This window comes from Quercus lobata, chromosome 4 (genome assembly GCF_001633185.2).
Source record: "Quercus lobata isolate SW786 chromosome 4, ValleyOak3.0 Primary Assembly, whole genome shotgun sequence".
NCBI lineage: Eukaryota > Viridiplantae > Streptophyta > Magnoliopsida > Fagales > Fagaceae > Quercus > Quercus lobata.
In genome coordinates, this window is record NC_044907.1 from 91,638,582 (window position 1) to 91,710,670 (window position 72,089).

The 72,089-nt window shown below is 35.7% G+C and overlaps 1 protein-coding gene and 2 long non-coding RNA genes across 6 annotated transcripts; all 3 read left to right on the plus strand.

Moving 5' to 3' along the window:
• Positions 1-44,847: 44,847 nt before the first annotated feature.
• On the plus strand, positions 44,848-47,803 carry LOC115986151 (putative disease resistance protein RGA3). The gene is made up of 2 exons (XM_031109007.1): positions 44,848-47,694; positions 47,765-47,803. Exons 1-2 carry the CDS (start codon positions 44,848-44,850, stop codon positions 47,801-47,803), a joined length of 2,886 nt encoding a protein of 961 aa, XP_030964867.1.
• A 224-nt stretch (positions 47,804-48,027) lies between these two features.
• Positions 48,028-51,844, plus strand: LOC115987715. Of its 4 annotated transcripts, none has more exons than XR_004091199.1 (5): positions 48,028-48,218; positions 49,461-49,618; positions 49,984-50,063; positions 50,422-51,317; positions 51,659-51,844. It is a non-coding gene; the product is annotated as an uncharacterized LOC115987715 (long non-coding RNA). The 4 variants fall into 4 exon arrangements; XR_004091198.1 differs by having other exon boundaries at positions 48,029-48,218; positions 49,999-50,063; XR_004091200.1 differs by lacking the exon at positions 48,028-48,218 and adding an exon at positions 48,570-48,998 and having other exon boundaries at positions 49,999-50,063.
• A 1,819-nt stretch (positions 51,845-53,663) lies between these two features.
• LOC115984334 lies at positions 53,664-54,672 on the plus strand. The gene is made up of 3 exons (XR_004090516.1): positions 53,664-54,018; positions 54,188-54,409; positions 54,526-54,672. It is a non-coding gene; the product is annotated as an uncharacterized LOC115984334 (long non-coding RNA).
• The last annotated feature ends 17,417 nt before the right edge of the window (positions 54,673-72,089 follow it).

Genomic DNA, 72,089 nt, shown 5'->3' on the forward strand with positions numbered 1-72,089 from the left:
ATGAGATGATCATTTTTCAGCTTTCATCAAAATCAATTTTCTAATATGCTATCAGAGCAAACTCCTAGACAGTTCTAAACACTTCTATTTCTAGGGTTCATCAGATGAAATTTGGGAATTTCTCAAATTTCTCATCTACCATTGTTACTTTCTTCAAGCTTTTTCCTATCCACGATTATTACTTTCTTCAAGCTTTTCTTTTTCTTCAATGGCAAACACAACAGCAACTAATGCTTCCACCACTGAATCTTCATCTTCTTTGCAAGATTCATATAATCTCAATGACCCTTTGTTTTTGCATCCTGGAGAGAATCTAGGAGCTGTTCTCACTTCTCAACCATTGTTTGGAGGAGAGAATTACCCTGCTTGGGCAAGATCAGTGAGAAAATCATTGATTGACAAGAACAAGCTTGGTTTCATAGATGGTTCTTTAACCATTTCTTCTCCATTGGTGAATTCACCAACTGTTGCTCAAGCTTGGATTTGTGCTGACAATATGGTTGGCACTTGGATCATCAATTCAGTCTCACCAAAGCTCCAAGCTAGTATCATATACAGAGACACTGCACTTCACTTCACTTAAGATTTGGACTGATCTCAGGGACACGTTTAGTCAAGGAAATGGCACTAAGGTCTTCAACATCCAGAAGCAAATTGTTGAGATTCATCAGGGGGAGCAATCTCTCACTGACTATTTCACTCAGCTCAAAGTCTCGTGGGATCAACTTCAAAATCTTAGTCCATTTCCCCAATGCACCTATGGACAATGTGTGTGTAGTATTAATCAGAGGTTAAAGAGTCTTCAAGCTAAAGAGTCCACAATGAAATTCCTTATTGGAGTGAATGATTCCTTTTCCCAAGTCAGAACACAGATCTTGTTTATGGATCCATTGCCTTCTGTCAACAAGGCTTACTCTTTGTTCATCCAAGAAGAGATGCAAAGGTCTGTGCATAATACTGTTAGGGTTGAATCCACTGCCTTAGCTACCAAGAACTCAGGAAACAACTTCAAAGGCAAAGAAAGGCCTTTATGTACTCACTGTGGAAAGCTAGGCCATACTGTGGACAAATGTGCAGGGGAAATTGCCATGTAAAATAGAAATCTACAATCTTAGCATTACCAGACTGTGGCGGCGACCACAGCAATGCTGGTGGTTGTTCAATGAAAGAGGAGTTGTCATATCTTAGATTGCAACTTGGGTTAACGATGCGAAACGCTATCTTCATTTGGCAACAGACAAGGACTTTGGCCACCAAGTTTTTTAAGCATGGCCAGTGGCGGAGCCACACACAAAGGTGGGGGGGCCTTGGCCCCCCCCCACCCCCCAAATTTTAAAAAATTAATTTATAGTATGTATATTATTTACATTTTAAAAAATGTAGCATGTAAAAATTAAAGTTGACCCCCTCAAATTTTGAGTTATTTCAATGGTGCTCTTAAAAGGAAGAGAAATTATATTCAAATCATATAATTTAAGAGGTTTAACAAATTAAACTATGTAGAAAATGATAAATTTTTGTACATGTCTAATAGAAGAAATACATGACTTTTTTATATACTCATTAAAATTTAGAAAATGATAAATTCTCTTAGTAAATTAATTTATATACATGTGTGTAGATGTTTGTCTTAACTAATATATTAGCATCACAACTTGGCCCCTCTAAACCAAAATTTCTGGCTCCGCCCCTAATTGTGGCATTCAGTACGATCGATATCTCTTGTACTCTGCACCAACCCATACCTAAAACCATTACCCACTGGCCGATTATCTGCCTTGAACAACATTTGTTTTCGTAAAGCATCATCTACTAGACTGTTCACTAGTGCAATAACTTGGAAACCAGTTTCTTCAGGTGAAGTTATATTCTGGTCATTCCATATTAAAATCTCTGGTTCTGTTGTTGCCTTAACATGCATTCCTTGCACCATATGATGGCACTTTTAGTTGCTGGACACTGAGTTGTGATATGATGCCTCGCATGGTAAACACAGGTTTGGCAGCTACTAGTAGAAACATCACCTCGGCAGAGAAAGAGGAGGTAGATGCTACAATTATTAGCGGTTTTGTGGTCATAGCTGTGGCCTTGGACAGTTCTGGAGTATAAAAAATCCAAGAGAGCTGTTACGTTGGATTTGTAATAGGGGTTGTCGGTTACATTATAACTTCCAGGACAAAAGACAAAACATGGCTCTAGCTGGGAATTAATGGAGCCAGTGAGCACAAACACTGCCAATGATAGTAAAAGAAAGGCTCCGAAGTTGTGGAGAGAAAACATTATCCTTCAACAGAGAAATTCATTCATGAGCACTTGTTTATTGCAGATTATATATATCCATAAGAAAATTATTTAAAACATACCAGCCTACCAGGAATTAACCTTTGGCTACTAGAATATATATTAGGCTTGATGAGGTTGATGAATTTCTCTCCCTGACTGATCAGAATATGAACAAGCTGTTAATTCTGAACTTGGAAATTAAAAATTCAAAGATGCAAGGTTAGTTCTGGGGGGGCTGAGTTTACCAAGTCTATTGGCAAACAATGACAAAGGTTGCAACCATGCTCAGTTGCTCTCCTCATCTACAGAAAAACATTGGTCATCAAGTGAAGCGCCTGCGAGAAAACAAATTTAATTTAGTTCTTTTTTTTTTTTTTTTTGGTTAGACAAAAATAGAGGGGAATTCAGAACCTAGGCGAGTAAGGCGAAGTGCCTGAACCTTACCAACTAAACCATCACCGTTCGCAATTTAATTTAGTTTGTGTTTGGTATATAAGGTATCAATGCTGGCTCCCCCTAGGCAATTGCTCCATATACCAACCAAAAAAAAAAAATCCTTGCTTCTGTACAAATCAAGATACTTTGTTTTTGTCATATAAAAAATGCTTGTCATGAATTACATCACTTAATTGATTAGAACCATGTGGAAATTTGTTTTTCTAAGCTGGCCACGAAAATGTACATTGTGCACCATCTATACATAAAAAGTTCATTGCCTTTTACACCGGCAATTTGTGTATAGTGTTTATACGATGCCAATTTTAATGTGCGTGGTAAGTCAATTTCAATTGTGGGAGAAACTATTCAATACAACAGAAGGATCATGTCAATAGTGTTTAGTAGTCCCCCAACCAATAAAATATTACATTGTATTAAATTACTACCTCCAACAAAATCCAATTTTTTAAGTGAACATCATTTAATGCATTGTTTATAAGTTAAAAACATGTAAATTTTCAAAACTACCCTTATTAATTTAAACTATAGATAAAAAATAGCAAAGTAAAGGATAAGATAGAAATTTCATTTATTAATTTTGGAAAAAGAACTTCATTTTGGAATATCTTAAAATGAAATAGAGGACCAACAATTTGAAATGAATGGAGTATTATTCCCTTCTCTTGTTCGAGAGTTTTAATTGAGGGAATTAAAAGTTTATTATCTTATTTGGGAGTTTAAGTGATAGAGAATGGAATGTGTAGAGGGAACACTCATTCTTCTTTATTCTCTTAAAATCTCAAATTTTTATTCCTCCCAATTTGGGAGAAATGGGAGGGAATTGAATTAGATTTAATAATATTTTTTACTAAAACTCCCAAAATACCTCTATATATTCAAAACTTTATTTTAAAATAGGAGTCTAATAGTAATACTGTCATAAAATGATTCATTCATTTCTCTCTATTGTACTTCCAAATAATGTTACTTAACTTCTATTTCTTTCCATTTCTTTATTTTAAAACATTCAAAAAAAATTATGTAATTCCATTCCTTTCCCTTTCTTAAATATATTTTATTCAATTCTATTTCATTTCTTTCCTAATTTCCTAATGATCATTACATTCCATTTCTTTATTTTAAAACATTAAAAAAAAATTACATAATTCAATTCCTTTGTCTTACTTTAATATATTTTATTCAATTCCATTTCATTCCATTCCTAATAATTATTACATTTCATTTCATTCCTTTATGAACTTCTAAATGAAAGGCTTAGAGTCACAAATAATTATTACATTTCATTTCATTCCTTTATGAACTTCTAAATGAAAGGCTTAGAGTCACAAAGAAGAGAGCAAAAGAACCCTTGATTCCTAGGGAAAACATGAATATAGGATTTTGGACAGGACAGGTGGAAATCAGGAGGAAAAACGTCTGTTAAAGCAATAGGAAATAAAGGAATTAGAATATATGGCTTTCCCATACCATGGATCCTAAGATAGAGAGAAAAAAACCATACTTCAACGCAATGGTCTTAATGTGCTTAGCCTTTCGAAAAACATGCTCTTCAGATTCAATCACATAGGGACCAGCCAACAAGAAAAATGGGTTTGCTGCCTGTTGATATTATAAACACATTAACATGTATAAATACATTAGTTCATATGTCCATCCAAATGACTAATAGTCCATGAATGACACAAATAGTTAAAGAGAGATGACACTTTTGCAACAAATTCAAACCTTTAGCTGGTTAAAGAGAGATGACAACTTTTGCCACAAATTCAAACCTTTAGCTGGTTAAAGAAAGAGCAGTATTGATGATGATTCCATCTGGACCCAGAAGACAATTTCAAATCTGCATACAAGAATTTCGTTTCAAATTACATATTTTTGATACCCAACAAAAAGAAAGAGGTAATGGATTATGAACAGCTAAAGAAAATTTGAAGTTTTTTGGTTCATTGGGTCCTCTTCATACAGTTTCTTAGTAATCAAATGGATCTTAAGAATTCAGAGAGAGACAGATCTGACCAGAAAAGTGAACTGAGTGCGGAAGAGTTTATATTGTTAATGCTGTGAAAGCTTTCCCATAAAAAAATTTAAAAATAATTAAAATAATTAAAAAAAATTAAAGCTAGAGCATTCCCATCGGCTCTCTCATAAAAAATGTCATTTTAACACATCAAAAACTCACTTTATCATTTTAGCACATCATTTTACAACATACCGTTTTTCAGATGTTCTATACTTCAATTCTATACATTAAAATAATATTTACTACACATTAAAATAATATATTCTTCCTCCATATCCCTATCACTATCATCATCATCATCATCATCACCAACGGCCACCACTGGCACAAACACCGACGGCCACCAACGCCGCCTCAAAAAAAAAAAAAAAAAACACAACCAGAGCAACAATTAGATCAGGACAAACCCACCGGCACTATCATCATCATCATCACCAACGGCCACCACCGACAACAACACCGACAGCCACCACTAGCACTAACCAAATCCACCAACGGCACCTTAAAAAAAAAAAAAAAAAAAAAAAAAAAAAAAAAAAAAAAAAAAAAAAAAACACAACCAAGAAAAAAGAAATCCCAAATCAAACAAACCCACAGCTTAGGCGGCGAGGTCAGCTTCAGGCGGGAGACATTGGCGGCGAGATCGATTTCAACGGCTTGAGGTGGCTTTAGGCGAGATCGGCTTCAAGCGGCTTGAGGATGAGAGATGAAGAGAATGAGAGTGAAGAGGGAGCTGTGGAGGACGACTATGGCTCCGGCGAGATTGGCGGCTTCGGCGAGATCAGCGGCGAGATTGGAGGCTTCGGCGAGATCGACAAGAGAGAAGAACGAAGATGCAAAGAGAAAAGAATGGAACGCAGATGAGAGCAGAGAGAGAGAAAGTCTGAGTGAATAATGAGAGAGAAATTCTGAGTGAATAAACAAATAATAAAAAAAATTGGCATGGATGTCCGTACCGTCTCATATTTGAGACGGTACTGTAGCTGTGTGCCAAAATTTTTGGCATTTGAAACATCTCATGAGGCTCATGTTTTGGGGTTTGGTGTGCCAAATGCCAAATATTTGGCATTTGGCACACTTGATGAGGATGCTCTAAAGTATCGACACAAACAACAGCACTCCCAAAGCGTTTTTGACTGCCTCTCTCCCTCGTTAATTTAATATGAAAATTATAATTTTGTTTTTATTTTGTTTCATGCATATGTTGTTGTTCTTTAGTCCCGTTTGGTAAGTGAGTTTGAGAATTATTGTTTAGAGTTTTTTGGAATTTTTTGAAATACATGTGAGTGAAAAAGTATATTGAAATGTGCGTAAGTGTGTTTGAAATGTGAAAATTATTATTTAAAGTTTTTTTTTACAAAATAGAAATTCTATTTAAGTATATATGTGTGTTAAACTCCCTTCTGGAAGACTTAAATTCTGATCCTTGCCCCCTACATATGTTGTTGTTCTTTACCATTACACCCATTGCACCACGAATGTACAGTAGTGTAGTATTTTTTCTATTGTACAAGCATTGTGCTCAAACAATAAATAGACCGATGAGAAGCTACCTAAATATATTTTTTTTCTCTACTTTAGAGTTTAGATTGTGCTGGACGATTAGCCCCAACAAAAAATTGACCTCACTTCGGCTCGTAAAGGTTAGCGCAAAGCAAGACTAAAAGGTATGTATATTGGGCCTAGACTTTAACTCCACCTTGTGTCCTTCACTCCTTCCGAATTATTATTATTATTATCATTATTTTTGTTCCTAAACTATTAGAAAGTTCATTTTGATAGAGCTATTCTCTTCCCAACTAGGGGTGGCTGATTGACCCTTATCGTGCAAATTAAAGGTCAAATGTTGAGTATCAAATATGTAAATTAACCTACATTGTATTACTTTAAAAAAAAAATTATTTTACAAATTCTCTAATTTCATGATTCTTGTCTTGTTGTCATTTATAGTAAGACATAAAACCGTGTGCTCGAGGAAGAGAAAAACACATAATATAATAGTCCTTCCTTATAATAGTTTGTATTTTGTGATAACTTGTTGATTCTCGAACAACACTTTTAAATAATGTTAGTCCTGGTTTTTAGTTAATTCAATTAAGAAAACATTTTATTGTTAAATAAGATATTTGAGTTTCAATTCTTGCTTATATGAAAACCTATTATTATGGTCTAACCTTAGAACTTTAAATCTTTCAATTTTTCATTTTAAGCCCATTTGGTACATGTGTTTAAAAACTGAAAATTGTTATTTTAAAACATTTGTGGAAATACGTATGGGTGAAAAAGTGTGAAAAAGTACATATAATATTGTTTAAAAACTGAAAATGGTTGTTTAAAAACACAAACCAAACACCCATCTTTCCATTTTCCATTATTTTTTGAACTATTTAAAAACATTTCATGTGAGTATTAAGTATTAACTAAAAACATTTGGTTTTAAACGACTAACTTAGTAAATTACTTTATTTTATTAAATAATATATTTTTTTCTTTGTTACAACTTAAAACGGCAGTAGTTATTAGTTAATAAGTTTGTGGGAATGGGCGAGTCAAGTGATTCTTGGGACTTAAAAAGAAAGAGAACGAGATTTGGGTGGGCTTAGGCCATTTACAAGTGGGTTTAGTTGGGAATGGCTGTTTGCAGCCCAAAATTGAAAAATTGCGTGACTTCGTGATTTGTACGTTGCCTCAACAAAAGCACTTTGAGGCTTACACGTTACAACAAAAGCAACATGTCAGTTCTTCAAACTCTAATAAACTCTCAAAGCCATAGCAAGATTGCACTAGGTTGAACTAAAGTTGATCATTTTGTTGTTATTGTCAATTTTTTTTAACCATTCATTTAAAAATAAATCTATTGTATGATATAGTTTAAATTTTATAAATCTAAAATGTGTACAAATTACCATAACATTTAAATTTTTAATAAGATAGGGCCCATTTAGTATGCGTGTTTAAATAATAGTTTTCAGATTTTTCGGAAATACGCGTGGGTGAAAAAGTGTGTGAAAATACATGTAATGTTATTTAAAAACTGAAAACATATGTTTGAACTCGCGTACCAAACAGGACCGTAGTAGTTTATACGTGGTTAAATATAAGAAATAAAATTTTAACCATAAAATGGATAAATGTAAAGACGATTTGAAAATAGAGAGATTTTTGTTAGTTGTTACTGTTCTTTCTTCTTGGCTTCGTTACATCATTAAATCTCTTGAGGATCATAGCATTCAAATTCCTAAGCTAACATACAAGTGCTAATTGGGTACTGGGATTGGGCATTCATGAGTAAAATTTCTGGCATCCCTACTTCAATAATTGACAATCAAGGATAGGTACCCTACATTACAAAGGGCAATTCTCTGTAGATACAGGTCAAAAGCTTAGCATGATCCTATAGATGACGATTGTTTATAATTCTTTGAAATGGAGTATATAATAATTAATAAGGGTGTATGGTTATGGAAAATGTGATCTACTCTTCCTATTTTGAACCGAGAGTTTTCATAATGCTCTACACTTAATAACTAGCGATGCAGATGTCGTGATAAAGGAAACACCCTTTTTTCTTTTTTTGTGGTTCTAATTGTGAAGATGAGAATGCAATTACTCATGGGCAAGATTCTTAGTAATTAATGAGGATGAATTCGTTGGTGTGGGTTTTGGTGTTGATGAGATACCTAATGAGAATGAGGTTAATAAAACTAGATATGACACCGATTTTTTTTTTTTTTTTTTTTTTTTTTTGAGAAAACTATGACACGGATTTTTGAATATTAGATGTGGAAGATAAAATTTTTTGGAACGAAGTCTTTAGGAATGATAATGAAGTAAATTGATATATGCTTAAAAATATATATAAAAATAAATCTTTAATAATATATAAATAATCCCCTCCTCCCAACAAAAAAATTAATATATAAATAATATATTATACAATATTTTCATAATTTTTTTACGACATTTTTTAAATAATAAGTTGTTATTGATTATAATTTAAACTCATAATTGAAATTACTTTTTTACTCACTAGTAACAGTCAGTAACAATTTATCACTTAAATTTTGTAATAAAAATATTGTGGACATGCTCATAAAAATTTCTATAATCACTTTTTAAAAAATTGTAAAACAAATGATAAAAACTTTCTTTATTGTGATCAATATCAATATCGGGCCGCACCTAAAGGTGAAAAATTTTAGTGATAGTTTTTAATACTAAATATCAATTAAATACTATTTATTTGACTTTCTATTATTTATATACATTTTTATTATTAAAACCATTCCTTTTTTTTTTTTAGATGTAAAATTGCTAATTAAGTTTTTGCATTTAGGTTTTATTTACATCTCTTTCACAAGTTGTTAGGAAAATTTTGTCAATGATTATTCAGTTTTATAGTTTCAATTGGGTAGGATTTCTTTTGTCTTAATATTTCAAGGGCCTTCTTTGAGGCGGGGCAAAAAAAATACAAAACCCGCCTATATTTTTTTCTTTAAAAATTTATCATTTTACAGTTTTAAGACATTTTTATACAATTTTGGAACCCTTTTACTTATACAAATTTGGGGTCTTAAGACCCTTTAAAAATATTTTTGTACAAGTGGGGCCTTAAGTCTAGGCCTAAGTGGCCTAGGCCTTGAACTGAGCCTGATTAATATGAGCAGATCCAAAATAGATCGGTTTTGTGTTTAATGACTCTCATAGATCAAAGACCTATACATAGGGATGGCTAAACCCAATAGGTAATGGTACCCTACCCGACCCGATCCAAAAATGCTAGGTATTACTGTATTACCTAGTTCATCATGGATAAAGATAATAGGGTTGAATTTTTGCCTGAACGGGAAATTCACGGGTCGGGTTTGGATACTACCCCAACTTGATCCATACTATTAAAAAACAAAATTCTTAAGACAACTTGTTTTTGGCCTGCTCCCTTCAAGTTCTCTCTTCAGCCTCTCCACAAAGCAATAAAGCAAACAAATTCAAAGCAATAAAAAGAAGTAGAAAATAAATTTTCAAGCAGAAAGGAGGAGCAAAACATACCCAAAAAATATTCTCAAAAAAAAAAAAAAAAACCAAAGAAAATTCAATTAGAACACTAATAAAAGGGTAATATCTATCTCCCTTGCTCATCTCACCTGTGATGCTTCCAAATACATGTTGGTTTACATTGATACAGACAATCATTTTCATACTCATACACATAGCAACATGCACTTAATACTTGTTTTACATATATTTTTACATATACACATCACACACGGCCACGAAATTACATGCACATACAATCTTATCTCTTCACATTTATATAATTTGAAAGAGAGAGGGTGGTTGGATAGAAATGTCCAGAAGCTGAACTAAGAGAACCGGTTTAAGTGAGATATGTGGGTTGCCCAGCCCAATTAGGTGAGGATTTAGACCTTACTTAATTTGTTAGGTCCAACCCAAGATAGCTCTAAGCCGAACCAAAACTTAGTCCAACCCACTCCTTTTCCATAGAAGCCCAGTTTTCAAAACTTATCTCTTACACTGACAACACTCAACCCAAGCCCAATCCAAATACAATACTTATAAAATCACGTTGTCAAATATTTTTTTAATAATAATAAAAAATAAAAACTGGGTTCGAGTTGGGTTTAGGTATCCATGAATAAAATGCTTCGGTTGGGTTTGAGTAAACTCGAGCCAAACTTGGTCCTTGGCCATCCCTACCTATAAGAGATAATCTTCCTCCCTTCAAACAAAGTTTCAAATTAGACTCATAATTAAAAAGTATTTTTGTCTATTTGAGGAAGAAAATTTCATAATGAACTAAATATCACATAAATAAAATTGAGAACGGATGACACGATTGACTCATTGTTAAAGTAGCTTCCAACAAGGACCAAAGTCTTCTAATCATGCCAAATATTTATAAAAAAGAAAAAGTAATACATGCTATGGGTACTAGGGATGACAATTTTGCCTAGCCCCACTTGACCCGCCCTCTCCGCTTCACCCCACGCGAGTTTTCGCCACCCTGCAAAGGTGGTGGGGCTAGAATTTAACCTCGCACCACGAGATGGGGCCGGGATGAGTTTAGACTTTTTAGACCCAACCCGTCCCGCACCGCCCTGCCCCGCATTGAAAGGATTTTAAATTGTAAATTTTTCATACTCTAAAATCCTACTTTTTAAACAAACATATCATCAATTTATTTTATTCTACCCAACAAGACTTTTTTTTTTTTTCTCCCTCTAGCAAAGTCGGAAATAAGGTATCAATTTTAACATTTTCTTTTGTCTTTATCTTAAACAAATTTATATACTATTGAATCATTGAATTTGTATTATGAGATTTTTGTTTTTGTTGTGATATTGTCTTGTTAAACACTTTAATAATATTATTCAATTTTTACTAAAAATTAGTTTGATTTGATGGGATAAATTTATTTGTAATTTCAAATATATTTTTATTCATGAAACTAGTTTTATTAAAAATAATTGTAATAGTTGTAGGCAAATTAACAAGAAATAGAGTTTTACGGGGTGGGGTAGGGCTTTGCAAGGCCCCAAGAGACAGGGATGGGGCAAGAAAATTCTCCCTATCATATAGTGCAAGGATGGGGTAAGACAAAATCATGTGGGACGGGGGCAAAGACCCCATCATTCGGACCTACCCCGCCCTATTGCCATCCCAAATGGGTAATAGTTACAAATTTTACTATATTGAATTTACAAATTATAAAGAGGCAATTTAAATATTCATTTGTGAACTGATTGAAGTCCATAATCACATCTATTGTGACATCAATTTATTTGTTTGATGTGGTACAACTTGTAATGACTTTAACATTTTTTCCCAAAACATTATTAAAAAACTTTTTTGGCTGGCAATCAAGGTCATGGCCCTCGGCAATCAAGGTCATCTCCATCCTTATCTCTTTCTAGCATCGATTAATAATGCAGTAATAATAATAAATAAAATAAAAACTCCCCAATGTCTCTTAATGAAAGAAATATGGGGCCGCTCCTTTTGGCTATACCAAGGCCACTTTCTTCTTTCTTACTCTGCTTTCTAATCTTTTTCTTCCTTTTCTTATGACTTCACTTGCTCCTCTTCTTTTTCTTCTCCTTCATCAATGCCATTATCATTATGGAATCCAAGTTCTGCTATTCTCCAGTTCAAGAATTCATTTTTACTTACGCCTGACAATTCAATTCCATTTCATTGATCTTTTTTAGATGAATTTCATTTGTGATTTTATTTCATGGAATTAAGTCATATGCCAAGACAGATTCCTTGATAAATGGTACAAATTGTTGTCCACGAAATAGGGTCACGTGTGATAACATTTGATCGCCATGTCATTGCACTACAAAATAATAATACAATATGTATAAAATAAATAAATTATAATTAGTTATGTATAGAAAATATTAAATTATAAGTATAAATAATTTAAACTATATATATATATATATAGGCACACACATTTGGGATCAGGGTGAGAAAAACTTGTCTCTGTCCTTATCTCTTTTTTTTTTTTTTTGAGAAAGCTGTCCTTATCTCTTTGGGGTGAAAAAAATTGTGCAAGACATGATAGGTTACGCAGGGCAAGATGTTAATTCCAACCCTCATCCAAGTGCACACTAAATGAAATAATTTGAAATAGATTTAAAACTTTAGGGTTTAGTTAGAATTCATAAAACTATAAAGTTAAATTTTGAATATCCTTAAAGTATGGAGTTTATTTATAACTTGCGAAAGTACATGGTTTATTACACATCATTCTTAATGTGTCAAAAGAGAAGGAAAAAAAAAACACCCATAAAGATATGATTTAAAATGAATTTAACAAGATTACTTCTCCCATTAAAAAAAAAAGGATTAGTTTTGTTTCTTGGGCCAGCGAAAGGTCCGTGATTTATGCTAACATGTTAATTGTTAAGTAATCAATGTTACCGCCTAACCTCCACTTTGCTTAGAAAATATTTAAAAAATAAAAAGATAGTAGTATACATGTGTAAGACAATGTACACGGCAGATATATATTAAATAGATTACCTTTATTTCCCACAAATTATTTTACAATTTAAGGACATTTTTATACCTTTTTGAAGCCTTTTACTTTTACAATTTGGTGGCCTTAAGACCCTCTAAAAATATTTTTGTACAAGTGGGACCTTATGTCTAGTCCTAAGTGGCCTAGGCCTTGAGCTAACCCTGATAAATATGGGCAGCTCCAAAATAGATTGGTTAATGTGCTTAATGACTCTCATAGATCAACTACTTATAAGTAGGGATGGCCAAAAGCAATAGGTAATGGGTATCCTACCCGACTCGACCTGAAAATGTTGGGTATTACCGTATTACTTGATTCATCATGGATAAATATAATTGGGTTCAATTTTTGCTTGGACCCAAAATTCACTGGTCAGGCTTGGATATTAAAAAACTAAATCCCTTAAAAAAAAAAAAAAAATTCAAGCGAAAAGGAGGAGTAGAACAAACCAAAAAAAATTCTCAAATAAAAAATCCAAGAAAATTCAAATAGAACACCAAGGGCATGTTTGGTACACTAAATGTAGATTACATTAAGGATAGTAATCTTTATTAATTGAAATAGGAGACATTGTAATGAAATAACTCTTACTACCCATAAGTTTAGTTGTTTCATATGGAAAGCTTGTAAAAGATGATGTATAAGGAAATTTTATATTTTGGAAATATATTTGTGAGGGGCCTAGAAGTGACACTCGAGGGCCCAAACACTGGGTTTTGGGCTTTGGAGGTGAGCCCACTACAACTAATTCATTTTGAGATGGGTAAAGCAAACCAATACATGGATTCCTTAACTTATGGTCTGAAGTTGGAAAATATGGACCAAGCAGAAAGCAAAGAAGATTGAACAAAAAATAAGAAACTAAAGCCTTGTATTCATGTTCCCTCAGTTGGTCGAGGAAGGGGTTACATAGTTTATAACAATACAAGTTTGAGTAATTTTCTCCCTAATTCTTAGTTTCGATCCTCCCTTAATGGGCTATTGCCTTCCTTTTAGAGTGGTTTGTCCTTAATCCTCACCCCCAACTGTAGGGTGGCGGATTCCTCCTAGATACTTGTCTCTTCCCTCCTTTAGGAAAAGTGCAAGCTGAGCTACAAGCTGTTTGGGCACTGTTTAGGCGTCACTTCCTCCATTAATGCGACTGTCCTAGTTGGTGCAGTAACTTTAATGCGGAGGTGATGGGTGCTTCCTCTTCAGGTCTCCCTTTCTCTTTCCTCCAGTGCCTGCCCTTGGCTGTTCGTCTCGGTCTAAATCCCCTAGTACAGTGATAGTTCATCTCTCCCTCCTTGGGATGCAAGGGGCTTCAACCAGGACCTCCTCCCCTGGTTAGCCTGACATTCTTTTATTTACCCATTGGGCCCATACGGTCCTCGATCATGGCCCAGTAGGGGTTCTGCCCTCAAACCTCCCCCCTCCCCCCTTAACAATATTAACTTTAAAACATATTATATGCACTAAGGAATAACTGTTGCATCCATTTTAAAGAGGAATAGCTATTCTTCAATTTAAAGAAAAGTTCCTATGTAATAACTAGTCTATGTTATAAAGATTCTTGGAAAATGACCGAATTGCTATTACACATAAATAATTATTTCATTACATGAGCTATTACAGCATACCAAATATACCCTTATAAAAGAGTAATATCTTTTTCCGTTGCTCATCTCACCTGTGCTGCTTCTTAGTACATGTTGGTTTACATTGACACAGACAATCATTTTCATACTTATACACATAGCAACATGCACTTGATACTTGTCTTACCTATATTTTTTTTCATGTACACATCACACACGACCATTGAATCACACGCACATACAATTTGATCTCTTCACATTTACATCATCTAAAAGAGAGAGGGTGGCTGGATAGAAATGTCTAGAAGCTGAAGTAAAAGAACCGGTCTAAGTGTGATATGTGGGTTGCCCAACCCAATTAGGTAAGGATCTAGACCCTACCCAATTTGTTAGGTCCAACCCAAGATAGCTCTAAGCATAACCAAAAACTAAGTCCAACCCACTCCTTTTTTTACAGAAGCCCAAATTTCCAAACTTATCTCTTACACTCAGAACACTAAACCCAAGTTAAATTCAAACCTTCTTTAAGCCCAATACGAATACAATACCAAGAAAATCATGTTGTCAACTATTTTTTTAATAAACAAACTAATAAAAGTTTAGGTACCCATGGGTAAAATGTTTTGGTTGGGTTTGAGTATACCCAAGCCAGACCTGGTCATTGGTCATCCCTACCTATATGATATAATTTTCCTCTCTCAAACGAAGTTTCGAGTCAACCTCATAATTAAAGTAGATTCCAATGAGGACCAGAGCCTTCTAATTATGACAAATATTTATAATAAAGAAAAAGAAAAACGAAAACTAAAAAGAAAAAGTAATACACGCTATGGCTACTTTAAAGTAGCTTCCAACGAGGACCAAATTTTAAAAAAGAAAAAAGAAAAAGAAAATACAATACATTTTATGGGTGCTTTTAAAGTAACTTCCAACGAGGACCAAGTCCTTTAATCATAACAAATATTTAGAAAAAGAAAAAGTAATACATGCTAGGGGTACTTTAAAGTAGCTTTTAACGAGGACTAAAGTCTTCTAATCATGCTAAATATTTTTAAAAATAAAAAATAAAAAGAAGAAGTAATGCATGCTATGAGTACTTTTAAAGTAGCTTCCAACGAGGACCATAGTCTCCTAATCATGCCAAATATTTAACAAAGGAAAAAGGAAAAAGAAAAAGTAATACATTCTATGGGTACTAGTTACAAGTTTTATTATATTCAACCTACAAATTATAAAGAGGTAATTTAAATATTTATTTTTGATCTGATTGAAGCCCATAATCATATTTATTGTGATATCAATTTGTATGTTTGATGTGGTATAATTTGTAATACCTTTAACATTTTTGTCAAAACATTATTAAAGCACTTTTTTGGCCGGCAATCAAGGTCATGCCCCCCCCCCCCCCCCCATAATGACATGTATAAATAATAAATATAGTTTTAAAAAAAAAATTAGAATCATATAATAACACTTTCTCAAAAAAAAAAAAAAAAAAAAAAGAAAGAAAGAAAGAAAGAAAGAGAGAATCATATAAATAACAAATATATACTTATGTCATCTCCATTCTTATCTCTTTCTAGTACCGATTAATAATTATAACAAAAAATAAAATAAAAACTCCTCAATGTCTCTTAATGAAATAAATATGGGGACACTCCTTATGGCTGTACCAAGGCCACTTTCTTCTTTCTTACTCTTGCTTTCTAATCTTTTTCTTCTCCTTCATCCTTGCCATTAATTATCATTATGGCATCCAAAGTTCTGCTTTCCTCCAATTCAAGAATTCATTTTTACTTCCCCATGACAATTCAATTTCATTTCATCATGATTTTTTTTTTTTTTTTTGGAGAAGAATTACATTTGTGATTTTATTTCATGGAATTCAATCATTTGCTGAGACATATTCTTGGATAAATGGCACAAATTTTTGTCCATGGAATAAGGTCACATGTGATAACATGTGTGACCGTCATGTCATTGCACTACAAAAAATAGGCTCTCTGTGGCGTTTTAAAAACGTCGCCCAAAACAAAAAAATATTGCTATAAACACAAATGGTCTATTGTGACGGTTAAAAATGTCACTACTTGATTGTCACAATAGTTGACTTTCCCATTATCTAGAAATCATATTAAAGTCATATTAATTATAAGGATTTATTTTACATCTACATAAAATTCAAATAATTTGTTGACTTTTAAAGTTATGAGATTTTATATCCAATGTAAAAATCAATGTTTATTTGGTTTTTTGTTTGGGACTAATTTTTTGGTGATTTGACATCAAGTTGGTTAGTTTTGAAAAGTTTTAGACTTGACTAACATTCACCTAAATCTCAAGAGTGTTGACTATCCTATCAAGAAACTGTTATAGAAATTTATTCTATTTTATTTTGTTTTTTATGGTTAATTGTTAAAGAGTTAGTCAATAGATTTCGTTAATCCTCAATGTTCCTTGTATACGATCATTTGTAGCTAAATTGACACCAACTACTTTTTTTAATAAAGATGTTCAGAGTTCTTCAGCCACTATTAATATCCATTATCAACCAAAAATAAAAAGACTATGAAGTGTTGTGACATGTTACTCGTGTGACTTTGCCTTGGAATGGTAAAAAAAATAGTATATGATACTTCGTGGTTGCCTTGAAATAGAATAGCAAATATAACAACAGCAAAGTCTTAATTCCAAAAATTTTGGTTCAGCTATGAATCCTCAGAAGGTAATCAAGACTAACTACATATATATAGTTACGCTTTGCCAACTTATGGTTTGCCCGAAAAATACTTTATTTACTTGTAGTTTAAAAATTGACACTTTATTCACTTGAAGTTAGCTCCGTTTGTTTTTTGTTACCAACTTATGTTAAAAACAGTGGTAAATCTGTATCTTTATTATCCTTTTATGTCTCTCTCCTCTCAAAACATAAAAAACAAAAAAACCAAGGAAAAAGAAGATTTAAAAGTTAAGTTTTATAAAAATTAAGTAATAACTTTTGCGTCTTCTTTTCATGTATCAATTTTTAGATTTTCTATTTTAACACAATAAAAATTTTAATTATGCATTTCCTCACCTGAACCGGAAAACATCACCATGAAACCGCATAATTTCAATTTTTAAAAATGATGTTAATCACAAATGAGCCCGTGTTGAACTGTCACTTTACTATGAACTTTCCATGCCAAGTTGCCAACATAGCAACACCAATGGTCTGAGTTTTTATAAGTCGATTTTAGTTTTAATATTAGCACATATATCAATCTTTCATGCATATAAAATTTGCATATTTCCTGTTGAATTATTGAAGTGACACAGGAATTTTATTAACAAATTATTATTATATGTAGAGTTTTCTGTTTTCTAATGGATCTTCCTGGCAATTGAAGCGGAAGTCAATTGAGACTTCAATTATATGGAAGGCCGGGCCCATGACATACAACTATTCTGCACTTGACAAAGTCTATGCATTCTTTAGCAGGTATATTACATGCCTTAAAAAGCATTCAACTTTACGCTTCAAATCAGATGAAAAAGCTTTGGTTGGGCTTGAGTAACCTGAGCCAAACCTGGTCATCGGTCATCCCTACCTATATGATATAATTTTCCTCTCTCAAACGAAGTTTCGAGTCAGACTCATAATTAAAGTAGATTCCAACGAGTAACAGAGTCCCCTAAGAGCATCAGCATTGAAGAATACTATTCTATCTTATTTTATCATTTTAAAAAACTACTTTATCAATTATATCATACCATTTTACAATACACCCTACATCCAAAAACTCTATTATTTTACTTTTTTATTAAAATATTATTTTTTTAATCTTTCTTTATTATGTCTTTCACATCATCACTTTTTTTCAACTAAGGGGTGGAATAAAATATATATATATATTTAGCATAGTGCTATAGGACAATTCTAAGTTTAGAATTGTACTAGTAATTCTAAGTTTAGAATTGTACTGTAGCACTATTGCAAAAAAATTTGCAATAGTGAGTTATAGCATTTTTTGATGCAAATGTTTTTTAGCTATGAAATGCCAAAAAGACCTTGGATATGGCATTAGCATTCTTCAATGTTAATGCTCTAATCATGCCAAATAATTATAATAAAGAAAAAGAAAAACGAAAAAGAAAAAGAAAAAGTAATACATGCTATTGGTATTTGGTACTATAAAGTAGCTTCCAATGAGGACCAAAGTTTTTTAATCATGCCAAATATTTAAAAAAGAAAAAAGAAAAAAAGATAAAGATAAAGAAAAGGCAATATATTTTATAGGTTCTTTTAAAGTAACTTCCAACGAGGACCAAATCCTTTAATCACGCCAAATATTTAAAACAGGAAAAAAGAAAAAGTAATACATGCTATGAAAAAAAAAAAAAAAAAAAAAAATACATGCTATGGGTACTTTAAAGTAGCTTTTAACCGAGGATCAAATTCTTCTAATCATGCCAAATATTTTTAAAAGTAAAAAATAAAAAGAAGAAGTAATACATGCTATGAGTACTTTTAAAGTAGCTTCCAAGTTCTAAAGTAATACATAAAAAATTGATTAGTGACTTGGTTTGATTATAAAGAGCTATCATCATGAATATGTGCCATAAATTGAAAATCTCTCTAAAAAAAAAAAATTAGCTTCCAACGAGGACCATAGTCCCCTAACCATTCCAAATATTTAACAAAGGAAAAAGGAAAAAAGAAAAGAAAAGAAAAGAAAAAGGTAATACATTCTATGGGTACTAGTTAAAAGTTTACTATATTTAACTTACAAATTATAAAAAGGCAATTTAAATATTTATTTTTGAGCTGTTTGATGTGGTACAACTTATAATACCTTTTAACATTTTTGTCAAAACATTACTAAAGCACTTTTTTGGCCGGCAATCAAGGTCATCATGCCCCCCCCCCCCCCCCCCCCCACATAATGACTTATATAAATAATAATTAATTTTTTAGAATCGTATAATTAACACTTTCTAAAAAAAAAAAAAGAATCATATAAGTAATAAATATGCACTTATGTCATCTCCATCCTTATCTCTTTCTAGTACCGATTAATAATTATAACAAAAAATAAAATAAAAACTCCTCAATGTCTCTTAATGAAAGAAATATGGGGACACTCCTTATGGCTATACCAAGGCCACTTTCTTCTTTCTTACTCTTGCTTTCTAATCTTTTTCTTCCTTTTCATAGGACTTCACTTGCTCCTCTTCTTTTTCTTCTCCTTCATCCTTGCCATTAATTATCATTATGGCATCCAAAGTTCTGCTTTCCTCCAATTCAAGAATTCATTTTTTCCCCATGACAATTCAATTTCATTTCATCGTCAAATTTTTTTTTTTTGAGAAGAATTACATTTGTGATTTTATTTCATGGAATTCAATCATTTGCTGAGACATATTCCTGGATAAATGGTACAAATTTTTGTCCGTGGAATAAGGTCATGTGTGATAACATGTGTGGCCGTCATGTCATTGCACTACAAAAAATCAGGCTTTCTGAGGCGTTTTAAAAACGCCACCAAAAACCGAAAAAATATTGCTATAGACACAAATGGTCTATTGTGACGGTTAAAAATGTCGCTACCCGATTGTCACAAAAGTTGGCTTTCCCATTATCTAGAAATCATATTAAAGTCATATTAATTATAAGGATTTATTTTACATCTACATTAAATTCAATTAATTTCTTGACTTGTAAAGTTATGAGATTTTATATCCATTGTAAAAATCAATGTTTATTTGGTTTTTTGTATGGGACTAATTTTTTGAATAATGGATTTATAATTTTTGGTGATTTGACATCAAGTTGGTCAGTTTTGAAAAGTTTTGGACTTGACTGGCATTCACCTAAATCTCAAGTAGGGCTGTAAATGAATCAAGCCAATCATGAACAACTCAGGCTCGACTCAATACAAAGCTCGTTAATGTTTGTTTGTTTATAATTAAGCCAAGTTTGAGCCTTAGTTTTAGGTTCATTTAATAAACAAGCCGAGCCCATGTACAAAAATTTGTTCACGAACAAGCTTCTGAGCTATTAGGCTTGATATAAAACAATTCAAGCATAGACTCATTTATAAGTTTATATGTATTAGATGAATATACACATTATACATATCTTAATAATGGCATGGCCAACATGGGACCACTACCCATTACCTTTATTTTTTTCCTTCCCTCTAAATTGTTTAAGAACCATTTTAGACTAAAGTTACATTTAAAAATAAATTAATTAATTAAATGGGCCACATATATGATCCTTGCTTATCAATCATCTAAAGTAAAGTTATGAAACATTTTAGTATTTTCTCATTCATAATAGTTACAAACAAATATTTTTCTTGTTCTTCATCATCTAACGTGAATGTAAAAATTGTATTTTGAAAAATTGTTAAAGCTATAGACAAGGAATGATGAATGAATGAATTTAATTATGTAAAATTTTAATTTGAATAATGGCTAATCATAAGTAGAACTAGATGCATGATAAAATGAGTATGCAATTTTTTTTTCTTAATTTTAGAAATTTAAGCATTTAATAATGTAATTTTTTTAAATCTTAAGCTCAAAAGCTCAACTTGAGCTCAAGTTTGAGCTTGATATTAAGCTTGAGCTTGGCTTGACTAATTAATTAAGTCAAGACAAGTCAAGTTCAAGCTTTTTTGCTTTCCCATAAGGTTAAGCTCAAACATTATTTTTAAGCTTGTTACAAGCTCGAGCCAAGCTTGAGCTTTTGAATTTTCCTGACAAGCCAAGCTTAAACATGCACTATTCGACAAAGTTGGCTCGTTTACAGCCCTAAGATTCTCAAGGGTGTTGACTATCCTATCGAGAAATTGTTAAAGAAATTTATTTTATTTTATTTTGTTATTATTTTTTTTTATGGTTAATTGTTAAAGAGTTAGTCAATAGATTTCGTTAATCCTCAATGTTCCTTGTATACGACCAAGTGTTGCTAAATTGACACCATCTACTTTTTTTAATAAAGATGTTTGGAGTTCTTCGGCCACTATTAATATCCATTATCAACCAAAAATAAAAAGACTATAAAGTGTTGTGACATGTTATTCGTGTGACTTTGCCTTGGAATGGTAAAAAAAATAGTATATGATATTTTGTGATTGCCTTGAATTAGAATAGCAAATATAACAATAGCAAAGTCTTAATTCCAAAAATTTTGGTTTCGCTATGAATCCTCAAATGGTAATCAAGACTAACTACATATATATATATATATATATATATATTTTATTTCCTACATTTTAATATATTTGCAGTCCTAATTTTATTTTCTAATGAGAAAGCGAAGTCATAATTTTTGCCACTTTTTTAATTGACATGTCTTTTTCAACTACTTTTACTAATGTTATTTTTAATCTTTTTCTACATTTTTTCATCGCTGAAATTCTATTGTTTCTATTAAAAAAATAATAAATAAATAAAAATAAAAAACCTTTGAATCAATTCATCATATTTTATTAATACAATAGTTACTTTATTCTTAAAATACTTGGCATCGGTAAGAATAAAGACTAGTAATTCTTGATCCTTGAGTAAGAGTACTATTACATTGAGAATTATTAAAGAGTAGTACGTAATTCTTGAACCTAAGTAAGAGAAATTAAATTTAAGACCCTGGACAACTAAACGCATGAGCAAAAGTTTCTGTAAAATCTAAATCCAGCCGCCTCGAGTAATGCCAGACTTGCCAGTAGATCTTTGTATGTATATATATATATATATATATATATATATATTTGGGATAAGTTACACTTTGCTAACTTATGGTTTGTCCGAAAAACACTTTATTTGCTTGTAATTTAAAAATTGGCATTTTACTCACCTGAAATTAGCTCTATTTGTCTTTTGTTACACACTTCTGATAAAAACAGTGGTAAATTTGTATCTTTATTATCATTTTACATCCCTCTTCTCTCAAAACATTAAAAAAAAAAAAAAAAGGAAAAAGAAGATCTAAAAACTAGATTTTATAAAAATTAAATAATAACATTTGCCTCTTATTTATATATATATATATATATATATATATATCAATTTTTAGATCTTCTATTTTAGCTCATTAAAAATTTAAATTATGCATTTCCTCACCTAAAACGCATAATTTCATTTTTTAAAAATGATGTTAATCACAAATGAGCCCGTGTTGAACTGTCACTATACTATGAACTTTCGATGCCAACATAGCAAAACCAATGGTCTGAGTTTTTACAAGTCGATTTTCGTTTTTGTATTAGCACATATATCAATCTTTCGTGCATATAAAATTTGCATATTTCCTGTTGAATTATTGAAGTGACTCAGGAATTTTATTAAATAATTATTATTATATGTAAAGTTTTCCGTTTTCTAATCGATCTTCCTGGTAATTGAAGTGGAAGGCAATTGAGACTTCCATTATATGGAAGGCCGGGCCCATGACATACAACTATTCTGCACATGACAAAGTCTTTGCATTCTTTAGCAAGTCTATTTACATGCCTTAAAAGCATTCAACTTTACACTTTGAATCAGAAGAAAAAGTTGAGGCATGAGATTTATTTGAGCAAGTAAAATGAAAGATCAAGAAACTGATGGAGAAGCAGAAAGACAGCCTCTTGTTTCTCACTATTTCTTTCTCTTTGATATTCTTGTTTCCAAAAAGTTCAATTGCAGCTGACAGCATAACTGCAACACAGTCCATGAATGATAGCCAAACATTGGTTTATCATGAGGCCAAAAATTTGAACTTGGCTTCTTCAGTGCCGGAGGTTCTGGTGATCTATATTTAGGAATATGGTACAAGAATATCCCAATTAAGACTATAGTTTGGGTTGCAAGTAGAGACAGCCCTCGTCAGAATTCTTCATGTTTTAAAATAGAAGATCTAAAAGTTGATATATGAAAAAAAAGAAGTAAAAAAAAAAAAAGAAGAATTAAGAGTTAGGTTTTACATCTTAATTTTTTTTTTGAGAGGAGAGATACATAAAAAGGTAACAAAAATATAAATTTTACACGTTTTTAATAGAGATGGGTAACATGAGACAAACAAAGTTAATTTCAAATGGATAAAATGTCAATTTTTAAATCACAAATAGGCAAAGTGTTAGAACCCTACCACATCTTCTTCTTTTTTCTTTTTTCTTTTTTTCTTTTTTTTTAATTTTTTTTAACAATTGCTTTAGCTACACATGTAGTTTTCGGTCTTCATATTTTAAAAAGATCCTTATCCTTTTAACTAAATTTTTTTTTTTTTTTGGAGAATCCCTTTTATATAATAAATGTTTGTTAAAAACTTAAAAGACACTAAAAGACACATTTTGTTAATTGGTAGATGGAAAAGTATTACGGCCCCATGAAAACACTAATGTCAATGATTGATGCTAACGTGAAGCCTATAGGTGGTAATAAAAAAACAAAGGACAACGATTATTGTAAAAGAACACGTTATGAATCTTTTTGACAACCATATTATCTAAAAAATATATGCTCACGAAATATATATATATATATATATATATATCTTTATTTTTTGATGAACATATATATATATATATATATATCTTTATTATCCTCTATAAGTTTTTTATTTTATTTTTATTTTATTTTTATAATTTTTTTAAAGAACTTTACATATCTTAGATTAGGTTTGGAGAGTTTTTTTGATATTCGTGTACTCTAATTTATTTACTAGTTGATCAATTTCAGCTTGAAGGGCCGCAGAGAGGTTTTTCGTCGAGTACTTTAATTTCCTTTTCAATAACACGTCTCGATATTATTTTGTGTTTGTATCTCTCTTCCCTACTCGTTAAACTTTATATTTATCGCTTATTGTACTTGCCTATGGCTTAGAGTAGTGTTTCGGTTTATTATGCTTCATTTACTCTTGTTCTCCATTTAGATAAGTTAGAATAAAACCAATTAAGTCATAATTTAAAATTGACGGTCTAAACAAGTATTAGTGTTTTCACAATAATTGAACTTTCATTTTCAAATTCATAAAATCCATTTCTCACTCATTAAACATTCAAGGAAGATAATTAATGTATAGAGGTCCATTATATTTAGGATTATACAAGAATTTGCTGCAAAATAAGTTGCAGCAACTATTACAAAATACACATATATCAAGTGGTCATTTGCTGAAAAATTCAATCTGGATAAGAAAGTTTTCATTTAAATATAAGAATAGGTTTAATTATAAAATTGGTTGTAACTTAAGACTACAACTTTACTTAATAACTTTTTATTGGAAGTGAATTTGAACAAACCCACTATTGGATTACATATTCTTCTTATATCCTTCATGCTTGCAAAATTTCTATAAAATTAAAGATTAATAACTATGTCATCAATAAATTATTTAAATTACAAGTTTTTGTAGTTTGAAATTATATATAAAATATAAGTTTATAGATCATATAGTAAAATAATATTCGATTGACACAAAATTTGACATGTGTATTAAGAACGTAAAGAATATGCAATTTAACGGCTGGATTTTCAAAATATATAATAATAGTTATTTTATTTAGTAAGGTTGTAGCCTTAAACTACAACCCATTTTATAGCTAAACTTTGTCCATAAATGTAAGTTTAAACTTGTGTTTATTTTAGGCGTTAACATGTGTATATTTTTATGGAAGTTGCTGCAACTTAAGGCCTATTTGGTTAGAGATTACTAGTATCGTTGATTAAGTGTTGTGAAAATACATATTGTAAGGACCCGATTTCGTAACGAATCTAAACAGTATTGGATTCGCACGTAAAAGGCCCAGTTTCAGTCCCAAGTTTAGATCTTTATCCCAAGTTTCAGTCCTATACCGTTCTTACCCTCCTCTCTGAGGGGGGACTTTGGGTCTGCCGAGGACTGAACTGCCCCCGGCGGTATCCATAGGCCACCTTGTCAAGTTTGGGCCATAGCCCTTCTCGGCTTGGGCCTTTGGGTTCTCCCCGGGTAGATGGGCCTGGCCCATAAATCATTTGGGCCCCACAATAGCCCCTCAAAACCCGGCTGTCCAACCTTCTGGTTGGAAAGGGGGGTTTTGGTAATACCAAGCCCCTTCCCACGGCCCAGTTGGTTCGGCCTATTAATAATGCTGGCGGCTCTTCATCTTCCCAAGGAATGCACCGGTCTGTAAGACAGTTTCTTGATTTTATTCTAGGCGGGTTTTTATCATTTAGGTATTCAAGGCGTGCTTTTAATGGCCTCTATTTACGGAACTGCTTTAATTCGACGGTTTGTTTTGGCGAGGTGGAAAAGTGGAACCGTCGTGTTTGGGTTTACAGATTCCTTTGGAGATCTGAACCTATTAAATGCCCCCCGCTCCGCCCTCTGTATAAGTAGGACAGGAGGAGGTTATTGTTTTTGTAAAGAATCCCTTTTCATCCCTCTGAGATTTGAAATATTTGGCCTCCCCTAGGGTTCATTTTACCCACTGGTTTACACCCTAAGTCGTGATACACTTTACCATAACAACGAACGATGCAAGAGCAAGAACCCTCCCATAAACGCCACGTTCCAATAAAGCTCATAATGGCTCGATCGGGACAGGGATGGCGAAGACTCAAAATCAGCCTTACCCTTCTTTCAGTCAAAATCCGAAGCAGGGACTCGTCACGTCAAACTTTCGGCGTAACTGAGTCGAGAACATCCATCATCGGCACCAACCGCTCTCTCATGAGCATACATAGTATGGCCCCAGCGTGTGAGGAGTCAGGACCGAGGCAGAGACTAAGTGTCTCTGCTTCTTCCTCTCTTTGTTCACTGGTGGCCCTCTCTGCCTCCCTTCCCTAGTCTTCCCAGCACCAGATTCGTCCTGGTGTTTTCATTTCTCCCTCTTTTGCTCCTTTTTCTTTCTTTTCATCTCTTCTCTCTTCTTCTCCTCCTTCTTTACTCATATCCTCCATCTTCCTCGTTCATCTCCCCCATCTTCTTCATTGATTTCTTCCTTACTATTTCCTTCGCCGTCGTTTTTCTAAAGGAAGGTTCTTATCGTAGTATGAGCAGTATTGAGGCAGAGATGGAAGAGGCTTTGAAGACGAGTTTGAAAGACGCCTGACAGTTTACTTATCTGCACTACGGTTGTAATCGTTGCTTGGGCGGTTTACATTTTATATAGGCTCGTTTGTGCCCCTTTTTGTATGTTGTAATAATTTTTCATATTAATAAAAATTGTTGTTTATCTCATTTCGCATGTTATGTCTCTAAGTTCTTATAAACTTGCAAGCGCTGCTCGGCACAGTAATATAGCATCTAAATCAATGACGATTAAGACCAAAATACTTGATAATAAAAAAGATGTCGCCGTAACTTTAATAGAAGTGCTTGGCATGATAAGGCCGACTAGTAAAAAGTAATACTTACCCCCTGCTCGCCGAGGAGAAAAACGAAAGTTTGATGCCGTGTGAGGAATAACTGTTTGGAGATATACCACTTACTAAATGAACAGTCTTCTTATACGGCTGAATGCCGGGGCGTTGCACCACCTTCCTTACACCATTATTGGCCTTAACCTTTTATGGCATTTATGCCGTGGATGAGGTGACCTGAGCTTTTTATCGGGTAGCCCATCTTACGAAATTCAAAACCCTTCTTCTTCTTTTTTTTTTTTTTTATATATCTAAGTATTTTGGTTTCCCCATTGGCTTGGGTCCGAGGACCATACAAAGCCGTGGTTCTGTTTACCCCTTTTTTCAGGTATCTCACAAGTTACCGAGCAGGAGGTTGTCCTCGGCAACGGTTATTCCCCGGCGTGGGCCGTAGTCCCTGGGCCTCTATGTAGTACGGGCCTGGGCCGTGAATTTACTAGGCCCACAAATTAGGAGATATTTCCGTAGTCTTTGGTCACGCGGTACTTTTTGGCGTCCCAGTGTTCGAGGTGTACCTCCACGAGGCTCCTTTAACCTTGTGGTTGCAGATGGCATTGGAAATCGAGCCGGAGACGTTTTGTCTGTAGCGTTCCTTGAGACGCTGCGTGAATTGAATGCTATCACCTCATCTTTTTCAAATAAGTAGGAGGGCAGATCACTTTTCTTACGCACAACTCCTTCAGCTTCCTCCCTTAATAAGTCATGTCTGAGGCGAGGGTTAGGGAAAAAGAACTCTCTCCGCCGCAGAGGCGCCATATTTTCCTGAGGCTCGAAAGGGTGATGTACGGGCCAAGGAAGCATAAACCCCAGAGAAATTTCCACTTCGACAGAGGGAAGAGGGGGTTTCCCCCTCTTCTAGCCAAAATCCGAAGCAGGTTCTGGTCATGCCAGATTTTTGGTGTGTCCGCAGAAGAAATTTCCACCATCAGCACTGTCTACCTTGTAGCCGGCAAATTTTTGCGGGGGCTTCCCCACTTCCGGCTCCCTGCACCTTTTCTGTAGATGGTGTTAGCCTGAGGTCAGGTTCTTTGGCTGCCTGAGTTATGGGCATGTAGAAGCGTCGAGGAATAGTTTCTTCAGACGACACCTTGGGACAGTAGCCAATCTCTCCTCTGAGCTATCTCCTCGACTTTATCTTCACTCTTTTATACTTTTCTTTTGCTCACGCAGTTAACTCTAGTGTAAGTTTGTTTCAGCTTTTTACTGTACACTGTACTATTCCTTTGTCTTAATAAAAGATGTGTTCATTTCTTTATACATGCTTTTTATTTTTTTTTATTATTATTTTTTTTGTAACAACTACTTTGTGCATGAATATCAAATCTAAGCTTGCCCTTAATGATATTCCGGGCGGAAAAATGCTTTAACACAGATTCCTTCTAGTTTAAACTCACAAGTATTATCAAGTATAACAATGGTAATCCTCAATAAATCGAACTCTTGGAACTAACCGGGATAACTGCTGAGTGCTGCGCGATGCACGCCAGACCCACGTCCAAAACTTAGCTTTCCTCATCCAGGTAGTTGGTTTCCCCAGAGGCTTGGGTCCGAGGACCATGCAATGCCTTGGTTCTGTCCAAAACCTAGTTTTCCACATCCAGGTAGTTGGTTTCCCCTGAGGCTTGGGTTCGAGGACCATGCAATGCCTTGGTTCTGCAGGTAGTTGGTTCCCCTGAGGCTTGGGTTCGACCATGCAATGCCTTGGTTCCTCCAAAACCTAGTTTTTCCACATCCAGGTAGTTGGTTTCCCCTGAGGCTTGGTCCGAGGACCATGCAATGCCTTGGTTCTGTCCAAAACCTAGTTTTCCTCATCCAGGGTGGTTTCCCCTAGGCTTGGTCCAGGACCATGCAATGCCTTGGGCTAGTAGTTGGTTTCCCCTGAGGCTTGGTCCGAGGACCATGCAATGCCTTGGTTGTCCAAAACCTAGTTTTCCTCATCCAGGTAGTTGGTTTCCCCTGAGGCTTGGGTCCGAGGACCATGCAATGCCTTGGTTTGTCCAAAACCTAGTTTCCACATCCAGGTAGTTGGTTTTCCCCTAAGCTTGGGTCCGAGGACCATGCAATGCCTTGGTTCTGTCCAAAACCTAGTTTTCCACATCCAGGTAGTTGGTTTCTCCTGAGGCTTGAGTCCGTGGACCATGCAATGCCTTGGTTCTGTCCAAAACCTAGTTTTCCTCATCCGGGTAGTTGGTTTCCCCTGTGGCTTGGGTCCGAGGACCATGCAATGCCTTGGTTCTGTCCAAAACCTAGTTTTCCTCATCCAGGTAGTTGGTTTCCCCTGAGGCTTGGGTCCGAGGACCATGCAATGCCTTGGTTCTGTCCAAAACCTAGTTTTCCACATCCAGGTAATTGGTTTCTCCTGAGGCTTGAGTCCGTGGACCATGCAATGCCTTGGTTCAGTCCAAAACCTAGTTTTCATTGGCGCTGGGACTTGGTTTTAGGGGAGTTAGCCCCTAGAATTACTCGCGCGCTTAACGCTGACAAACGTAGCCCCTAATTAAGAAGCATAACCCCTAGCGGAGCTTTACGCTGGAGTTGGAACTTGGTTTTAGGGGCATTAGCTCCTCGGCCAAGCCCCTAGCGTTTATCCATACGATTAACTCTACCAAGCGCCTAGTTTGCTCTTTACGGGGGACCCTGGGCTTTGTGGGAGTTAGCTCCTCAGTCAAGCCCCTAGTCAAGGAACTTAGTCCCTAACGAGACTTCATACTAGAACTTTACAACCCACGGTTAGAAATAACGCCGGAATTCTCTCGACCCACCGCCTATACCCACACACAAGCCTTTCCCACAGACGGCGCCAATTGTAAGGACCCGATTTCGTAACGAATCTAAACAGTATTGGATTCGCACGTAAAAGGTCCAGACAATATCATTTGTAGAGCGTGGGTTTGAAAGGCTAGGCCTTGATCGACGAGCGATGGGTTTTTCGTGGTATTTGCGCGTGTCTAGGTCGTCTTCACCCATGGAGTTTTTCTCCTGGAGGTGGGCTGGGAGGCTCTGGTTTTTGGCCATTTTTCCCAGCCCCTTCTTTAGGTTACTGATTTTTCCTTTTATATTCCCTCGTGTTCGCTGTCCTTCGTCCACGTACAGGGTCAGCATTTCCAAGGTTGATATTTGTCCCATCAGCTTTCCCTCAAAGTCGTTGGGGGTGGTTGTAAAAGTCTAAGAATGCGGCTCTGTCAGGTTCAGAGCATTGAATGGCAGTAAGAGCAGCTTTCTTTTGATATTTCAGATCTTTATCCCAAGTTTCAGTCCTATACCGTTCTTACCCTCCTCTCTGAGGGGGGACTTTGGGTCTACCGAGGACTGAACTGCCCCCGGCGGTATCCATAGGCCACCTTGTCAAGTTTGGGCCATAGCCCTTCTCGGCTTGGGCCTTTGGGTTCTCCCCGGGTAGATGGGCCTGGCCCATAAATCATTTGGGCCCCACACATATGGTTAAAAAATATTATAAAAATATGTGTTATAATAGTTTAGGGTGTGTTTGGTAACGTTATTTTAGTAATGCTGTTTGTATTTTTTGAAAATACATGTGTACATGTGACGAAAAAATGTTATAAAATTATATGTTATAATACTTAGGGTGTGTTTGATAATGTTATTTTAGTAACATTATTTATATTTTTTAAAAATACATATGAATGAAAATATAAATAATATTATTTAAACACTGAAAATCGTTATTCTAGTTATACTACTAAATAGCATCTTAAACACTAAAAATTATTATTTAAACATCACAACCAAATACTCCCTTAATTTGAAGTAAATCCTTTGCCTTTGCGATTTATGATCAGATGTACCACATACTTAACATGTGTCAATTAAAAAATTACAAATAAATATATGACGGTTGAGCAATGATAAAGAACTCGTTTTCATATTCAGTCAGTGCCTCAATTATAAAGTACTGGTTGCCTAGAAACTAACGAGGGGATAAAAATATATATTTTTGAAGGAGAAATGCTGGTGTCACACACTTGTGCACAATTTTGTGCCACAACTCGACACATGGCGAGTTGTGGTTGGTTAGAGTGTGTCCCCATATGGCCCACTAACACACTCTAACCAACCATAACTCGCCATGTGGCGAGTTATGACATAAAGTTGTGCACAAGTGTATGACACCAGCATTGCTCTTTTTGAAGATAAGGCATGGGATTTGCCACCAGTAAGAGGAGGAGATGTAGTTTAAAATCTTATCAATATTGAGTTTGTACTTTGCTACGTTTCTGACGAATTTATTGTAGCTAGTGTTACAAAACAACTGAAAAGGTGTGATTGGAATTAATCTTCATCGTTGGCGTTCAATCCATCCCATCGTTAAGCAGAATGTAATGATACAATCTAGAAAATCGACTGTGACAGATGATAAGAAGAATAAGGATAATGTTAACATGAGGGTGCCCTCTTTTGTTACCAGTAAGCTTTGGTTTTCATTGGATTCATTAGAAATATATACTTTTTTTCATTGAATCATTTATTTAGATGGGAATAACTAGCAAAATCAAGATTAATTCAAACACTTCCATTGTTCCATTTTAGTCATGCAAATAAAATCTTTAATATAGAAAAACTTAGAGGAAAGTGAAAAGATATCGTAGAAGTTAGACTTTTTTTTTTTGATTTTTTGGATGGGCGTAGAAGTTAGACTTGAGCATGACTTGAACCTAAATATTGATCTTAAATAGTTTATATGTAATTGTTAAATATTAGCATTGATACACAATGTTCAACACACGAGGGTTACGTGATTCAACCAAACGGCCTACATCCACGGAAGAAACCCTAAAAGGGCTACATCAATAATATATTAGAGTGTAGTACAAATCTTGTGTTACAATGAATTATAACATGTGTATATATAATAAATTAAACCCTAGACTAATAGACTTCTAGTACAAGTAGGAGACTTGTCTTGCATACAAAGTAGAATTAGGCTTAGGCCTATGCTAATGGGCTAAAATATCTCTAACAGTAATAAAATCAGTTACTTTATTACTCTTAGTAACAAATTAATTTTAGACTATAAAAACTTAAAATTTAATCATTTAGTTGATGACATATCTATTGATCTTTGATCTTCTTGAAATTTTGCAAATTTGAAGGATATACAAAGAGAATATAATTTAATAATGGATTTATTGAAATTTACATCAAATACAAAAAATTGAGTAGAGTTGTAGCCTGAGTTTACAAAACTATAATCAAGTTTCTGGTCAAACTTTATTCAAAATTTATGACCATCCTAACCTTATTGTGAAGTCACCCTTGTTAAAAAATTCGATTTCAAAAAAAAAAAAAAACTATAAATAAAGAGAAAATAAACTAATATTTTTTTGATTAGGTAAGTGGAAAATAAACTACAACAAAGTCACAAACCCTAAGCTATCCCAAAAACCTGTAGAAGTCTACCATTATTGACAAAAGGGCAATAGAATACCCTATTGACATAAACATCTTTTTACATTTTTTTTTAGGAAATGTTTATTGCAAATACTCACTTACCCATAATACATGCTTAGGTTTTTGAATTAAAATGGTGATGGGTGAGTGTGTGTACTTTGTGAGTAAGAGTGCGTTTGGGAAGCGCGTTTTGCGCTTCCCAAACGCACGTTTGCGTTTCAAGCTTTTTTTTTTTTTTTTTTTTTCAGTGAATGAACAGTAAAAATACTGTTTATATACTGTGCGGGAGACAAATTTTACTGTGCATATACTTTTTTACACTGTTCATGGGACCCGCAATCACTTTATTCAGAAAAAAAATATTAAAAATGGGTCCCACGGTACTATTTACACATTTAAAAATTATTTTGCTACAGTGTTTTTCAGTTTTCAGTTTCAATTTTCAATTTTCAGCTGTATCCAAACGGACCCTAATGGAGTGTTTGACGACATTACTTTACTCTTATTTTATTCGCTACATCTATTTTCATATTTTATGATATTTCCTTAAACCAATGTAAAAGATCTATTTTTTTTAATTCATTCATTCACGGAAAAGGTAATAAACAGACATATTAAGCAGTACACCCTTCCTGAATTACCCCCTGATGAAATCCTGAATTACCCCCTTCCTAACGTTTTAGACTATTTTTATCTTACTGTTTATTCACTTTAAATGCATACAAGTGGTTTTTCTTTTACCTTTATGCTTTTTTTTTCCTTTTTTTTTTTTTTTTTTTAGAGTTTCAAGTTTCAACTCTTTCGGTATCTGTTTATTTTCCTGTAAGAATTCTTAAGTCTCATGGTCCAAATTTTATGTGCATTGCACATGTGCTATCAATAGACCATAAGATGAGTAAATGGATAGTTTCACCCTTTTTTTTTTTTTTTTTTGAGAGGGGATAGTTTCACTTTTCACGCGTTAAAAATTTAAGGAAGTTAATTAATGTATAGAGGTCAATTATATTAGGAGTGAGATGCTAATTGAGCTGTCTCAAATAAATGTATTACAGCTGAGGAATGATAAAGAACTCGACTTACTGTTGAGTCTGACAGTCTTTCAATTACAAATTACTGGATGCCTAGAAACTGAAAATGGGATAAAAAAATATTTTTGAAGATAAGGTGTGGGATTTCCCACCAGTGAGAGAAGCACACATAGTTTGAAAATCTTAACGATTTGAGTTTGTACTTTGCTGTGTTTCTGACAAATTTACTGTAACTGACGTTATAAAACAATAGAAAATAGATTTTACTAACGTGTATAGAAAGTTTATCGTATAAACTAAGGATACACATTAACCCCGGACCTATAAAAAATATCAAGAGTATCTACATTACTGTTCTCATATCATGCATCAAGAGAATTTTTGTAGCACTATTCGAGTTACAGCTTTTAATAGCACTATTGTAAATAATCTGAAAACTGTGAGACCCGCTCAGATCTGACTTGACAAAGACAGTACCTAACAGTTCTTTTTTCTCTATCCAATATTATCAAAAGGACAAAATAATATCTTTGCCACCCTGTCAAAAACTACGACAAAAGAAACCGGGTAACCTTCACATGCGCATGGCCAAAATGACCGACTGAACCTAAAATCGTAAGTATATAATTAGTAGGCTCCATTTACAAACATTATAAATTACTAGCATCTCGAGTTTTAAAGACCCGATTTTGGGACTATAAATCGAGTCTTTGAGACTCGATTTGTATGCTTGGACCAGTTCTGATGTGGCATTTTTTCCACGTGAATGTCCACTTGGAAATCGAGTCTCTAAGACTCGATTTCAAACCCAAATTTCTTTTTTAAAAATTCTAAGTATGTACATGCCGAAATACACAGCTACCCAAAACAAATTTAAGAAATTTCACTACGCAGATCAGATCAGATTAGAGGGAGAGAAACAGAGAACCTCACTACTAAACCTCACCAGCGTGGCTTGAGGCTCGCACCGGCCAGCGTCGCGCGCGACCAGGGGCTTGCGCGAGCCTCAGGCCGCGCGCGACCCAGGGTTGCGCGAGCCCCAGGCCGGCGTAAGCCCCTGGCCGCCTGGGTCTCGCGCGAGCCTGGGTCGCTGGTCAGTTTCTGGTCATGCCGCGCGCGCCTGGGTCTCCGATCTCGATCTTCTCTCCCTTTCTGTTTCTGGTTTTCTTTTCTTTTTTTCTTTTTTTCTCTGGGTTTTTCGTTTGGTCTGAGTGGTATTTATAGGGTTTAGAAATCGAGTCTTAGAGACTCGATTTCCATGTGAATGCCAAGTGGCAGCTCTGCCACATCAGAGCTGATTCAAGCTACAAATCGAGCCTCAAAGACTCGATTTTGAAGACTAAAATCGAGTTTTTAAGACTTGAGATGCTAGTAAGTTATAATGTTTGTAAACGGAACCTACTAACTATATACTTACGATTTTAGAGCCAGTTGGCCATTTTGGCCCATGCGCACTTGCTAAACACTTGCTGTTTCTTTCTTGTGTTGTCAAATCCTACTCTACTTTGAGTCTCCGTTAGCTATGGCTGATGCACTACTCATTGATCTCTTCAAGCAGTTGGGTTCAATCGCTGTTCAGTCAACTTGCATATAAAATTCGCATATTACCTGTTGAATTATTGCAATGACTCAAGAATTTTATTAACAAATTATTATTATATGTAGAGTTTTTTGTTTTTTGTTTTTTGTTTTCTAATTGATCTTCTTGGCAATTGAGTGGAAGGCAATTGAGACTTCCATTATATGGGAGGCCGGGCCCATGATATACAACTATTCTGCACATGACAAATTCTTTGCATTCTTTAGCAAGTCTATTTGCATTCTTTGGGCATCTCTAGCAGACTAATTAAATTTTTTGTACTGTTTAGAGTATAAACGGTAATTTTTACCTTTATCTATTTATTTTTTTAAATACACTTTTCAACAGATTTTTTTATCTCATTTAAATATTATTTTTTCATTCATTATTTATTATTTTTATAACAACTACACATCTTTGAACATTTTTTTATTCAACACCCAATTATTATGATAGAAAAAAAAGATTTGAAAAATGAACAGTAGCTCATCAGACCTGATAAACTACTGTTCATTAGCAAAAAAAAAAATTGATGTATAAAGAGGCTGTTAGACAGTTGGAGCCCTTTTTTTGCTCTTACTCTCTATTATAGAGAGTATTTTACACAATTGGAGATGCTCTTAAAAGCATTCAACTTTACACTTTGAATCAGAAGAAAAAGTTGAGGCATGAGATTTTATTTGAGCAAGCTAAAATGAAAGATTAAGGGCATGTTTGTTAGCCCATTTTGAACACATATTTGAGCATTTTAAACAATATTACACGTATTTTCATATACTTTTTCATTTACATATATCAAAAACACCCAAATAACATTTCTCAAAATTCTCTACCAAACACCCCCAAGAAACTGATGGAGAAGCAGAAAGACAGCCTCTTGTTTCTCGCTATTTCTTTCACTTTGATATACTTGTTTCCAAAAAGTTCAATTTTAGCTGACAGCATAACTGCAACACAGTCCATGAATGATGGCCAAACATTGGTTTCATCAGGCCAAAAAATTGAACTTGGCTTCTTCAGTTTGGGTTGCAAATAGAGACAGCCCTCGTCAAAATTGTTAAAATAGAAAGATCTAAAAGTTTATATATGAAAAGAATACATAAAAGATAGGTTTTTTCTTTTCTCTTAATTTTTAATTTTTTATATTTTGAGGAGAGAGATAAAAAAGTAACAAAAATATAAATTTACAATTGTTTTTAATAGAAGTAGGTATCAGGAGACAGACAGAACTAATTTCAAATGAAAAAAATGATAATTTTTAAACCATATGTTAGTAAAGTGTCCGTTTGTTTGCACATTTTGAGCCCAAAACGGGCTTTTTGAAAAAAGCCAAACCAAAATATGCGTTTGGTTAATTCCAAAACGCAACTTTTTGATAAAAGTTGCGTTTTGGGCATAGACCAAACATAAGGAGAAACGCAGAAATTTTTATGGACCCTTAGGGGTCCATAAATGAAAACGCGCAATGCGCGTTTTGGGTGGGTTACCATTGCAAAATGAGAATTACGGAAATACCCATCAATTATTCAGTTCTCTTAGGCCCCTCATCTCTCATCTCTCATCTCTGCTCTCCCTTTGCACGACGCCTCCATCTCTTCTCTTTGCTTTGCTCTGCCCTCTCCGTAAGTCTCTCTGCTCTGCCCTCTTCGTGAGAAATCAACTTAAAGAACAGAGAAATCATAACCAACCCATACCCATGAGAAATCAACCCAAAGAACACACAGAAAAATCATTACCCAAAACACAAACCACAATCCAAAAATACAAAAATCAAATAGCACAAACCCACGGCCAAACCCATGGCCAAACAACCATAAACACATAGAAAGACAGAAAGAAAGAAGAAGAAGAGGAAGACGAAGAAAGACCGAACTCACAGTATTCAGTTCAGGTCGTGAGGCTTCTCAATTTTCTGAGTAAACGGGCATAATGTAATTTCTGTTCTCTTTTCTTTTTTTTATAAAACAATTGCTTTAGTTACCCATGTAGTTTTTGGTCTTCATATTTTAAATATCCTTATCCTTTTAAATATATATATATATATATATATATATATTTTTTTTTTTTGAGAAATATTTGTTAAAAACTTAAAAGATACATTTTTTTTTTAATTGGTAGATGGAAATGTATAACGTCTCATGAAATCACTAATGTCAATGATTATGCTCACGTGAAGCCTATAGGTGGTAATAAAAAAACAAAGGACATCGATTACTGCAAAAGAACAAGTTATGAATCTTTTTGACAACAACATTAGTTAAAAAATATATGCTCGCGAAATATATATCTTTATTATCCTCTATATGTTTTTTTTTTAAGAACTCTACATATTTTAATCTTAATTTAATGAAATATCATTTTTGCATAACAATTTGTGTGTAATGATGAACTAGGTTGTAATTTGTGCAACTCGTAGAATTATTAATAATAAATGTGCAAGAATATAAATAAGAGAAAATGATAAATCTTTTTTTTTTTTTTTTTTTTTTTGCGTTACAATTTTCACATAATAATTAACTAGATTTTAACCCATACAACTTGTGAAATTATTAATAATAAAAGAAAAGGAGAATTTCGCTTGGTAAGTTAAAAAAAAAAAAAGTTTTGGGGGGGATTTTTTGAGCTTATTTTGACAGCCCAAACAAAGGAAAAATATTCCACTAATTTTTTATATTATTTTAAATTACTTTTAATAAATAAGCAATTAAGAAAACATATCCAAATTATGGATGACAATAGAGCAAGATAGGGTCATATCATGGGTCTCTCATTTCCTCTTCAAGGTAAGGAAATTATGATTTGAGGAATTTTATTAATTCTAATAAGATTGCTCTAATTTTGATGAGATAAAGATGAAAACAGAGAGGGAAATGGCTATAATAATAATACTTAGAGAGAAGGAGAGGCAAATGTTTGGAGATAGCAATGCAATATGTATAAAATAAATAAATTATAACTAGTTATGTATAGAAAATATTAAATTATATGCATAAATAATTTAAATATAAATTATATATATACATGTGAGGCCCAAATGATTTATGGGCCAGGCCCATCTACCCGGGGAGAACCCAAAGGCCCAAGCCGAGAAGGGCTATGGCCCAAACTTGACAAGGTGGCCTATGGATACCGCCGGGGGCAGTTCAGTCCTCGGCAGACCCAAAGTCCCCCCTCAGAGAGGAGGGTAAGAACGGTATAGGACTGAAACTTGGGATAAAGATCTGAAATATCAAAGGAAAGCTGCTCTTACTGCCATTCAATGCTCTGAACCTGACAGAGCCACATTCTTAGACTTTTACAACCACCCCCAACGACTTTGAGGGAAAGCTGATGGGACAAATATCAACCTTGGAAATGCTGACCCTGTACGTGGACGAAGGACAGCGAACACGAGGGAATATAAAAGGAAAAATCAGTAACCTAAAGAAGGGGCTGGGAAAAATGGCCAAAAACCAGAGCCTCCCAGCCCACCTCCAGGAGAAAAACTCCATGGGTGAAGACGACCTAGACACGTGCAAATACCACGAAAAACCCATCGCTCGTCGATCAAGGCCTAGCCTTTCAAACCCACGCTCTACAAATGATATTTTCTGGGCCTTTTACGTGCGAATCCAATACTGTTTAGATTCGTTACGAAATCGGGTCCTTACAATTGGCGCCGTCTGTGGGGAAGGCTTGTGTGTTGGTATAGGCGGTGGGTCGAGAGAATTCCGGCGTTATTTCTAACCGTGGGTTGTAAAGTTCTAGTATGAAGTCTCGTTAGGGACTAAGTTCCTTGACTAGGGGCTTGACTGAGGAGCTAACTCCCACAAAGCCCAGGGTCCCCCGTAAAGAGCAAACTAGGCGCTTGGTAGAGTTAATCGTATGGATAAACGCTAGGGGCTTGGCCGAGGAGCTAATGCCCCTAAAACCAAGTTCCAACTCCAGCGTAAAGCTCCGCTAGGGGTTATGCTTCTTAATTAGGGGCTACGTTTGTCAGCGTTAAGCGCGCGAGTAATTCTAGGGGCTAACTCCCCTAAAACCAAGTCCCAGCGTCAATGAAAACTAGGTTTTGGACAGAACCAAGGCATTGCATGGTCCTCGGACCCAAGCCTCAGGGGAAACCAACTACCTGGATGAGGAAAACTAGGTTTTGGACAGAACCAAGGCATTGCATGGTCCACGGACCCAAGCCTCAGGGGAAACCAACTACCTGGATGTGGAAAACTAGGTTTTGGACAGAACCAAGGCATTGCATGGTCCTCGGACCCAAGCCTCAGGGGAAACCAACTACCTGGATGAGGAAAACTAGGTTTTGGACAGAACCAAGGCATTGCATGGTCCTCGGACCCAAGCCTCAGGGGAAACCAACTACCTGGATGAGGAAAACTAGGTTTTGGACAGAACCAAGGCATTGCATGGTCCTCGGACCCAAGCCTCAGGGGAAACCAACTACCTGGATGAGGAAAACTAGGTTTTGGACAGAACCAAGGCATTGCATGGTCCTCGGACCCAAGCCTCAGGGGAAACCAACTACCTGGATGAGGAAAACTAGGTTTTGGACAGAACCAAGGCATTGCATGGTCCACGGACTCAAGCCTCAGGGGAAACCAACTACCTGGATGTGGAAAACTAGGTTTTGGACAGAACCAAGGCATTGCATGGTCCTCGGACCAAGCCTCAGGGGACCAACTACCTGGATGTGGAAAACTAGGTTTTGGACAGAACCAAGGCATTGCATGGTCCTCGAACCCAAGCCTCAGGGGAAACCAACTACCTGGATGTGGAAAACTAGGTTTTGGACAGAACCAAGGCATTGCATGGTCCTCGGACCCAAGCCTCTGGGGAAACCAACTACCTGGATGAGGAAAGCTAAGTTTTGGACGTGGGTCTGGCGTGCATCGCGCAGCACTCAGCAGTTATCCCGGTTAGTTCCAAGAGTTCGATTTATTGAGGATTACCATTGTTATACTTGATAATACTTGTGAGTTTAAACTAGAAGGAATCTGTGTTAAAGCATTTTTCCGCCCGGAATATCATTAAGGGCAAGCTTAGATTTGATGTTCATGCACAAAGTAGTTGTTACAAAAAAAATAATAATAATAAAAAATAAAAAGCATGTATAAAGAAATGAACACATCTTTTATTAAGACAAAGGAATAGTACAGTGTACAGTAAAAAGCTGAAACAAGCTTACACTAGAGTTAACTGCGTGAGCAAAAGAAAAGTACAAAAGAGTGAAGATAAAGTCGAGGAGATAGCTCAGAGGAGAGATTGGCTACTGTCCCAAGGTGTCGTCTGAGGAAACTATTCCTCGACGCTTCTACATGCCCATAACTCAGGCAGCCAAAGAACCTGACCTCAGGCTAACACCATCTACAGAAAAGGTGCAGGGAGCCGGAAGTGGGGAAGCCCCCGCAAAAATTTGCCGGCTACAAGGTAGACAGTGCTGATGGTGGAAATTTCTTCTGCGGACACACCAAAAATCTGGCATGACCAGAACCTGCTTCGGATTTTGGCTAGAAGAGGGGGAAACCCCCTCTTCCCTCTGTCGAAGTGGAAATTTCTCTGGGGTTTATGCTTCCTTGGCCCGTACATCACCCTTTCGAGCCTCAGGAAAACATGGCGCCTCTGCGGCGAAGAGAGTTCTTTTTCCCTAACCCTCGCCTCAGACATGACTTATTAAGGGAGGAAGCTGAAGGAGTTGTGCGTAAGAAAAGTGATCTGCCCTCCTACTTATTTGAAAAAGATGAGGTGATGGCATTCAATTCACGCAGCGTCCCAAGGAACGCTACAGACAAAACGTCTCCGGCTCGATTTCCAATGCCATCTGCAACCACAAGGTTAAAGGAGCCTCGTGGAGGTATACCTCGAACACTGGGACGCCAAAAAGTACCGCGTGACCAAAGACTACGGAAATATCTCCTAATTTGTGGGCCTAGTAAATTCACGGCCCAGGCCCGTACTACATAGAGGCCCAGGGACTACGGCCCACGCCGGGGAATAACCGTTGCCGAGGACAACCTCCTGCTCGGTAACTTGTGAGATACCTGAAAAAAGGGTAAACAGAACCACGGCTTTGTATGGTCCTCGGACCCAAGCCAATGAGGAAACCAAAATACTTAGATATATAAAAAAAAAAAAAAGAAGAAGAAGGGTTTTGAATTTCGTAAGATGGGCTACCCGATAAAAAGCTCAGGTCACCTCATCCACGGCATAAACGCCATAAAAGGTTAAGGCCAATAAAGGTGTAAGGAAGGTGGTGCAACGCCCCGGCATTCAGCCGTATAAGAAGACTGTTCATTTAGTAAGTGGTATATCTCCAAACAGTTATTCATCACACGGCATCAAACTTTCGTTTTTCTCCTCGGCGAGCAGGGGGTAAGTATTACTTTTTACTAGTCGGCCTTATCATGCCAAGCACTTCTATTAAAGTTACGGCGACATCTTTTTTATTATCAAGTATTTTGGTCTTAATCGTCTTTGATTTAGATGCTATATTACTGTGCCGAGCAGCGCTTGCAAGTTTATAAGAACTTAGAGACATAACATGCGAAATGAGATAAACAACAATTTTTATTAATATGAAAAATTATTACAACATACAAAAAGGGGCACAAACGAGCCTATATAAAATGTAAACCGCCCAAGCAACGATTACAACCGTAGTGCAGATAAGTAAACTGTCAGGCGTCTTTCAAACTCGTCTTCAAAGCCTCTTCCATCTCTGCCTCAATACTGCTCATACTACGATAAGAACCTTCCTTTAGAAAAACGACGGCGAAGGAAATAGTAAGGAAGAAATCAATGAAGAAGATGGGGGAGATGAACGAGAAAGATGGAGGATATGAGTAAAGAAGGAGGAGAAGAAGAGAGAATAGATGAAAAGAAAGAAAAAGGAGCAAAAGAGGGAGAAATGAAAACACCAGGACGAATCTGGTGCTGGGAAGACTAGGGAAGGGAGGCGGAGAGGGCCACCAGTGAACAAAGAGAGGAAGAAGCAGAGACACTTAGTCTCTGCCTCGGTCCTGACTCTTCACACGCTGGGGCCATACTATGTATGCTCATGAGAGAGCGGTTGGTGCCGATGATGGATGTTCTCGACTCAGTCACGTCGAAAGTTTGACGTGACGAGTCCCTGTTTTGGATTTTGACTGAAAGAAGGGTAAGGCTGATTTTGAGTCTTCGCCATCCCTGTCCCGATCGAGCCATTATGAGCTTTATTGGAACGTGGCGTTTATGGGAGGGTTCTTGCTCTTGCATCGTTCGTTGTTATGGTAAAGTGTATCACGACTTAGGGTGTAAACCAGTGGGTAAAATGAACCCTAGGGGAGGCCAAATATTTCAAATCTCAGAGGGATGAAAATGGATTCTTTACAAAAACAATAACCTCCTCCTGTCCTACTTATACAGAGGGCGGAGCGGGGGGCATTTAATAGGTTCAGATCTCCAAAGGAATCTGTAAACCCAAACACGACGGTTCCACTTTTCCACCTCGCCAAAACAAACCGTCGAATTAAAGCAGTTCCGTAAATAGAGGCCATTAAAAGCGTGCCTTGAATACCTAAATGATAAAAACCCGCCTAGAATAAAATCAAGAAACTGTCTTACAGACCGGTGCATTCCTTGGGAAGATGAAGAGCCGCCAGCATTATTAATAGGCCGAACCAACTGGGCCGTGGGAAGGGGCTTGGTATTACCAAAACCCCCCTTTCCAACCAGAAGGTTGGACAGCCGGGTTTTGAGGGGCTATTGTGGGGCCCAAATGATTTATGGGCCAGACCCATCTACCCGGGGAGAACCCAAAGGCCCAAGCCGAGAAGGGCTATGGCCCAAACTTGACAAGGTGGCCTATGGATACCGCCGGGGGCAGTTCAGTCCTCGGCAGACCCAAAGTCCCCCCTCAGAGAGGAGGGTAAGAACGGTATAGGACTGAAACTTGGGATAAAGATCTGAAATATCAAAGGAAAGCTGCTCTTACTGCCATTCAATGCTCTGAACCTGACAGAGCCGCATTCTTAGACTTTTACAACCACCCCCAACGACTTTGAGGGAAAGCTGATGGGACAAATATCAATCTTGGAAATGCTGACCCTGTACGTGGACGAAGGACAGCGAACACGAGGGAATATAAAAGGAAAAATCAGTAACCTAAAGAAGGGGCTGGGAAAAATGGCCAAAAACCAGAGCCTCCCAGCCCACCTCCAGGAGAAAAACTCCATGGGTGAAGACGACCTAGACACGCGCAAATACCACGAAAAACCCATCGCTCGTCGATCAAGGCCTAGCCTTTCAAACCCACGCTCTACAAATGATATTGTCTGGGCCTTTTACGTGCGAATCCAATACTGTTTAGATTCGTTACGAAATCGGATCCTTACAATACACACTTGGGATCAGGTAGAGTGAGAAAAACTTGTCCTTGTCCTATTATGTCTTTGGGGTGGAAAACAATTGTGCAAGACATGATAAGTTATTTAGGTGGGGGCAAGATGTTAATTTCAACCCTAATTTAAGGAGTCTTTTGGCTGAATATTGCTAAATTTGAAGTTAATTTGTGTTATAGGTACTGTTTGAACTTATTTAGGAATTTGAGGAAAGAGAGTGAATTTCGGCAATACCATTGCCGAAATTCAACAAAAGTAGGAGAGAGAAATTTTTGATTTTCGGCAACACCATCACCGAAATAGGAGGGAAAATTTTTTATTTTTTTTCCCTCCTATTTCGGCAATGCCATTGCCACATTTCACTTTTTTTTTTTTTTTTTTTTTTTTTTTTAAGAAATGATATGTGCACACAATTTTTACAATATTTTTACAACATTTTTACAACAAATCACAGGTAATTAGTTATTATTAGTTAAAATTTGAATTTAACACTGAGATTACTTTTTTAATCCAACAAATATAACCTGCCACTTAAAATTTGTTGTAAAAATATTTTAAAAATTGTGTGCACATATCATTTCTTAAAAAAAAAAAAAAAAGTGAAATGTGGCAATGGCATTGCCGAAATAGGAGGGAAAATGTAAAAATATTGTAAAAATTGTGTGCACATATCATTTCTTAAAAAAAAAAAAAAAAAAAAAAAGTGAAATGTGGCAATGGCATTGCCGAAATAGGAGGGAAAAAAAATAAAAAATTTTCCCTCCTATTTCGGTGATGGTGTTGCCGAAAATCAAAAATTTCTCTCTCCTACTTTTGTTGAATTTCGGCAATGGTATTGCCGAAATTCACTCTCTTTCCTCAGATTCCTAAATAAGTTCAAACAGTACCTATAACACAAATTAACTTCAAATTTAGCAATATTCAGCCAAAAGACTCCTAATTTAAGTGCACACTAAATGAAATAATTTGAAACTAAATTGGTTTTAAAAAAATACCATTGAATTTGACTGGTGGCCTTCCATATTAAATTTTATATTTTAAAATGTATATTTTTACATTTTGTGAAAGAAGAATAATTTTTTCTTCTTACAATCAGATACAAAAAGAAAAAGAAAGGTTACTGTAATGGGCCACTTTCCAAAGATTACTTTTGTTTCTTGGGCCACGCGTAAGGTCCGTGATTTATGCTAACATGTTATGTAGTGTGTGTTTGTATTCAACGTTTTCTACTTTGCGTTTTTTACTTTGCGTTTTTATTTTTTTTTATTTTTTTTTTTGGTTTTCACGCGTTTTTGGAGTATTTCGGTTATTGTTCATTAAACAGTAATCGTAATTTTTGACTTTCTGTAGTGAACAGTGCATATGTACACTGTTTACAGAGCCACAAATTTCATTTTTTATCAATTTTTTTATTAAAAATGGGGCCCACAGCACTCTTCACACATTTAAAAATTATTTTGCTATAGCGTTTTCAGTTTTCAGTTTTTAGTTTCAGCAAAATAAGTTTTATCCAAACACACCCGTAATCATCGTTACCGCGTGACCCCACTTTGCATGGAAAATTTGTAAAGCAGTGTGTGCGTCAAATAATATCTTTGCCACTCCTGTCCAAAACTACTACAAAAGAAACCGGGAACATTGACAAGCGCACCTGTTTCTTTCTTGTGTTGTTCAATCCAACTTTACTTTCATTCTCCATTAGCTATGGCTGATACACTACTCATTGATCTCTTCAAGAAGTTGGGTTCAATCGCTGTTCAGCTTGCTAAGCAAGAGATCAACTTGCTAGTTGGCGTTGATAAGGAAGTCCAAAAGCTTCAAGACAAGCTCGGAATGATCAAGGCAATGCTGGACGATGCTGAGGAAAGACAACCAGTGAAGCTGCGTACTGAGAAGAATTGGTTAGAGCGGCTCCAAGACCAGTACTATGAGATAGATGACATCTTGGACACCTGGAACACTGCAAGGATCAGAGCAGAGATTGAGAAAGAAGAAGGAAAACCTGCTGATACTAACGCTCCTGCTGTTGTCAAGAAGAAGGTATGCTCCTTCGTCCCATCTCCATCATGTTGTTTTAACCTTCCTCTGCGTCATGATGTTGGTCACATGATAAGAAAACTGAATGAAAAGTTAGATATGATTTTCAAAGACAAAGCAACCTGTGGGATTGACTTTAATAGGCAACCTGATGTAGTTAAGCGACAAACAACCACGTCCTTTGTGGATGTGTCCCATATAATTGGTCGTGATAAATATAGGGATGATCTACTAAGAAACTTATTAGATGTGGGTAGTCAAGATGAAAGAAATTCTTATCGTGTGATCTCCTTAGTGGGTATGGGCGGTATTGGAAAAACAACTCTTGCCCAACTAGCCTACAATCATCCTGATGTGCAAGCCCATTTTCAAAAAAGAATGTGGATTTGTGTTTCTGATCCATTCGATCAGTGCAAGGTTGCCAAAGCAATCATTAAGGAGGTTGACCCTAAACATGGACCCCTTGATGATACTGAATTGCAAACTCTCTTGTGTGAAATTCAAGATTTGATTAAGGAGAAGAAGTATTTTCTTGTCTTAGATGATGTGTGGACTGAACACTCTGAAGAATGGGAGCCGTTCAAACATGCTTTTGAAAATGGTGTTCGTGGCAGTAGAATTCTAGTAACCACACGTAAACTAACAGTTGCAAAAATGATAGGGAGTGCCCTCCCTATAAATTTGGAGGTATTGTCTGATGAAGACTGCTGGTTGATTTTTAGGATGGCATTTTCTAACGAGGAGGATCTCAAGAATCTAGAAGATCTTGGCAGAAAACTAGCCTTTAAGTGTAAAGGCTTACCGCTTGCAGCAAAGCTTCTAGGTAGCCTCATGCAGAACAACAGAAGTAGAGAACAATGGAATAAGATTTTGAATAGCAATTTGTGGGAATTGGAAGATATTGAAAATATTGAAAAAAGCATTCTGGCACCATTGCTTTTGAGTTATTATGAACTACCCCCAACAATGAGACGTTGTTTCTCATATTGTTCTGTCTTTGCAAAAGATTATATCTTTCGTAGAGATCAATTGGTCCTCCATTGGATGGCACAAGGATATGTTGAGTCAAAGACAAATATGGAGATGGAAGACATAGCAGAAGCATACTTTGAAAAGTTGGCCATGCGCTCTTTCTTCCAAGATTTCAAGAGAGATGAATATAGTGATGGCAAGATAATAGGTTGCAAAATGCATGATATAGTGCATGACTTTGCTCAATTAATGACAAAAACTGAAACCTTCGAAACTGATGGTGATAAGGAGATAGATTGTCAAAGTGCACGTCATTTACATTTAAAAATTTCAAAAGAAAGGCATTGTCTTGAATCCATCTATCGTGCAAAAAATCTACGCACTCTCTATCTTCTTTCGCGTGAAAAGGATTATGAGTTTGAGATGCTCAACTCATTCCATCATTTTAAATGTTTACGAACATTAATTTTGGATTGTCTAATTAAGAAACTTCCAGATGCTGTGGAAAATTTGATACATTTAAGGTGTCTCTTTATATCTGAGAATGTTGAAATAGGGGAATTGCCTGAAACCTTTTGCAATCTATGTAATTTACAAACTTTGAAAATCGAGAATTGTCCTTATTTCAAGAAATTGCCACAAGGGATGAGTAAACAAATTAATTTAAGACATCTTATATTTCATGATCGTAGTTTTTCGCGAGATGTGGTATTTCCAAAAGGGATTGGGAAATTAATTGGTCTTAGAAGATTAAGTGAATTCAACATAGGTGATAAGAATGGTACAGAAGGATGTAAACTTGGAGAGTTAAAAAATTTGAATCAACTTCGAGGGACTCTTCGAATATGTGGGATGGAAAATGTGGTAAATGTGGATGAGGCTCATAATGCACAATTGAAAGATAAAATACATCTCCGTGGATTGGATCTAATGTTTGGAGAAATATTTTACCCCAAACGTGAAGAAAGAATGGAGAATGACGTAAAAGTATTGACTGCCTTAGAGCTACCACCAAACTTGCAACGTTTAACAATTAGGGGCCACAAGGGCAACACAATTTATCCTACTTTGCCTACTTTGGGGCAGGTGCCATCCCTTGAAGTATTAGAGATAGAATGGCTTGTTAATGTGAAGAAGGTGGGAGATGAATTTCTGGGAATAGAAGATTCCAAAAACAAGAAAGACTACGGCATCATATTCCCAAACTTGAAATCTCTCCAATTTAAGGAGATGATCAATTGGGAAGAATGGATTGGGATGGGAGGAAGGGGAGAAAATGATAATGGTATTGTTACAAATCCGATAATAATGCCACGTCTTCAGTCCTTGGAAATTTATTGCTGCAAAAAACTAAAGTCTCTGCCAAACTACTTGCTTACTGCTCCATTATTGAAGAAATTGGAGATCTCTTATTCATCGCTTCTTATAAAACGTTGCCAAAGAGGGACCGGAGAGAACTGGCACAAGATTTCTCATATCTCTAACATCAAGTTGGATGGGATGTGGGTGCAAAGAGACGGTGAACCCCAATCTGATTCAAAGGTAACCCTGCTTCCTTTCTTCTTCTTCCTTTATTTTATTTTTTCATTCCAAATATATCAATTAAATATAGATATATGGATCGGATTGTGAAAACAGTCCGGAAGTTTAGTTTACTCCAACCCTCCTCCACTCAATGCCAACTTCTACGCATGCATTTTTTATTTATTTATTAAATATATCAATTTAATATATAAATATATGGGTTTTGATTAAATTTTATATTTCTTGTTAATTTTTTAGTTTAATATTATATGGGTTCGTTGTGGGTTTTGTCAATTTTCGGTATTTTAAACTAAATCTAACAGAACTCGTTACTCATACGCTTTTCTTTTCGACATGCATGTAGACTGAATCTGGATCAGAAATTAGTGACAAAGATGATGTTGGGGCTGGCTCAGTTGAGTGTGTGGTGGATGAACGAGTGGAAGTAGACAATGATGAGGGTCCGGAGATCTGTGAAGTAGACAGATAATAAGAGCAAGGTGTTGAAGTGAACAAGATTTTTGAAGATCACAAAGGAGGAGGTAAGTAATAATTATATAGTCGTTCTGCAAAAAAGAAAAAAGAAAAATAATAATGTTGTAGTCGTTAAAACTATAGTAACTTTTTATTGATTGGTTTTATTGAATTTTTTTGTGTGCGCGCGTGTGATCAAGCTTTAGTCACATGTAAAATTTGTTTGAATGAATGATGGTGAGAGAGAAGAAGGATATCAAACCCCTGTTGTAAATCACATACACACTGCCACCAAACATTCTATCTCCTATGCCCACTATTTGCAAATGTAAAATACATTTTCTTCTTTCTAGGTATTCATAACCGTTAATGACCATAAACTGTTTTTTTTTTTTTTTTTTTTTTTTTAAAATTTTGGTCGTGATCCTTTTTGGTCTAATATGTTAATGGTTATAAGTAAGAGTGTTTTGATTTTTTGGGCATGTAATTCCACATTAACTGGTATCCAGTAAGTGTTATGCCTATATTTGATTCTTCTTATTCATTTATGTCTTAATATGATATATCAATATGGATCTTGCAGATTTCATTGATTTTGGGTATTTGGACTAATCTGACATAGCTCATTATATTTTGTTCTTTTGGGCATGTAGCTGGTGGATGACTGAAATTGAGGACCTGGTTTTTTTAGTAATCACCGTGAGAGAGAAAAGGACATTAAAAGTCTCTTTTGTGGATGTTTGAGGGTGGCTTTGGCTCTCTCTCTTTTGCTTCATTTCTTCACTCTTGCCTCTGAATCAAAACAAATAAACCCTCCCTTCAACTGTCTCCATTGCGACACTCTTCAGGTATTTGATCTTCATATCTTAATTACAACATCAAGTCCCTAAAATACTGTTTTTGTTGCAGTTAAAAAATATATAAGTGATTGAATCTTAAACCCATTCAAACACGATGAATTTTTGAAACTTAATAGTTGTCAATTCAATTTTTTAATGAAAATTTTGTACAAGTGAAGTGAATGTTGGTTCTTTTTGAATTAATCTCTTGTTTTTGTGATTTTGTTGGTAAAACTAAGTGCTTTTTTTCACATATTAATGAACAGAATGATTATCCCAAATCTGTTTAATAAAACAATCCTATCACAGTTTCTTTGTGCCTAACTGCAATGAACTTATGAGATTGTCTATAACACCTGGCTAGTACTCAAATTTTATATCACATAATGCCCTGCTAATTTATAAAATCTTTAACAATACATGGGAATGATATATTGGTGCTTTTGACTAGAGAAGATTTTGAACTTGTAGGGAAGGTTTTGATGGAGTATGGGAGTGGGATTTGCCCATTACAAACCTGCCTTGTATTGAGCAGCGAGCAGACTGTTTGAACTAGTCTAAAAAGGTTAAGAAAAGATGTGTTGGCCAAGGATGAAGCAGAAAGTCAAAAACCTCTTTGGCTATTAATGGTACTATAAAGTTTGTTCTTAAGTATTTAAATCTTTCTGTTGTAACTTCTTCCACAGTTCTCTTTGGCATTGTATACTTATAAGTTATTCCACACTTCTATTTGGCCTTGTATACTTACAAGTTATATTGAACAAATGTCAAGAATCCTTAATTGACGATCATTCGTCAGTCCAAGTTGTTACATGGGGCACAACCATCTGGCAGCTAAGAATCTAGTCAATTAGATTTCTCATTAATGGTCTTATATCTTTCCAGCACATTTTTCTTCCATTAATATGTGACAACTTAAATTAGCTTCACCTAAATCTTGTGGCTAAATTAAATTCATGTTGGATTTATAGCATTTTATGCTAATTTTGATTAGGACTTGTGCCTGAAGGAGCTGGTGGAGGATTTGGAAATAAGCTACTGTAGGATGTGAGTCTGTATATCTCAAAAATCAAGGTATGGATGTTAGGGTGTATTCTCTCACTTCGGTGCTAAATGAGTTGTTTGTCATGCCTGGCAATTGTGAGTGATCACCTTTGAAAGTTAGTAGAGGAAGAACTTGAAGATCAGTATTTGTGTAGCAACTAATTCAACTTTAAGGCTTGGCTTTGCAGTTGGCATTATGGCATTATGCATGCCTGTAAGTACTAATTTCTAGTCTTTTCATGTTTGGTCATCAATGACTGGTTATCAGGTTTATCATTATAGGGACAGGTTGTGGTTTCAAATGTAACAGAAAATTTTGTTTTTACAAGTGCGTGCTTTTGTTAAATTTCAATTTTCTGATCATTAATCACCTAAGTTAATATTGTAGGTGAAGGAAGTGCTGGAGTGTTAATAATGTTTGATCAGCCAGTGGTATATGAATGCTTTTGTTCATCATCCCTTGGTGATTCTCCTAACAGCTCTGGAGGCTTTTAGCTATATGATGGCATGTGAAATGACAATATCAGTTGGTGCATCTAGTGCACTTTTTGTACCATTGGAAGCCATGGTTTCTAAGCTTTTCACTAATTGGACAATCTATGCAAAGAAGATAGCATTTTTGTTTTGCTCTTTATTGCCTAGTAACAGTGACAGTCCGAGACTCAAAGCCAAGGTTTTATCAGATTAACCTTCATGGGCAAAACAATTTATGCTAATTGGATGATGTCGTGTACCACATTGAAAACGCTTCAACTTATTATGTGCAAAAATTTAGAGCATTTGCCTTCTTTGGGGCAGTTGCCATTCCTTGAAGTATTAAGCATATCGCTCCTTGATAATTTGAAAAGGGTGGGAGATGAATTTCTGGGAATAGAAGATTCCAAAAACAAGACTATGACATCATATTCCCAAACCTGAAATCTCTCCAATTTGTGTATTTGAGAAACTGGGAAGAATGGATTGGGATGGGAGGAACGGGAGAAGAAGAAGAAGAAAATGATAATGGTATTGTTACAACTCCGATAATAATAAAAATAATGCCACGTCTTCAGTCCTTGAAAACTTTTTACTGCTACAATCTAAAGCTTCTGCCAGGCTACTTGTGTACTATTCCATTATTGAAGGAATTGGAGATTTTTGGATCCCTACTTCTTGAAGAAAGTTACAAAACAGGGACTGGAGAGAACTGGCCCAGGATTTCTCACATCCCAAACATCATATTGGGTTGGGTGTATGTGCAAATAGACGGTGAACCCCAGAATTGATTTAGACAGTCATTCAGAGGTAACTCTCCTACCTTTCTTCTTTCTTCTTTTATTTTATTTTTGCATTGCAAATATATCAATTAAATATAAATATATGGATTGGATTGTGAAAAAAGTCTTGAAGATTAGTTTACTCCAACTCTCCTTCACTCGATGCCAACTTCTACGCATGCATTTTTTTTATTTATTAAATATATCAATTTAATATATAAATATATGGGTTTTAATTAAATTTTATATTTCTTGTTCATTTTTTGGTTTAATATTATGTGGGTTGTGGGTTTTGTGGATTTTCGATATTTTAAATTAAATCTAACATAACTCGTTACTCATATACTTTTCTTTTGGACATGCATGTAGACTGATGATAGTCAACACAATGAATTTGGACCAGAAATCAATGACAAAGATGATGTAGAAGAAGTTAATGACAAAGATGATGTGGTTGAGGTGGACAAGAATCATGAGGAAGTTGGGGCTGACTCAGCTGAGTGTGTGGTGGATGAACAAGTGGAAGTAGAGAATGATGATGGAGATCTGTGAAAGTGGACAAAATTTTTTAAGACCGCAAAGGAGGAGGTAAGTAATAATTATAGAGTCATTCAGCATAAAAGAAAAAAGAAAAATACTAATGATGTAGTTGTTAAAACTATAGTAACGTTTATTGATTGGTTTTATTGAATTTTTGTGTGTGCGTGTGTGATCATGCTTTAGCCACTCATAAAATTTGTTTGAATGATGATGGTGAGAGAGAAGAAGGATATCAAGCCTCTGTTATAAATCACATACACACTCCCACCCAACATTCTATCTCCTATGCCCATTATTTGCAAATCTAAAATACATTTTCTTCTTTCAAGGTAATCTCCACAAACTGAATTTTGTTTCGTTGTGACCCTTTCTGGTCTAATATGTTATTTGTTTTGAATAAGTCCTTTGATTTTTAGTCATGTAATTCCACATTAACTAGTAACCAATAAGTGTTATGACTATATTTGATTCTTCTCATTCATTTATGTTTTAATATTATATCAATATGGGTCCGGTGAGTTTTATTGATTTTGGTTGTTAGACTAATTTGACATAACTCATTATATTATGTTCTTTTGGTCATGTAGCTGGAGGACGACAAAAATTGAGGACCTGGTTTTTTGAATAATCACTATGAGAGAGAGGAGGAATTTGAAAGCCTCTCTTGTGGATGTTTGAGGGTGGCTTTGGCTCTCTCTCTTTTGTTTCATTTCTTCACTCTTGCCTCTAAATCAAAACAAATAAACCCTCACTCTCACCATCTCCATTTCCACACTCTTCGGGTTTGTGTTTTTTACTTATTCCAGATCCTCTTGTTGTAATTGATCTGATCCTAATTTCAAGTCCATGTTTTCATCACACCCAGCATATTACTTGATCATGGCAGTGAAGTGAAATTAAATGGTGGAAGAGCTTGGCATAAAGATGATCTTCATATATTAATGACAACATCCAGTCCCTCCAATACTGATTCTGTTGCAGTTGAAAAATATGTAAATGATTGAATCTTAAACCCATTCAAACATGATGAATTTTTGAATCTTAGTAGTTGTCAATTCAATTTTTTAATGAAAACTAGGCCATACAAGTGAGGTGAATGTTGATTCTTTTTTAATTAATCTCTTATTTTTTTGATAACGTTTGACTACTTTTGATGAAATTTCTTGGTTTGGTTGGTAAAACAAAGTGCTTATTTTCACATATGAGTGAACAAACCAAATCTTTTCAGCAAAATAATCCTATCACTGATTCTTTGTGCCTAACTGCAATGAAATTTTGAGATTTTTTATAACACCTTGTTAGTACTCAAATTCTATAACACTTAATGCCCTGCTAGTTTATAATATCTTTAGCACTACACAGGGATGATAAATATTTTACCAGAGAAGATGTTGGACTTGTAGGGAAGGTTTTGATGGAGTATGCAAGTGTGATTTTTCTGGGTTGGTGATTTGACCATTACAAGCCAGCCTACCCATTGAGCAGCACGACTGTTTGAACCTAGTCCAAAAACGTTGAAAAGAGATGTGTTGGCTAAGGATGAAGCAGAAAGTAAGAAACCCAATTGGCTATTAATGGTACTATAAAGTTAGTTCTTTAATATTAAATCTTTCAATTGTAAAATCTTTCATTGCTCTCTATGGCCTTGTATACTTATATGTTATATCTGAACAAATGTCAGGACTCCGTAAATGACCACCATTGGTCAATCCAGGGTGCTGCATGGGGCACAGCCATCTGGCAGTTCAGAACCTAGTCAATTAATATTCTCATTAATGGTCTTATAAATCTTTCCAACACATTTCTCTTCCATTAATAAGTCTTAATCAAATCAGCCAATTTATAAAGAGAACTTAAATTATCTTCACCTAAATCAAGATTGATAGCATTGTATGCTAATTGTGATAAGGACTTGTGCTTGATTCCCGAGTCACCCTTTTACCTTGAAAGAGATGGTCTAGAATTTGGAAATAAGCTACTCGAGGATGTGAGTCTATATCTCAAAAATCAAGAGATGGATTCTAGGGCGTATTCTCTTGCTTGAGTGTTAAATGTGTTGTTTGTCAAGCCTAGCAATTGTGAGTAGATCACCTTTGAAAGTTAGTAGAGGAAGAACTTGAAGAGGAGTATTTGTGTGGTAAGTAATTCAACTTTAAGGCCAAACTTTGCAGTTGGCATTATGCATACTTGTAAGTACTTCTTTCTAATCTTTTCATATTTGATCATCAATGACTGGTTATAAGGTTTATCATTATAGGGACAGGTTATGGTTTCAAATAGAAACATTTGTTTTTACAAGTGCTTGCTTTTGTTAAATTTCAATTTTCTGATCATTAATTAGCTAAGTTAATATTGCAGGTGAAAGAAGTGCTAGTGTGTTAATAATGCTCAATCAGCCAGTGGTCTATGAAAGCTTTTATTCATCATCCCTCGGTGATTCCCCTAACAGCTCTGGAGGCTTTTGGCTATATGATGACATGTGAAATTAAAATGTGTATTGCCGCATCTGGTGCACTTTTTGTACTATTGGGAGCCATGGTTTCTAAGCTTTTCACTAATCGGACAATCTATGCAAATAAGGTGACATTTCTTTTTGCTCTTTATGTCTTTGGCTAGTAACAGTGACAGTCCGAGACTCAAAGCTAAGGTCTTATCAGATTAACCTAAACTTATATACTCTTAATTTGTGAGAATAGGTCTTGACTCCTATATGTAGTGTGCAGCACTTGTAACGCTCATGCTCATTATAGCCATAAATTTGCCCCTCAGATTTCTACCTCATGTGGACAATTCAGCTCAAATTGAAGGATTCCAGTCAGGATTTCCCCTTGGCTTGGATATGTCAACCACAAATAAATTCCTCCAAGATATGAAATGCAGCAGAAATCCAGGCACAAGTGCTATCAATACCTTTTATAGCATTGCTGCTTTACTCCTCTAAATTCTTGGGTAATTAACTTGAACTTTCTCTGCATTCTCAACTTCTAGTTTAAGTATCTACCATGGAAATGTGATCCAACCTTGACTAAGCTTATTCTTTTCTTTTGTTTTATCTACCCAGAAGAAATTGGCAGATATGCATATGGATTTCTTGAGCTATTTGATGGTTAGAAGCCATATTGCCGAATATTTTGCCTTTCTAGAGCATCAATCGGTTGAATGATTATGTCAGTCTATTTGCCTATTCTTCAAGCTTTGCAAGCATAACAAAACTACTCTCGTATGGATGCGCACTGTGATAAAGGATCTTGGCAGTTTACGCCTCCCATTGTCGGCTTTTGAAGCTAGCCAGCTTGCAGATTGTGCAGCCACTTCTTTTATGCTCATCACTTGGGTACCGCAGCAAGAGATTTGAAAACTGAGAAATCATAAAGTGCATAATAGAGGTTCTGTCGGTATTCTGATGGTAGGCAAGCATATTCAAGCCTAATCTATGGCGTTTCAGTCCTAAAGGTCTGTTGAGAACAGTAAAGTAACAAGCTTATCCAACTTGTCCTGGGAACCTCCTTGAGTGATCAAGATCGATATTGATGCAGCAGCCTCGAACTCAGTCACCACCTTGGCTGTCGTGGCTCGAGACTCTGATGGTAAGGTTATGAAGGTTTGAACTAAATTGCATGGAAGTGCTCCCCTCTCCAAGCTGAAGCGCTGTTCAGATTGCTGCTAGCAAGCTACAAAGCTATGTCATTTTTTAGGGTGACTCTAAAGTTTGTTTTGAGCCCTTAATTTCCAGAGACCTCCCATATGATTGATCCATAAGTAACATCATTTGTAATATTATTAGTATCTCCGAGTCCTGTCTTTGTTTTAGTTTTCGTTGGGTTATGCAGGTATGCAACTTTGTGGCTCATACAGCAGCAAAGCTTGCTATACACTTCAACATGTCTTTTTATTTCAATAACGATAATCTGCCTGTAGAACTTGTCTCTGCTTGTAAGGTAGACTATCCTCTTGTTTCCCTTATTTAATGTTAATAGAAGATTATTAAAAAAAAAAAAAAAAAAAAATGTCCTGGGTACCTAAATATTAGTATTGCACGACTGCATTGTACAAAGCGAAGTACTGAAGTAGTAAACACAATCAAAATATATAAAGGAAAATCCAATTAGGGATTGTACATTTTATTTACATTTTTTATGCCTTTCTCATGGTAGTTTTCATATGCATCATTTTCATTCCTAAGATCCATTGTATTTCTACAAAACTTAATGCAAGACAAGGAGTGACATTGATCTATAGATGTATATGTAAGCACACCCTGAACGTGTGTTAATGGTCTCTTTTAGATTTCTACAACCTATTGCTTCCATGCTCTAGAAACCTTAAGATCCTAAATATTTTCAATCTGATTACTAAGTAGGGAATGATACACATTTTATAGCTCATTCAGAGTCCACGCAACACAGGCTTAATTAATGCAATAATCTTCTAAAATCTTCTAATCAAAAGTAAGAGTTGACGTAAGAACAGAACCACTAGTAGAGAAAGTTACAAATGAAACTAATAGTATAGAATATAGCTAAAATTATTTAAGTAGGCTTTGACTAGTGACGTTATAGTTAATCACAGGCTAGAAAATAGCAATGCAGGATTTAGGGTTCTATATTTATATATTTAAATTGTTCTTTTAAACCCAACGTGAAATTCCATGCTTAACTGATTGTATAATTGAAGATAAGGTCACTCCACAAGAATGGATGTCTCCGTTAAGAAGTTTGTATGAGTTAATTGGGTTTAAATTATTGTTTTTTCGTATCTAACTTGTCAAAATATATAGTATTTTAACTTTGGAGCAGTTTATGTTTCCCTTAATATTGATATCTTTTGTACACTGCACCAACCCTTATAAAACGATTCCCATTCCCCCACTGACTAATACGTACCTTGAAGACATATCTGTTCCTGATGCTTCATCTATTAGTTTGTTCACTAAGATGAAGTGCTCCAAAATTAGGTACTTCAGTTGTAGTTATAATCTGGGCATTCCACATGAATACTTGTGTAGAACTTGAAAAGAAATTAATATCAGAGTATCTTAACATGTGTTAGATTTTTAGACCCGGTTGGTTGATTTTAATCAAATCAACCCAATTTAATTTATTGATCAATTATGATCTTGGATGCAGGTTTGATTAACTAGTGCGCATAACCAATATTGGAATATATGCCTTGTCGCAATACCATTGTTTTTAGTTGTAGTGGGTCTTGATTTGATATTTATTATTTTATTTTGATTTATAAGGAATTAACACCTCACCAATTATGAAAATATTGTGATATTAACAAGATGTCACAACATTTTGACAATACCTTTTATTTTTAGTTGTAGTTGATCCCGTTCTTTTTATTTTTTTATTTGTTATATTTTCATCTATAAGAAACTAACACCTCAGAAGTTGTGAAAACTTTGTGACATTAACAAGATGTCACAATGTTTTGAAAACACATTTTACTTTTAATTGTGGTTGGTCCCAATCTTTTTTTTATTTTTTAAAATTTTATTTTGAACTATAAAGAAGTGACATCTTAATAATTGTGAAAATATCGGGACAATTTATAATGTAAGTAACTAAGTATAACATAGTCTTAGCGCATAGAAATATATTTTTAAAAAGAGGTAGCTCAAGCAAAATTGGTGAGTTTTGCCTCGCCAAATTGACCAAACGAAATGTGTAATGTAGATAGAGCTATTTACTGTTTTTATATAGTTAGTACTTAGTAGAAATAAACTAATATTTAAACTAAAGAAAACAAAACCTGAACTAACCACACTCCAATGGACGTGTAACTTCAACTAGCCCAAAAACTTATAAAAGTCCACTATTCTAGGCAAGAGGGCAATAGAAAACCCTATTTATAGAAGGCAAATATTAGATATACAAACTTTTTTGCAAATTTTTTAACATATTGGTGAGTGATTATTGATAAATATGTTGTAAAATAGTTTGTAATTATAACGTTACTCATTAACGGAAGCATATTTTTTGTTTGTGAAGATTCCTTTAACCAATGCAAAAGATTTGTGGAGGAGGAAGTAAAAGATCTGTAGAGAAGGAAATGAGCAAAAGGCAAAACTCACCTACACATATTATTGCAACCTTAATTCTCCATCTTAGGCAGACATATTAGGCCGCAACACTTGATCAAGTCCTTAATTATGGAGATAGGGGATCTCCTTGACAAAGACCTCTAGTGGGAACGATGTGTCCATAGGGTTCCCCATTGATCAAGACTGAATATGTGACTGAGGTAATACACTCCATCATAAGTTTAACCCTACGTTCATGAAGTATTTGATACACTTCATTTTCTTTCTTTTTTATAAAGTATTTGATGAAAAAAAAAAGAAGACAATATAAACTACAATTAATGGAGACAACGTGGAATTAAGAATTTTATGCTCCAAACATTTAGCATTCATGCCAAAACTTAACTATTTTCCATAATGGTGGTCCTAAATTGCCTCACAAAAAACCTTTAAAAAGTATTGAAAAACATAAAAGAATATATTTCCTTGGATCAAAAATAGATAAAGTTATGAGTGTATGAGTATCAATATGGGTCTCAAAAAATGGTCTGGATGACATAAATAAACAGACCCGAATAACACGATACGATTGAATGCCCCACTTCCAACCTAGCTTGAATCAGAGTCAAATGAATCCACAATTCACGCTAGTTTAAACTCAAATGATTTTGCAAGACTGAAAGTTCCAACGATGACCAAAGTCGTCTAATCAAGCCAAACATTAAAGGCAAAGGAAAAATTACTCTAAACATTATTAGAGCAGTTTTGTAGCCGGCAATAGTTGTCATGGTCCCCAATGTAATGATCATAAGATGACTAGTGAATGGATAGTTTCACTTTCTTTCAAAGAGTCTCTTTTCAAATTCATAGAATCCATTTCTCACACGTTAGGACCAAAGACTTGTGGCATGCCAATTGAGCAAGACACAAATGAGTCATGAGTGTCTGATAGCACAGCAATAATAAAGAATTCACAAACCCACTAAGAGCTTGGCTTTGAATTGAGTCTAACACTCATAATTACAATGATTTAAGAATAAATTTCACGACAACTCTTGTCCTAGGTTGTAACTCGAACATTATCACATTAAAATAGACTCATCACTGATATCACTTTTTTTAAAGTTAATCACAAACATTTTATTTCAGTAATTGTAAAACAAAATATTGTGTTCCTAAACTTATTAGACAACAAAACTTAAAATAATAATAAAATGAGAAAAAAAAATGAAAAAGAAAAAAGTTCAAAAGAAAAGTAGTGTCTTGAGTCTTGACTCTCTTTACTAGGTATGAATATCAAAATGAGTGGATCCAAACTCATCATGCATAAGCATTTAACGTAGCATTCAATGGTCACCAAATTCTTCTAATCATGCCGGCAATCATGGTCATGGCCTTCGGCATAATGATATAAATATGTCTCCATTTTTATCTCTTTCTAACACTGAAAATATCTCCTTATTGTATCTTATTGAAAGAAATATGGGAAGCTTCTTATGGCTATACCAGGTTCATTTTCTTCTTTTCTTACTCTTGCTTTCTCATGTTACTTGCTCCTCATCTTTACCTTCTTTTTCACCTCCTTTATCGATGCCAATATGCCATCTAGAACAGAGCTCTGCTTTGCTCCAATTCAAGAACTCATTTTCACTTCCCCATGACAATTCAATTTCATTTCATTGTGATTTATATCATGGAATTCAATCATATGCCAAGACAAATTCCTGGATAAATGGTACAAATTGTTGTACATGGAATGGGATCACATGTGATAACAAGACTGCTCATGTCATTGGCATCGACGTTAGTTGCAGTCAACTTCAAGGTACCATCCATTCCAATAGCAGCCTTTTCTCTCTTCAACATCTCCAGAGACTCAACCTTTCTTACAATGACTTTAGTGGCTCTAAATTGTCTCCTAAGTTTGGTTGGTTTGCGAACATGACACATCTTAATCTCACAATATGCAACTTAACCGGTGAAGTTCCATATGAAATTTCTTATCTATCCAAACTGGTTTCACTTGATCTCTCTTGGAATGGCAACATGAAACTAGAAGAGCAAAGTTTGCGAAGGCTTATTCAGAACCAAACCAAGCTAAGTGAACTTTCTTTAGTTACTATTGACATGTCTTTGGTTTCACCAAATAGTTTCATGAATTTGTCTTCTTCTTTGATATCTCTTCGTCTTTATGATTGTCAATTAAAAGGGAGATTCCCATATAATATATTTCACCTCCCAAACCTCCATTTTCTTGATTTACGTTACAACCACAACCTTACTGGTTCTCTTCCAAGGCAAAATTGGAGTAGCCCCCTTAAGGTCTTAGGTCTCTCTGAAACTGGATTCCCAATCGACTTACCCAATCTAATCAGAAATTTGAAATCCTTGAGAAAATTGTACCTCGGCAGTTGCAATTTCACAAGGTCGTATCCAACACTCCTTCCTAACCTCACACAAATCACCTCTTTGGACCTCTCACACAATAACTTTGGTGGCCAGATACCATGGTTGTCCCTAAAATTTGATCGACTCAGTTTCTTAGATCTCTCATTCAACAATTTCATTGGTCAACTTTCTGATGTTTCTACAAATTTTATTGAACTTTCACCGTCAAATAATTCTTCCAATTGTCAATCAGTCAATTACATTCCTTCCAAGCTAGAATATTTGTGTTTATCTCATAACTTATTGAATTGCTCGATTCCATCCTGGTTGTATTCCATACCACATTTGCATAATTTATGTTTGGATAATAACCAACTCACTGGGCATATTGATGAATTTCAATATAATTCTATTAGGTATCTTGACTTGAGTAATAACAAACTACAAGGCCCTCTTTTAGTGTCGATCTCTAAACTTGTGAGCCTTTATCATATAAATGTCTCCTTCAACAATTTTAGTGGCACTATGGAGTCAAAAATGTTCTCAAAGCTTAAAAACCTTCAAACTGTTGATCTTTCACACAACCCTCTTCTATCAGTCAACACTTTCAGTAATGTTAACTATACCTTACCCAAACTTTATGAATTATATTTGTCATGTTGCAACTTCAAGGAATTTCCAAGCTTTTTAACAAACCTTGAAAATTTAGAAAAGTTAGACCTTTCCCACAACCAAATCAAAGGCAATACACCAACATGGCTGTTTGATTTGGGGAAGAATTCTTTGAGATATTTGAATCTATCAAACAACTTCTTGACAAGAATTGACCAACTTCCATGGAAAAAATTAGGATATCTTGATCTTCATTCCAACTCACTCCAAGGACCACTTTCGGTACCTCCGATTGGCATTTCCTTCCTTTCAATCTCAAGGAACAATTTATGTGGAATGATCCCTTCATTGATTTGTAATATTAGTTCCCTTAAAGTCCTTGATTTGCCTCATAATAACCAAAGTGACATGATTTCATCGTGTCTAGGAAACTTCAGTGATAGTCTCTCGGTGTTGGATCTACGAAATAATAAATTTTATGGCACCATCCCAGAAACATTTGCAAAGGGAAAGAACTTAAGAAGTCTTAATCTGAATGGAAATCAAATGGAAGGGCCTTTGCTACAATCATTGGTCAATTGTATACACTTGGAAGGGCTTGATCTTGGTAATAATAAGAGTGGGGGATAAAAGACTAATAGGCCCATGTCGATGTCTACACTGGGCCAGGGGCCCAGCCCAAGGAAAAACCCCTCCTCGGCCATGGGGAGAATCTTCCTCGGCATGGATATAGCCGAAGATAAAAGAGGCAACCCGCCACTGGTAGTGACACTCCATATCGTTCCACAGGGTAGGAAAAGCACTAAAGCAGAAGAGGACAACAGAGAAAACGGAAGCGTCTAAGGGAAAGGCTGCCACTATTGCATTCAGTGCCTTGTGCTTGACACGGCCATACTTCTCTGTCCTTACAACCACTCCCAAAACTGGAGGGAAGGGCTGATGGGACAAGTACCTACCCTAGGGATCCCATTCAGGAGGAAGGAAACTATTATAAAAAGGGAGTAAAGAGAAACAGAAAGATGAGGCTGAGACCCCCCCACAACACACCAGAGGTCCCAAAAAAGGGGTCCTCAAGCCAGGCCGAGGACCAATCCTCTCAAATGAACCCGGTCCGTCTTAACTTAATCGTAAAGAACACCGTGATGACCGTTGTCCATACACTAAAACCTAGTTCTTTGGCCCACTCTCTACAAATTCATTATATCAGGCTCACTGGTTTAATGTCTCATGCATCTTGGGCTTAGCCTGAAAAACATGACCCTACAATTGGCGCCGTCTGTGGGAAGAGCTTATGCGTTAGCAAGTGCAACGGCTAATCACGGTGGGATCAAGCTCCTACCAGTAGGAGTCCATCAGGAAGACCGTTGTAGCGTTGGTACAAGCTACATGAAAGCCTCCCCATTATTTCCTAAAACACATCGTCGTTGTCGTAACTCAGCTTCCACTTAGTTCTACACTTCGAAGCATTGATTACGAGGGAAGGGTTGCTAAGTGAAATGTGGTCCTAGGGGCTTCTGACATCAGACGTGTGCCCCGGGCACTTGACAAGCGGCTAATTCTCGCAGACCTAGTAGTCTAGTCCACTGAATCCCCTCCAGAGAAAGAAGTTGATGGCCAAACAAAAAGCCTAACTGCTATACAGAACTAAGGTCTTGCATGGTCCTCGGACCCAAACCTATGGGGAAACTAGTCACTCCAAAAGCTTAAGTGTTAGACAGAACCAAGGTCTTGCATGGTCCTCGGACTCAAACCTATGGGGAAACTAGTCACTCCAAAGGCTTAAGTGCTAGACAAAACCAAGGTCTTGCATGGTCCTCGAACTTTAACCTATTGAGAAACTAGTCACTCCAAAGGCCTAAGTGCTAGACAGAACCAAGGTCTTGCATGGTTCTCGGACTCAAACCTATGGGGAAACTAATCACTCCAAAGGCTTAAGTGCTAGACAGAACCAAGATCTTGCATGGTCTTCAGACTCAAACCTATGAGGAAACTAGTCACTCTAAAAACCTAAGTGCTAGACAGAACCAAGGTCTTGCATGGTCCTCGGACTCAAATCTATGGGGAAACTGATCACTCTAAGGGAAACTAGTCACTCTAAAAGCCTAAGTGCTAGACAGAATCAAGGTCTTGCATGGTTCTCGGATTCAAACCTATGGGGAAAACTAATCACTCCAAAAGTCTAAGTGCTAAACAGAACCAAGGTCTTGCATGGGTCTTGAACTGAAACCTATGGGGAAACTAGTCACTCCAAAAACCTAAGTGCTAGACAAAACCAAGGTCTTGCATGGTCCTCGGACTCACATTTATGAGGAAACTAATCACTCCTGCATGGTCCTCGGACTCAAACCTATAGGGAAACTAGTCACTCCAAAGGCCTAAGTGCTAGACAGAACCAAGGTCTTGTATGGTCCTCGGACTCAAACCTATGGGGAAACTAGTCACTCCAAAAGCCTAAGTACTAGACAGAACCAAGGTCTTGCATGGTCCTCGGACTCAAACCTATGGGGAAACTAATCACTCCAAAAGCCTAAGTGCTAGATAGAACCAAGGTCTTGCATGGTCCTCGGACTCAAACCTATGGGGAAACTAGTCACTCCAAAAGCCTAAGTGCTAGACAGAACCAAGGTCTTGCATGGTCCTCGGACTCAAACCTATGGGGAAACTAGTCATTCTAAAAGCCTAAGTGCTAGACAGAACTAAGGTCTTGTATGGTCTTCGGACTCAAACCTATGAGGAAACTAGTCACTCCAAAAGCCTAAGTGCTACATAAAACCAAGGTCTTGCATAGTCTTCGGACTCAAACCTACTAGTCATTCCAGAAGCCTAAGTGTTAGACGGAACCAAGGTTTTGCATGGTCCTCAGACTCACACCTATGAGGAAACTAGTTACTCCAAAGGCTTAAGTGCTAGACAGAACCAAGGTCTTACATGGTCCTCGAACTCAAACCTATGGGAAAACTAGTCACTCCAAAGGCTTAAGTGCTAGACAGAATCAAGATCTTGCATGATCCTCGGACTCAAACCTATGGGGAAACTAGTCACTCCAAAAGCCTAAGTGCTAGACAGAACCAAGGTCTTACATGGTCCTCAGACGCAAACCTATGGGGAAACTAGTCACTCCAAAAGCTTAAGTGCTAGACAGAACTAAGGTCTTACATGGTCCTCAGACGCAAACTTATGGGGAACCAAGGTCTTGTGGGGAAACTAGTCACTCCAAAAGCCTAAATGCTAGACAGAACCAAGGTCTTGCATGGTCCTCGGACCCAAACCTATGGGGAAACTAGTCACTCCAAAAGCCTAAGTGCTAGACAAAACCAAGGTCTTGCATGGTCCTCGGACTCAAACCTATGGGGAAAATAGTCACTCCAAAAGCCTAAGTGCTAGACAAAACCAAGGGCTTATATAGTCCTCAGACCCAAACCTATGGGGAAACTAGTCACTCCAAAAGCCTAAGTGCTAGACAGAACCAGGGTCTTGCATGGTCCTCGGACTCAAACATATGGGGAAACTAATCAACCAAACCTACAGGAAACTAGCTACTTCAAGAAAGGTCTAAGTCCTAGGCGGAATGGAGGTCCCGCGTGGTCCTCGGACCTCCAGCTTTATGAAAACTAACACATAATGGTACTTTTCTAAGTGTTTAGACTAGGTATAGTCATGCCTCGGTCCTCGGACCAAACGCCTAAAGCGAATTAAAGCTGCGAATATCATCGAAAACGTGGAAAAGAACCCTAGTACCCGATGACCCCTTCGGATAGTTTATTTTAGGTTACACGTCCTCGAGCGTCCACCCCGTTCGCAATACATAACATGCGACTGTTATCTTGGTTAGTCTTACCTAGTTAACCTACTTAAAGTCGGCATTATTGTGCCCGTCAGCTTTGATAAAATCAAAATGATAACTCTTTACTAGCAATGGCATCGATTCTAAGTACCGTTCGGAAGAAAAGACACCAGCACATCCATTCACGAAATAATTATTACAGAAAAGAAAGGATACACAAAATGAGATAAAATCATCTCTTATTAGATAAAGAAGTAGTACAAATGTACATAAAAGGGCTTAGACAAACCTATATCAGAAGCTAACTATAAAAAAAAAAAAGAGGCACACGGGAATGGTGAATCCTCAATCTAGCTCCAACAGCAATAGCACAAGTACGGATGGCACCAGCGGTGGAAGAGAAGAAGAAGCGGAGGCACCCGATCCACGATCTTGCTCTAGCAGCAACCAAGCAAGTCTAGATGGCACCGACGGTGGAAGAGAAGAAGAAGCAGAGAAGCCAAAATCTCCATACTTGCTCTAGCAGCAATCAAGCTAGTATTGCTCTAGCAGTAACCGAGCAGGTATGGATGGTACCGAAAATGGGAGGCCCAAACCCTCACATGCGTGGCATACGGTGCCGGATGAAAATCCCGGTTCTGTCACACCAAAAATCTGATGCGACTTACACCTGCTTCGGATTTTGGCTGAAGGAAGAGAGACTCATTTCTTGTCCAGTCGAGGGGGAGAAATATCTTCAACCTTTGCCTCCCATGCCCTGACTGGGCCATTCTGAATCTCGGAGATACCCAAGGCTTCTGAAGAGGGTTTTGTTCCTTCACCCTCACCCTAACCATAACCATTTCACTCCCTAAATCTCAGTCACTCTCATAATAGGGACTTTAGGAACATTTGGGGAGTTAGAAACCTGAAAAACTCAAGGTTTGCAAATAAAAGGGGACGATCTCCCACCATGCGTCTTATATAGGGAACAAATCTGGAGGCAATCAATTCACCCGAAATCTCCAAGAAAGAATTACAAATGAGTTCAATCTCGCTCAAATTCCAAAGTAGTCTTCAGCCATTAGATTTATGTTATCTCATGAAAGGGTCCTAATTAAAGCGCGCCTCGTGTACCTAAACGACAGGAACGTGGCTTGGATAGACTAAAAGAATGTTTCACAGCTAGGAACGCACCTCAGGCAAACGAAGAGACTCTAAAATTAATGGAGGGTAAGACTTGGCTAGCCGTGACAAAGGTCCGATGTCACCAAAACCCTCATCTCCGTCCGAGGAGCCGAACAGCAGGATTTTGAAGGGCTATTGTGGGGGGTAAAAGACTAATAGGCCCATGTCAATGTCTACACTAGGCCAGGGGCCCAACTGAAGAAAAAACCCTTCCTCGGCCATGGGAGAATCCTCCTCGGCATGGATATAGCCGAGGATAAAAGAGGCAACCCACCACTGGTAGTGACACCCTATATCGTTTCACAAGGTAAGAAAAGCACTAAAGCAGAAAAGGACAACGGAGAAAACGGAAAGGCTGCCATTATTGCATTCAATGCCTTGTGCTTGACACGGCCATACTTCTCTATCCTTACAATCACTCCCACCAACTGGAGGGAATGGCTGATGGGACAAGTACCTACCCTAGGAACCCCATTCGGGAGAAAGAAAACTACTATAAAAAGGGAGTAAAGAGAAACAAAAAGGCGGGGCGGAGACCCCCCCCCCCAACACACCATAGGTCCCAAAAAAGGGGTCCTCAGGCCGGGCCGAGGACCAATCCTCTCAGATGAACCCGGTCCGTCTCAACTTGATCGTAAAGAACACCATGATGACCGTGGTCCATATACTAAAGCCTAGCTCTTTAGCCCACTCTCTACAAATTCATTGTACCGGGCTCACTGGCTTAATGTCCCATGCATCTTGGGCTTGGCTTGAAAAACGTGACCCTACAATAAGATTAATGGCATCTTTCCACATTGGATGGGAACTCTTCCAAACTTATGGTTCTAGTTTTGCAAGCAAATAGATTTCAACGTACTATAGGCAATTCAAAGACCAAATTCACCTTCACTAATTTACAGATCGTAGACATTTCTCACAATGAGTTTCATGGTTGCTTACCAACAAAATATTTCAATCAATTAAAAGCCATGATGAATGCAACAGCGGAAAAAGGTGAATTGAAGTATATTGGTGAGAATTATTATTAGGATTCTGTGATAGTGGTCATGAAAGGGTTGTCTTTGGAATTAGTGAAAATCCAAAATCTCTTTACCACCATTGACTTTTCGAACAATGGTTTCATAGGGGAGATTCCAAAGTCCATTGGAAAGCTTAAATCACTCAAGGGGCTTAACATTTCACACAATAAACTTACAGGTAATATGTCTTCATCATTGGAACATTTGACCAATCTTGAATGGTTAGATCTTTCCTCAAACAAGCTTACTAGAGAAATTCCAGGACAATTGGTAGATCTTACAGAACTTGAAGTTTGAAACTTATCAAGAAATTGTCTAGTTGGACTAACACCTCGAGGTAACCAATTCAGTACATTTTCAAGTGATTCATATAGTGGGAATGTGGGCTTATGTGGATTTCCGTTGATAAGAACTTGTGGGGATGACAAGGGACAACAATCACCAGCATCATCAACAATCCTAGAAGATGACTTGAAGCTTCGGGTTCATTGGAAAGTTATACTCTTGGGGTATGGATGTGGATTATTATTTGGATTGGGTATGGGATATCTTATGTTCAAATTTGAGAAACCAAAATTGCTAATGAAGATGGTTGAATGAGAAAAACAAAAAAAACAAAAAAAACAAAAAAAAAACAAAAAACAAAAAACAAAAAAGAAGAAGGTGAGATAGTCCAACTATGCTTGTGGAAGAGTTAGACAAGGAATGATTTAGTGGATGCCAAAAGGTATATTCTTTTATATTAATATATTAGAAAATACTTTGCTTTGTAATTTGATTCCTTAAGGTTGTATTTTTATATTATAAAAATGACTTTTCTTTTCCCATTTTCTAGGGATTAGGAATATTTATACAAGTATTAATGATGTGACTATTAATTTTCCTTTTGCAGAATAACGAAGAAGGTTCTTCTCAAAAAGAAAACTAAAGAAAGGGAAAAAAAGAAGAAGGTGTTTGTTGGATTCTTTGAAGAGGTGGAGTTAGTGGCCTTATTGCTACTTAAAAAGCTTCAAGGAGTAAATTAGGGTTTTTTTCTCTTTTCTTTTTTTTAGATAGAAATGACAAGGAAATGTCTACTAATGTATTAATGTAGTGATTTCTATTTCTTTTAGTGGAAGTCACTTCTTGAATTACTCCGTTTTCATTCAATTACAACTCTAAATGTGAAAGCATATAAACTTTAAAAATGATATGTCAACAAAAGCAGTAAAAAATATGTCAAACTTTTATATTAATTAGTCCATTTTCATTCAATAATTTAGCCACAACTTTTTAAAAAATAGGAGTGTGTGGGTTTGGCACATTTAAAAACCACTATTTGTTCAAATTAATCTCAAAAATCTGCCTTATTAGCCCTTGTAAAATCAGCATTATAAACCATAAGCCTTGAGACTCATAATTCAATAGCTTGTCCAAATTAACAATTCTCTGTTGTTTGGATGAACTTTTTTTTTTTTTTTTTTTTTTTGAGGGAATAGTTTGGATGAACTTGTATTCGTTGGCTTATTTTATTAAACATAAAGATGTGGTTGCACTTTGAAAGTTGAGCTTTAAAATTTTATTTAAAAATTGAGCGTTAAAATAAATTTGTATTTTAAGCTAAAAAAATAGACCAAACTAATCAAGAATCCCCCATCGACCCATAGAAACTTGAACTAGCCCAAAACCCTATAAAAACCTAATATATATTCTTGCCAAAACGGCAATAGAAAACCTAGCTATTGACAGAAGCAACTCTTTTAATTTTATGATGATTCATTGAACCAATATAAAAGGGAGAAACTCACCTAAACACATTACTGCAACCTTAATTCTCAAAATTATTCCTTAATTTATTCATTAATAGAGAAAGAAATAAACCAACATATTAGGCAATACCCCTTGGTCACGTGCTTAAATTACTCCCTTACTGACCTTTCTCTATCTTACTTTTTAATTATTTTACTGTATGAAATTGCATAAATGTGTGGTTCTTAGTTGTCTTTAATGATGTACCTTCATTTTCTCTACAACCAAAAATATAGTTAAGTTATAATTGGGCCTCCTTGTAATCAATTATAAAACCAAATTCAACCTAGTAAACACTCACTATAAAATTCAAAACACACACCAGCACAATTCAAACTTCTCATACTCCCCCACGTAACCTCACTTAAATTCTTGATATTCTCATTATGTCTCATTATGCTACAAGTATCACATTGTACCGTACCCCCTGACCCTGGAGTTAATTACCAAGTTAACTATAATATAATTTGTTATGACCTGAGAAAGCATTAGCGACATTTATATTAACTCCCAAAATGACTACTTAAGTTATAATTTGGGTTTCTTGTAATAACCTTTAATCCCTTATTCGACCTATTAAACACTTGATTTAAGACTCAATATGTTTTCACATAACATACACTCGTCACTATATATATTATCACTATTAATCTATATTTAGCTATAGCTATAAGTTCCAACCTATTACTTAACTAGAGTGAGTGAAAAAAAAAAAAAAAAATAAGTAAAAAAAACCTTCAGAAGATTTGGTATGAACTACAAAACGATTAGAAAATCCCATCCTACAGAGAAGGTCACGGGGGATGTAAATTCCTATGGGTAACATGCATGATTGGTCTTGCTAACACCACAAAATTAATCGCTTTCCATTCACACAGCATCCAGGGCAATTGCTAGTCGGACTTAAAATCCATTTTTCAGTCTACGACTTCACATTTTCCACATCTGCTTTTAGCATGACTGCATAAGTCTTATTGTTACAGTGATTTAAGAAGGAAATTTTGCCAAGATGTAGGGTCCTCAACAATGCTCTGTGAATAAAAATCTATTGTTCACCGATTGTAACTTGATACACTTCATTTTCTTTCTTTTTTATAAAGTATTTGATGAAAAAAAATATGACAATATAACTACAATTAATGGAGTACATCGTGGAATGAAGAATTTTATCCTCTAAAACATTTAGCATTCATGTCAAAACTTCAACTATTTTCTACAATGGTGGTCCTAAATTGCCTCACAAAAAACCTTTAAAAAGTGTTCAAAAACATAAAAGAATATCTTTCCTCGTACCAAAAGTAGATATAAGTTATGAGTGTATAAGTATCAATATGGGTCTCGCTCTTGCAGATCAAGAACTAGTATTACTGTATGAGTGACTCACTCATCATGCATAAGTGTACATAATGAAAGAGTTTTTTTATTTTATTTTTATTTTTTAATCTACTTGATGACATAAATAAACTGACCCAAATAACAAGATACAGTTGCATGCCCCACTTCCAACCTAGATTGAATCAGAGTCAAATGAATCCACAATTCACGCTAGTTCAAACTCAAATGATTTTGCATGACTGAAAGTTCCAACGATGACCAAAGTCGTCTAATCATGCCAAACATTAAAGGCAAAGAAAAAATTACCGTAAATATTATTAGAGCAGTTTCGTAGCCGACAATAGTTGTCATGGTCCCCAACATAATGACATAAATATGGATTCATATCATCTCAATCCATATCTCTTTCCAATACCAAAAATAGCCCTGCACTACCTATTATTTATAATTATTTAATTATTTTATTGCTTAGAAATTCTACTAAGCAAAAAGAATTAATAAATTACTAAGCATGTAACTGAAAAGGATTAATAAATTACTAAGCATGTAATTGAAGCTTAATCAGAAGAAAGGAAAAAAAAAAATTCTTTGAAAAAATATAGCAGGGGCAGTTGGAGGTCACTTTAAACCATTGCTTACATGTCAACTTGTTAAATGCCTGCGCTTGTGTCAAACCAAAATTTTTTTCTCTAGTCACAAAACATGTGCACTCATGCACATTCTCCACTTGACAAAGCATAAGCCCTCCTAGGATCCCTTGTTCCCCTCATTTATACTTTGTTTTATATTATCCACAGATTGACCTGTTTTGCCATAAGTAGCTCCATATTCAGCTCATTTGGTCTACTTAACACTTAATCTTATTAATAATAACAACAAGCAATTAAATAAATAAATAAAACAGCTTGCTTACTTAGTTCTTGCATTAAGAATCTAATCAGGGATAACATCAGATTTAGAGAAAAAGAGTTTGAAAGGCAAAAAGTGAGAGAGAGAGAGAGAGAGAGAGAGAGAGCCCTTTCCTCGAAGCTTGAATGCCTGAAGGAAGAATATATCCAAGTTCGGGAGACATATCCGAGGTGCTTTTGGAAATAGTAGAAATGCGTCATATTACAATCTTTAAGAGCATATGCTAGTCGAAGATAGCACCCAGCAGTATTGTTTACAGTATGATTTCATGGTTTTCTTTGTTTGTTGAGTTCCACAAGGATTTCTTACCAATTTTTGTATTCATGAATGGATCAGCACATTTCATGAAATACCTAGTTTTTTCTTTTCCTTTATTTTTTAAGCCTTTTGTTTTTTAGGGTTGTGCCCTGCTTCATAATACCACAACAGATTATTGTAACTTTGGGGGATGCTCTTGTTCCATAACATTTCCTGCTTTAATGAACTTATTCCCAAAAGAAAGTCACAATAGATATTATCCTTTATTTGGAAAAAATAATAATAAAGAAAAGAAAAAAGAAGACATGATTACTTAAATTACATAACATCACAATAAGAGAAGCCTAAAATAAAATGAACTGTTGACTTACAACAGGAGAATTAGCTTCTCTCATCCATTCAAAATTGTGCGGATCAACAGTCAAATCATCTAGATGCCAAAACCCAAATACAGTGTCAATCGAACTAGACAACGAAAATATCAGCAATGCAGCCATATTTGTTATCCCGATATGATCAAATCAATGACTAAATAATGCAAAACTAGTGTCGATTCCTAAAATTTTAAGGCAAGTAAAGAGGAAGGGACTGGTACAAAATAAGATTTTACTTTTAAATTGAGCATCATAGGTAGTGGAACTAGCACAAAGGCATTACCAAATGCCATAAATGATGCATAGATGGCATTGCGGCTCTACTATATTCAATATATTGTTGTTATGTTGTATCTTATACCAACTGAAAGGGCTCATAAAGTAAAAGTCAAACAGAGATTATCAGAGAAAGACAAAAATTTATGTTTTATAACTTACTATAGCCAAACATAGTTCCTCTCTCACAAACCATCACATTTGCATTTCCAGCCAATCTAATCTTCTCTGCAGAATTTACCATGACCTGCAAATATGAACATTTATCACTTAGCAGAATTCCCATAACGACACATAGATATGTAACCAAAGCCTTCAG

Excerpts from the sequence above, each read along its gene's own strand:
- LOC115986151 (XM_031109007.1), top strand. The coding sequence starts at position 44,848 with ATGGCTGATACACTACTCATTGATCTCTTCAAGAAGTTGGGTTCAATC. Across the intron at positions 47,695-47,764 it reads AACCCCAATCTGATTCAAAG|ATATATGGATCGGATTGTGA; the intron begins GTAACCCTGCTT and ends AATTAAATATAG.